General features: G+C 37.9%; 1 protein-coding gene and 1 pseudogene across 2 annotated transcripts; both read left to right on the top strand.

Moving 5' to 3' along the window:
- Positions 1-12033: 12033 nt before the first annotated feature.
- TMEM65 (transmembrane protein 65) lies at positions 12034-65386 on the top strand. Of its 2 annotated transcripts, XM_036264436.1 has the most exons (8): positions 12305-12852; positions 34234-34314; positions 48474-48518; positions 52191-52258; positions 58143-58197; positions 59038-59080; positions 61183-61288; positions 64767-65386. In XM_036264436.1, exons 1-8 carry the CDS (start codon positions 12558-12560, stop codon positions 64881-64883), a joined length of 810 nt encoding a protein of 269 aa, XP_036120329.1. In that variant the 5' UTR covers positions 12305-12557; the 3' UTR covers positions 64884-65386. The 2 variants fall into 2 exon arrangements, with proteins under 2 accessions (XP_036120330.1, XP_036120329.1); XM_036264437.1 differs by lacking the exon at positions 34234-34314 and having other exon boundaries at positions 12034-12852.
- Positions 44905-45014, top strand: LOC118631918 (annotated as a pseudogene).
- Positions 65387-72089: the final 6703 nt, after the last annotated feature.

Raw genomic sequence — 72089 nt, 5'->3', positions numbered from 1 at the left:
ATTAATTTGAGAGAGAGAGAGAGAAATGTTGATGTGAGAGAGAAGCATTGATCAGTTGCTTCCCGCACACACCCAACCAGGGATCAAACCCGTAACCTGGACATGTGCCCTGATGAATCAAACTGGTGACCCTTCAGTGCACAGGATGATGCTCAACGAACTGAGCCAAACTGGCCAGGGCAGAACTTGAAGAGATTTTTAGAGATTATCTGGTATAGTTTACTTACATATATAAGTTTACTTACATATGAAAAACAATGAAATCTCACAGGCAGTGGATGATGTATGTAAGGACATACAGACAGTGCTAGGACTTGTCCCAATTCTGGCTCCAAACCACAGTTCTTTCTATTCCAGTACTTGGCCTTGGCATTGTAAGCTGGTACTGATGAGACTCTTTTGAGTCTCATTGAAAAATGGTTCCTAAGCTACAAGGTGATCTATTAACAGGAATGTGCAGTCATCAAGCTTGAAAACCAATTAGTGCAAAGTCCTTGCTAATGCTCTGGGAAAAGTCAATACTAAATTGGGGTGTCAATTACACCAGTGTCCAGTGAACACAATTACTTATCAGTGAGCTTGTACATCTACTATTCCAATTGCCTCACATATAATCCTGGAATCAGAATTTTATAACTTGTGGGACCTGTGGGTGCATTTAATCTAATCTTTTTCACAACAAGGATGTTGATTTAGCAGTGCTCCTCTTTGAGGACTCTTACAGTGGTGTTTTCTCTTTTATAAAATACCATCTACTTATTTACATTGCAAATTTGAGTTTGAGATGCCCAGGATATTTGTTGATGGTGGTAGGAGTGCTTTGTTTGAGCTGTTGTTATACCTGACTTACTAATTCATTAGGAAAATATTTAATGAGCACGTAATATGTGCTAGCAGTCTAACCCTAGAGGATACAGCAGTGAATGAGGTAGAGAACATTCCTATCATTGTGAAGCTTGTGTTCTTTTCCATGACATCTACCAGTAAAGAAACCTATAGGATAAAGATAAGGCCCTGGCCGGTTTGGCTCAGCGGTTAGAGCATCGGCCTGCGGTACAGAGAGACCCGGGTTCAGTTCCCGCTAAGGGCATGTACCTCGGTTGCAGTTTGTCCCCTGCCCTGGTTGGTCGTGCGGGTGGCAGCCACTCGATGTGTCCCTTCACGTCGATGTTTCTCTCTCTCTCCCTCCCGCTCTATCTGAACAAAAAGTGGAAAAATGTCCTCGGGTGAGGATAAAAAAAAAAAAGAAAGAAACCTATAGGATAAAGATAAGGAGAATGTAAGTGTAGGAAGTTTTCACAGCCATTTGGATTAACATCCAATTGTCAGGAACCTAAATAAGCCATAGTTGTAGCTAGCATAATGGTTGCTATGAGCTCAAAGCTTGATTTCTAATGTTCTAACTCTGTGGCTGTAACAAAAAAAGTAAACTTTGCTATTGTCCATTTCTAATTTACAGTAGGCTTAGACTTACTCTTACTATTCATTAATCTGACAAGCATTTATTGTGCACCTATTATGTACTGATAGGCAGCAGAGACACAAAGCTAAACACAGTTCTTGCCTTCAAGAAGAATAGGTATCACTGGGAATAAGATGCTAAGCAAGTAATTAAAAGAGTGATGAGGGTGTGTGTGTGTGTATGAGAGAGAGAGAAAGAGAGAGATGGAGGCCCTTGAATGTAGTGATTTGAGGGAAGGGAGGTTGAGAAAGTGATGATGTCTCAGTTGAGACCGGAGGATGAGTAGAAATGAACTGGGTGGAAGGAGCAGAAAGATGGTCAGGCAGAATGAAGATTATACGAGGGTGTCTAAGGCATGATGGAGGGTTCCGGAAGGGACAAAGATCAGTGTGCCTGGAGCTGAAAGGTGAAGCTGGAGAGGGAGCCAGGGCCAGGCCACACAGGGCCCGGGAGTCCTGGCAAAGACTGCGTACCTATCCCAGTAGCAATGGGAAGCCTTTGATGAGCTTTCAGGAAGTAAATGAGATACTTAAAATTGCATTTCATCAATGATTGTGGCGTGGTGGAGAACAGATCCAGGTGTGGGACCAGTTAAGAGACTTGTATTGCAGGTGGGAGATGATAGTCTGGGCCAGAAGGTCAGTGAAATGGAAAGTGAACCTGAGCGAGGATTGTTTTGGCTTTGGGGCAGCAGGAAGTAGGTCTGGAGAAGTTGTAGGAAGGCTCCAGGTTTCTGGCTTGAGCGCTGGGGGGGGTGATAATAACGCAGTTGGACAACATAGAAAACACTGAAAGAGGAAGTGAGAAAGGGGTGTAAAAAAAAGGACTTTTCCTTATTTATCATCTCAACTACTCTGTGAGGCAGATATTGCTTTTGAGATTTTAAAAGAAAATGTAAAAAAAGATTACAAATGGAGCCACTTTAAAGGAGTCCGAGTTGCTCTCTCAGAGGAGCTGTCTCGCGTGTCTTAGTCCTCAAACCTCTGGAATGCTAAAACTGGGCCAAATAACTGGCCTGGGCCTAAAGCGGCACTGCCTCCCAGACAACTGATCGCAAAGGTAACGGGAAAGCAGGCATCGTAACTAGGAATGGAAATTAAAGACAGTCTTTAGAATTAGCTTCACCGTGTTAGCTTACCTGTACCCACAAAATTCCTTGCTCAGCTTATTAACACTCATATAAATGGCTTCCTTCTATTGATATAATGGTTCCTTCCCTTTCTCATGAACACCCTTTGCCTTCCCCTCCTCACCAGAACACTGCTTGTGTGTCTCCCTGAATCAGTGCTTCCTGGTGGATCTGAAATAACCCTTGTTGCCTCTCACTTTGGCCTTTACTTTTAGGTTAACAGGAGGAAAGCAGAGCTCAGAAACCGTAAGCAGCTCGCTCCAGGGCCCACTAAGAGTAAATGCTGAGGCCGTGATGTGAACTTCTCTTTTGACACCAAATCTCGTGCCTAAGGTTGGTGACATTACAATTGCTACTAAGTCTTGCATTACTGCACTATCTCTTGTGGCTCCCCTACTCCCACACCTTGATAAATGGTCCCTTTGTTAATAAACCCTCCTCAAATTATCCCATTTAGAATGTACTGCTATCTGCGTCCCCTTGTGGCGCTACTTGGTATGCTTACTATGAAAGATCTGGATTTAACTTTCTTGCTCCCACTTCCTTGCCCCACAAAACTACACACACACACACACACACACACACACACACACACACTTCTTGAATGTTTATCCCTCTGATCCAAATTGTGTTGCTTTTTGGAGACAGGATTTGGGAAGGTAATTAGGTTTAGATGATATCATGAGGATACCACCCTCATGATGGTATTAGTGCCCTTATAAGAAGAGACACCAGAGAGCTCCAGCTCGCGCTCTCTCTCTCTCTCTCTCTCTCTCTCTCTCAGAAGAGGTTATATAGGCACACAGTAAGATGGCAGCTGCCTACAAGCCCAGAGAAGAGGCCTCAGAATGAAATATAATTTGAAATCTATCTTGGACTTCTAGCCTCCAGACCTGAGAGAAATAAATTCTGGCTGTTTAGCCATGCAGTCTACGGTTTTTGTTATGGTAGCCCAAGCTAACTAAGACACTTCCCCTCCCCCATCTGCCTCGTTTAGACATATGGTTTTTGGTTAAATCAATATTCTGTATTAGTATAATCCTGTAAAAACTATTTACCTGTGAGCTTTTATAATTATAAATTATAATTTCTCCCTAATATAATTTTTATTTACAAGAGTCAGTAATTGTCTTGGTTTTGGTTTAATTTTCTAGGTTCCTGTCTCTAATCCATTTCCCAACATTCCCCAGAAGTGTAACTCTACTTTCAATACTCTAAATACATAGACAGACCTACTGACCCCCTCTCTGTTAGAGGCACACCACCCCAAACCTTCCATCGCCTTGTTCCCACGTGGGCTGGTCACTCTCTAGTCATCCTGCGACTTCCCATTTCCTGGATTTCCTGCTTACTCCTTCAATTTAATGGAGCACATCTTCCGTTTCTTCCTGATATAATATATGCAATGCAAATATTTTGAGACTTCAATATCTGAAAAGGTTATAATCACACCAGATTGCTGGATATAGGATTCTAGATGGAAATCGTTTTCCTCAGAATTTTAATATTATTTCTCCATTGTCTTCTGGCTCCCAGCGTTGCTGTTGAGATGTCTGAAGCCACTGTGAAATGAGATTCTTTTTATTGACCTTCCCTTCAGAACCATTGACTTTGCTGCTGGAACACATGACCTTCCCTTTGGGAGCTTTCCTTCAGACATTTATTTGACAATTCTCTCCCTTATATTTTCAAAACCATTTTCTTTATCTCTCTGTACCTCCTGACCTGATTCTTTAATTTTGTAATTTATCTTCTTACATTTGCTATATTATCTACCATCTACTTTTGAGGAAACTTTTTCTCAATGTTATCTTCCAATTCTTTTGCTACATTTTTTTACTTTGTCATATTTTTAATTTTGAAGTGAAATTTTTTGTTTTCTGCATGTTCCTGCTTTGATAGATTCCTATTTTTCCCATAGATGCAGTATCTCTCCTTATTTTGCAAAGATGTTAATGTTATGCATTTTCAAAAGATGTATTTTGCTCCCTATGTCCTCAGAAATCCCCCCCTTTAAAAAAAATGCTGTCTATTTTAGTTCTGTCTTTCCATCTTGAAGGCTTTCTTCAACTTCCTAAGGATGTTAGGCTCCTGGCTGATATTTTATATTTAGGTGAGAAAACAAAGAGCTGTTTGGAAATCGTGAGTGGCAGAGCTAGCTAACGGATGGTTGCATTGTAGGGTGGTCTGGCTGAGGTCTTTCAGTGGGTGCTTAGAGAGGACTCCCCCAAGAGGATGGCTACCAGTGTTCCTGAAGCAAAGCAGAAGAGTGCATGGGACCGTGAGTCAGAGTGTTTTTGGTCCAAGCTTTCCTTGCCCTCAGGCGTTCCTGGTGCCTCCTGCATTAATCAACACCTGGGCTTCTGCTAAGGCAAGGAAGTGGCGATCTCCCAGCCAGATGGGATGTAGGAGGGGATCTGGCTTTACAACTGCTCCCTTAGAACTTTACACCTAGGTTTTTGTTTGTTATGTGTGTTTTTTTTTTTTAGCTCAATTATATCTCTACCTTCAGAACTACCTGGCATCTCCAATTCCTGTACATTTTTGAGGCTGTTGCTCAAATTTACCTCCTCCTAGGCGGCTCCGTTCCGGCTGAGTTTTCACCTTGCTCTGCTCCAGTTAGTTACCCCCCCCCTTCCCGCTTTCCACCTTGTCTTACTGTGTGGCCGCCATCTGTTCTCCCATTAACTCTGTGCTTTCGCGGCTATGCCCTTTTAGAAACCCACTGTCAATCTTCTTAGTGCACTTTTATTACAAAGTGGCCATAATTATGTGTTCAACTCACCATTTCTAATGAGGTCTTTCTTGTCCTCAACTTGCTTTCTGTTGCTGCTGCAGTTGAAACTCTAGACTACTCATTCTTAGAAACTATATCATCCTTAGGTGTCTGTGACCACAGGTTTTGTTTGTTTTGTTTTTCCCTTTTGCCATGTCTTCTCATCTCCTTTCCTGGGTTCTTTCTTCTTCCACTGCTTATCCCTTAAATGATGCCATTTCCCAGGTCTCTGTCTTATGTTTTCATTCACACATTTTCTATAAAAAAAAAAAACACCTCATCTACTTGCATGAATTTAATCACTTCCTTAATGTTGTTGAGCCCCAAATCTATGTCTGTGGTTCCAAATTTACATAAAACCCTAACACCAGACAGAGGAAAAGAGGACCCTGTCCCCCTATATCCTAATCAGGAAAAACAAACATGCTGGAGCCCCAACAGGCCTTCCTTTTAGATAAAAAACTTAAGAAACAGAGCCAAGCAGGAACTTTACTAGTCATAAAATGGGAGCTTTTGCTGCAATAAAAAGCAATCCCTAAATTGCAACAACACAAATAAGTTCATTTCTCTGTCACGTGAAGTCTGCTGTGGACAGGGGCATCTGCCCTGCTACACTGCTCACTGTTCCTGGCCTTTCCAGTTTCATGGACCTTCTCTCTGAACACAGGCTGTGTATCTCACCGTGCTGGTGCCTGCCTCTGGAGGTGAAATATGTCAGATTTCCAGTCATTGGCCAAACAAGTCACACAGCCACCCTTAACTTCAAGAGCACAGGGAAGAATAATCTTCTCTGGCCCTGAGAATCAGATACTGTTGAACAGTAGTTACTTCTAGCATCTAAAATACTAAGGTTTAAATAGAAAATCATCTCACCTTAAACAAAGTATCTTTTTATTTTTATACTTCTGGTGCCTAACTTGGTGGCTGGTATGAAGAGGGTGTCAATATATGTTGAATTCAGATATGTGTTAGATGATTTAAAAAATATGTTTTATTGATTTGTTAGAGAGAGAGGGAGGGAGAGATAGAAATATTGATGTGAGAGAGAAACATCAATTGGCTGCCTCCCGCACGCCCCCTACTGGGGATCAAGCCCAAAATGTGGGCCTGTGCCCTGACTGGGAATGGAACCAGGCCCTCTCAGTCCATGGGATGATGTTCAATCCACTGAGCCACACTGGCCAGGCAATGTGTTAGATGATTTGATAAATCTCTCTGAAAAAGTGTTCAGAAAAGTCTAAATTGACTCATTTTTCTTCCAGAACAAATGGGAACATCTGAAATCCTTCCACTGACCTTCCTGCTGGGCTCAAAGATGGAGTCATTATTTAAAAATAGATGTATAACATCTAAATATTTGGAAGCCTCACTAAAATTTGAGTTTCAAGTTTGAAGAGAAGGTATTTCATAGCCCTACCGTGTATATTTAGCATGATCAATCTCCCTCCCCAACCTCAAACATGATGGGAAGCCTGGGAGGGGAACAAAGTTATATAATATTGCCCTGAAGGAGTCATATAGGTGTGTGTTTATGCATGCATGTGTGTGGGTATTATGTGTGCATGTGCACCTTTTATGTTGAATGTGGGACAGTCACAGTCTTGATGCCTACAGGTATGTTTATGGACAAATAAATATAAGCCTCATGGAGTATGAAATTGAGCACAGGAGTTTTGAGTTCCAACTGATAGCTCCTCCTTGTATTTTCTATCTTGCTTCTATGAGATACTATTTCTTTCCCAGTGATGGGGACTTTTCAACATGTAGATTAAATCATTAGAAATGAAGTGCCACCAAGCTGATGATGAGAGCTAGTACAGAATGACAGGTGTAGAGGGACACAAAGGGCCCAAAAGAGAAAATGTCCGTTCAGGGTTGATTTAGGATTTCTCGGGTATTTTCCATACCCAAAGTTCTGTAGTTCCTGTCTTTAGTAAAAAGCTTTGTTTTTGTTTAACGTATATGCACTTACCATAAACAATTCAAGCAACAGAGATAAGTGCAAAGGAGAACTTTTTAAAAAAATCATCCAATATCCCAAGAACAATAATGACCAGTATTATATCAGGTGAACATTGTCCCAGGCATCTCTAGTGATACAAACATCACTGGCTCCTTGGCCTCTTCCACTCTCTCACTGTGGAGAGTCCCAGGGTCGGCCCCAGACCCTCTCCTCAGCTCCATCTTTACTTTCCCCCAAAGGGAACCTGGCCAGTTCTCTAGCTTTAAATGGTATCTGAATGTTGATGGCTCCCAAATTTATATCTCCAGCCTTGCCCTTGGGGAACTGGACCGCTAGACTGCAAGGAGTGGGCATGCTGAGAAACGTTGAGAAAGGAGTCTTGAGAAAGTAGAGATCTAGTTGGATTCTCTTTCCTTCAGCTCTAGTTATATGACCCCTTGATATATATTTTAGATATATTGTTTACTGCTAACACTAATTTTTGAATCTCAATGCCTGTTAATATTACCTATCATTTGCTGAGCACATACTACATGGGAGGCATGGTGTCATGTGTTTTAAATACATTATTTCATTTTGTCCTGATGATTCTGTGGGGTATATATATATATATATATATATATATATATATATATATTTTTTTTTTTATCCTCACCCGAGGACATTTTTCCATTTTTTGTACAGATAGAGTGGGAGGGAGAGAGAAGAAGAGATAGAGAGAGAGAAACATCGATGTGAAGGGACACATCGAGTGGCTGCCACCGCACAACCAACCAGGGTCGGGGACAAACTGCAACCGAAGTACGTGCCCTTAGCGGGAACCGAACCCGGGTCTCTCCGGACCGCAGGCCGACGCTCTAACCGCTGAGCCAAACTGGCCAGGGCTGTGGGGTATATTTTAAGAACTAACAAAAAATCCCCAAACCAAGACTTGGAATGACAACTTGTCCAAATTGATACAGCTAGTAGGTGTTAGAATTAGGATTTGAACTCGGGGGACCCATGCTCTTTCTAGTATGCTCTACTGCCTCCATTTGCATTTTAATATAAATTTTAGTATCAGTTTGATAATATCATGCACACACATACAGAGACACAAACCCAGCTGGGATTCTGACTGGTATTGTACGGAATCTATAGATTAATTTGAGTTTTCCAAACCTGAATGGGTATTTCCTTCCATTTATTTAAGTCTTCCTTAATTTTTCTAATAATATTTTGTGGTGTTCATTGTGAGGTGGCAGTTGATTCACCACAACCCTGTGGAGCAGGGGGATTCCAGGGGCCGGAATCCTAAGGCAGGCACTCGATGGAATAAAAGTTCAATGAGGGAACTACAAAAATGTGGGTAGCAGAAATAATTAAAGGTCCTCGTAAGTAAAGCAACAATTTCAGGAATTTAGAAGTGGACAGCAATACCCTGCTGTATACCGAATCATAAAATGTAGCCTTGTGCCCTGCCAGCAACGGGGTGCCAGAAGCTCTGGAGAGTGTTTGCATGACGTAACCTACCGTGGACTGTTGACTCAGCAGCAATTTTTCATTCAGAGGAGACTCTGATTGTTAACTGAGGCATGAAGTTTGTTATCTAGAAAAGTAAAGAGCAGGCTAGGTCAAACCCAGGCTAAGTTGCCTTCTGGGCCTTCCTCTCCCTCTTCCATTTCTGTAACCTTCTCCGACTGAGCTGGCTTTTGTGGTCTGGTGGTAGCCAGTAGAATATAGTGGAAGTGATGCAGCATGAACTTGTTAGGGTAAGTCAGAAAAGGCCCTAAGTCTGGTACTTTTCAGACACTCACTCTGAGGGACACCAGGTGCCATGTGAGAAGTCTGCCATGCTGGAGGGATTGTAGGAAGGCTCTTTGGTTCACAGACACAGCTGAGCTTCCAGACAGCCAACAGCCAGCATCAACTGTCAGCCACATGAGTGTGCCATCTTGGATGTCTAGCCCAGATGAGCCTTAAAATGACAGCAGCTGCAGTTGACATCTGATAAGAGACTTCAACAATAAGCTGGCCAAGAAAGCCCTTCCCAAATTTCTGAGCCACAAAATCAAGAGCAAAATAGACTGGCTATCTTAGCCACTAAGTCTGGCATAACACATTCACTCAAAGAGCAGCAACATAAACCAGTTTACCAACCAATTTAGAATAGAGTGAGAAGCAACAGGAAAGAAATGCTTAGGATACGGTATAAGCAGAGTGGAAGGACCATAGTACCTAAATTTTGTTTTATGCAATGTTGATAGGTCCTAACCCTTTCTGCCATGCCAGTCTTCTTCTCTGCAGATGGTGTAGTTTTTTGTGTTGTTGTTCAGATAGAGTGGGAAGGAGAGAGAGAGAGAGAGAAACATTGATGTGAAAGGGACACATCGAGTGGCCGCCACCCGCACGACCCAACCAGGGCCCGGGACAAACTGCAACTGAAGTACATGCCCTTAGCGGGAACCGAACCAGGGTCTCTCTGGACCACAGGCCGATGCTCTAACCGCTGAACCAAACCAGCCAGGGCCAGATGGTGTAGTTTTAAGGAGGAGAGTGAAGCGGTGGGTGGGTGGTGGGGGGATGGGAGGTGGGGATGGGGGAAGTAGCAGATTAAAGGAGCCTGGAAACAACGTGCATCTCTTTGTCAGAGACATAGGGACAAGTATGTCTGATCATAACTGTATCTGGCCATTACCTGGCTGTGTAGCTAGGGGATTACCTTGTACAGAGACTACATGAGGCTATATAATGGGTGTCACTAGTAGGTGGCCAATTTAGGGATGAGATGACATTATTGTCAGTCTAGAAGTGGTATGTCCCATGCCTTACTAATATTTAAAGTTCACTTAGTCTACCTGTTTCAATCTAAAGTAGCACTTTTATTTTTTCCATCCTTTTTTATCTATGTTCAACACATACCCATGTATTTTATTACGTCTCATAAGCAAATTTTGCATACATTTCAGTTTCTCCTATTTTCTGTAACAGAATGGAATACTCATAAATCATACAGCAAACACATTACAGCAAGCCCCAATCAGCAAGCACTTACCAGATCAAATTCATGATGTCCCACTAATTGGCTAAAGAAATTCACGTGGCCAAGCCCACAGTCAATATGGGACAGGTCTACACAAGGGAGTGGATACTATAAGGCATGATTCATTGGGACCACTACTTTAATAATGTACCACTAACACCTCGCTAGGAAATGGTTGATACAGCCATCAAACTCTCAGCAATCTGTTTCTGGAGCTGACACACAAAGCTGGTGTCATTGGGAATGGGTTCTTAGCAAGGAGCTTTTCCAAACCTCACTTCCTAGGATCCCACCCCAAGCCCAGTGAGTCAGAATTTCTTGGGACTGAAATAACTGCAGAGTATTCCGACACACGCTAGGGGTATAGAGGGTTTCAAAGACAAGAGAGACATCGTCTGTACACTCAAAGAACTTAGTTTCCACAGAATACATTCTCAGTTGTCATTACTACACCAGAGGCCTTGAGATTTAAAATAAATTGCTTTCCATGTTTCTTTAAGTTAGAGCAGTGTTTCTCAAACTTATGTGTGCATCAACATTAAGTGGAGGGCCTGTTAAAGCACACCTGACTGGGCCCAACTCCCAGGTTCTAATTCAGGAGGTCCGAGTGGAGCGCATTAATTTGCAGGTCTAACAAGCACTGCTGTCCAGGGACTGTACTTTGAGAACCACTGAGAGCAGGGCGATTTAGTGAATATATTGCACTTCCATGTTTATAGTATGTCTACTACCTAGCAGGGCTTGGGCTGCAGCAGCAGCGGATATTTAAGGACAGGATTTAGAGCTTGATTACACTTGAGCAGATTTAGTCTCTAAGTGGATCTCTCTAAGACAGGAAGCCTAAGTATCATTTAAGACAGGTTCAGATTGAGAGAGAAAGGAAAGCTTGGAGTAGGAGACTCTAAGCTGGGACCTGAAAGATGCCTAGGGCCTGGACATGTGGAAATAGTGGAGAATCGCAGAATTCTTTGTTCCGGCGTAGGGAAAACAAACAAACCAACCCTGACAGACACCCGGAAAAGGTCTGTAACGTTCTTGCTCCAGCGCGCCTGCACTAACAATCTGCAAGCTGCCGGCATCGGAACGAGGAAGGGTGTTCTGAGTGTCGAGATCTCGGTCTCAAACCTATTTTGGGAAGGGGCAAACTGGCCTCGCCCTCTCTTTGGAGCTCCCAGAGCTTAAAGACCGACGTGTCTGTCCGAGGCCACGCTGACTTGGCAAAGAGCGCAGCTTGGGCGCGTCAATCTCCAGAAGCCTGGGTAGGATGCTGTGATCCCGCGAGGTTCGCAGCGGCAGCGCGGCTGTGGGGAGCGGCCCGGGTGGTATCCGCCTGCCCGTGCCCAAGGGAGGGGGGTGGGCCCGCTGGGGCCTCGTTCGGAAGGAGCCTCCGATTGAGGCCTGGCGCTAAGGCGGGCCAGGTGACAGCGGCACTACCCGGCCGGGCGAGGGGTTCAATCCCTCGCTGCTTTCCCCGCTGGACTTAAGGCGACCGATGCCAGCACAACCCGGGCGAGCCCTCTCTGCCTCCATTTCCACGCACCCGAGGAGGTGAGCACGCCAGTGCACGCCCCCAAAACGGGAGACGGCGCGGCCCGCGAGCCGGAGGAATGCGCCTGCGCGGCCCCGCCCCTCCACGCCCCTTGCCTTCGCCCCGCCCCGTCACCCCTCATACCGCCGCTAGCGGTGTCGGCGGCGGGGCGGCTGGAGAGCGCGGCCGCTTCCGAGGGCGCAGAAGCCTTTCCGAGTGGGAACAAGGGCGGGCAAGAGGGTGGGAAAGCCGGCGGGAGAGAAGGGCGGCGCCGGAGGAGGGCGGCGCGTGGCTGACTCATCCCTCTGGAAAGGCGGACCGACAGACACAAACGCTCGCGGAACCCGCCCGCCCGCGCCGCTCCTCCACAGGCAGGAGGCGCCGGCCCGCACCGCCCGCCCGCCCTCCCTCCCGGGGCTCTCCCGGCCCGGCCGCCTCAGACAAACTTTTCCCCGTCCGAGGGACCGGAGCTGCCGCGGGCCCTTTGGAAGGGAACAGGGACGGCAGAGGAGGCGAGAGCCGTGCGGGCCCGGGGAGTGCATGGTGCCCGGCGCCTCGGCTGCCCATCTGGAGGACATCGGGGCGGGGTCGGCTGAGCCCAGCTCCTTCTTCTAGCCTCAGCCTCGCCAGAAATCGCCCCCCGGACTGCCGCCGGGGTCCCCGCGCCCCAGCCCGCCATGTCCCGGCTGCTGCCGCTGCTGCGGAGCTGGACCGCGCGCAGCCTGAGGCCGGGCCCGGCCGCCGCGCCCCGCCTGCCGTCCTGGTGTGGCTGCGGGCGGGGGCTGCTGGCGCTCGCGTGCCCCGGAGGCTCCCCCGGCGGGCCCCGGGCGCTGGGCACCCACCCCAAGGAGCCCATGGAGGCGCTGAACACGGCGCAGGGCGCGCGCGACTTTATCTACAGCCTGCACTCCACCGAGCGGAGCTGCCTGCTCAAGGAGCTGCACCGCTTCGAGTCCATCGCCATCGCCCAAGGTAAGGGGGCTGGTGGGTGAGCCCGCGGGGCCAGCACCCCCCTGCCCCGCCTGCGCCCGGGAAACCGTGCCGCCCCTCGGCCTGGGACCCCCGCCGCCGCCCCACACGCCGGCCCCCCTCGCCTGCCTGGCCCCGCGCCTGGGACGTCGGAGGGGGGAACTTTCCGCCTCCTGAGTGTCCCCGGGGCGGGGAGAACAGGCGCCGACCGAGCCAGGCTGCCAGGGCCAACGCCGGGCTGACCGGTTCCTCCCCAGCTCCAGAAGCCCGAGCTTCAGCCCAAATTGCCAACCGATACTGGTCTGATTTGCGGTGTGCCTCCCCTCCCCAGCCCTCTGGTCCCCAAGTCCTTGATGCTTTCTTGTGAATGTCCAGCCTTGCAGGTGGCACGGCATGCCTGCTTCCCCCGAAAGTGCTACAAACCCTAGAGGGAGGAAGAAACTTTCCTAAAGGGTTATGAAACAAAGATGTATGGGCGCCTATAAGAAGGGATGTTGCTTCATAAGGCAGAGATGCTCTCGGCTGCTTGTTTGCACTCATATCTAGTTGCATGCATATGAGCAGCCAAAGGAAACATTTCCCTGGGAAATGGAAAGAATGGATCAAACCAGCAACTGCAGATACACACTTGCAAGCCCATATAAATTCGGTGCTTCGCTAGTTAAACTCGTTTTTGTTGTGTCCCCGGAGGTTGAAAGAATTAAGTTAACAAGAAAGTATTTCTCTGGGAATCTGTGGCTCTACACGAAAAAGCAGGCTTCTGCTCATCCTAATCTGGAATGGTGAAAGCAAAGCTATTTTTAAGCCAACATGTTAAAATAGGATATTTTTAAAACCAATGCAGAATGCTGGTAGGTCAGAATTTGAGTCCAGCTGAAAAAGCTAAAAATTCATAAAATCAAAAAGATGAAAGGAGCAAACGATAAAATCATTCAGTCTTAAAATAGTCTTGTCATTTAAATATGGTAATACAGACAATGTATTGCTACTATTTTGTGTTACATTCTGATGTGTTTGAAAATTAGAAGTTTTCTTCCCCCCTGCCCCACGCCCCCAAAGTTGGTAGGTACATAACCATTCTGTAGATTCCTTAAGTTTAGAGCACACTGATTTTGGAACATGGCATTTGATTTGTCACAGGCACTTGAAAGTGTTTCTTTGGCTTATGCACTGGAATGGAGGAAAGATTTATCTACCTCATATAAGCGTGACCTATCTATACTACTTCAGAACTTTTTATTAGCTGTGCCTTTTGACCACTCCCCCCAGTTCAGGGAATTGTGAACCAATTAGTTTTGGATGATTCAAGACATTGTCTACCCACAGTGCTTTTACAGGAAAAATGTCACATTGCAATCAATTTCTTTTTTAAATGTGTAATCATATTATATTGTCATAATAGAAGGCTAGCATATTCTGTAAGCTATGTATGTACTCAGTATGTAGTTTTAAAATATTCAGTTCTGAAAATGAGCTCCTTGAAAAACAATATAGACACTCACATGCTGAAGTTCTCCTTGGATAAGATTATTTGAGCACACATTTGACTTTTTCTAAGTAGTTTCTTTGAAATTCTGCAGGACGATTATTGCAAGATCGGAGGGCCCTATTAATAAAATTTTATGGCAGTTCTTGAAAAGGCATGTCCTGGGTAAATTTTACTTCATACCTATTGTACATTGCAATAGAGATGCTACATTTTCCAATGAAGATAATATTTTAAAATTTAACATGGTTTTAAGTATGCTGGAAATGATCTATAAACTTCAGTCAATGGAGATCAGTTAGGATTAATTAGACTTAATAAATATGTTAAGTTATATGAGAGAGAATGCTTATCTCCTATTTATAAGCTAAAGAACTTCAAAGTTCAAATCTACTATTTTTGCCAATATTGATGACTAAATTATTGCCCTTTGACTCAAATGACACTTAATTGATGCTACTGCTTTCATTTTTAGGACAGTCTTAGTGTTTTCTTTTCTTTTTTTTCAGTATCAATACATATATTTACTATGGAGATAACTGAAATCATCACTAATAAATTACCGAATTATTATGTTGCGAATGAATACAGTTCATTCCATTGCTGAAATGAATATTTCTTTTCCCAGACAAATGTAAAATTCCTGTTTTTCTTTTAATGTTGCTCACTGAATGTTTTTATTTTTTTTTTATTATTATTTTTTTTAATCCTCACCCGAGGACATTTTTTTTCCCCCAATTTTTGTACAGATAGAGTGGGAGGGAGAGAAAGGGAGAGAGAGAGAGAAACATCGACGTGAAAGGGACACATCGAGTGGCTGCCACCCGCACGACCAACCAGGGCCGGGGACAAACTGCAACCGAAGTACGTGTCCTTAGCGGGAACCGAACCCAGGTCTCTCCGGACCGCAGGCCGACGCTCTAACCGCTGAGCCAAACTGGCTAGGGCGCTCACTGAATGTTTTTAAATACCCAATTCATGCATTAAATGTGTGTGTACTTAGTGCTTTTTCTAATGAAATAAATTTTTTTAAAAGGGCTTTTTTTTTTACTCTAGAAAATCTTATGTGTCCTTGGGAAGGTTGCTTGTAGGAGTATGTTGGACTTAGTGTGGAAACATTACAGGGAAAAAATCATCCATGTTCCTATATGTCAGTGGAATCTACTGCTGAAATTTGGTACTTTTGCTGTTATCTTTCTTATGTGTTTATCAGCAGACATGTGATATGGTTTATAACAAGATAAAGCAATAGAATCAAATAGATATTGCCTACTTTGTGGGATGTCTTATCATGGCTTCTTAGGATATTGTGATTTTAAAATTACAAACGGATTTCCTCCCCAATTTAAAAAAAGTTGATGTTGTGTTCTCAACTTACCTGCCCAACCTGGTCTTTTTCCAGAAACAGCTCATATCCTCCTGATAGTACATCGTTAGGTCATTGTTTTTACAAGTAGGGCTGGCAAGCTGACATTATTATAGTTGCCTTTTAATTTTAGCCAAGATTTTAAAACAAATTTGTCTCCCACTTTTTGCAATTACAATTTTTATTTATAATTATTTTTAAAAACTGGTTCCAGGACCCTTCGTAGATACCCAAATCTGTGGGCGTTCAAGTTGCTTATATAAAATGGCATACTATTTGCATATGACCTACACACATCATCCCCATATACTTTATATCCTCTCTAGATTACTTATAATATCTAATACAATGTAAATGCTATGTAAATAGTTGTTATACCGTATTGTTTAGGGAATAATGACAAGAAAAAAGTCTGTACATGTTCAGTGCAGACACAACCATCCTAGGCCTAACTACACTGTACATGTCAGCAACATGTAACTCCCCCCCGCCCAAATATTTAAATCTTTGGTTGGTTGAATCCCCAAATGCAAAACCTATAGATACTGAGGGACGAATGTGTAGCAATTTGGTTTTTGAAGGACGGGCAATGGCAGTGTTCATTGTATTAGTACATTGCTGTATTACAGATTACCCCGAAATATAATGGCTTACAACAAACATGTATTGTCTCACAGTTTCTAAGGATCAGGAATTCTGGAGCAGCTTAGCAAGACATTTCTGACTCAGGATCTCTCATGAAGTTGTAATCAAGCTTTCAGCTGGGGCTGCATCATATGAAGTCTTGACTGGGACTGAGAGATCCATTCCCGTGAAGGCTCACTCACATGGTTGTTGGCTGGAAGTCTCGATTTCTTGCCATGCAGGCTTCTCCCCAGGGCTGCCTAAGTATTCTCAAGATGTGGCAGTTGGCTTCCTCTAGAACAAGTGATGACAGAGTCTAAGCTAGAAGCCATGGTCTTTTATTACTCAGTCTTAGGAGGGTACTGTACACAGTGTAAAGCTAGGAGGTGGAAATCATTGAAAGGCATCTTAGAGGGTGCCTTGCACACTTATTTAAGATGTAATTAATGTTTACCAGAGAATTACATGGAGAGATAAGAGTTTGCTTTTGAGGAGACACAGTAAAAGATTTGATTTGAAAAAAGGAGTTTCTTAGGGAATATTTTTGTTATCTGTGAACTTAAGTTATTTTTAAAATGAGATTCTTTCTACATATAACAAATAAAAGATGTATTGAGGTGAACAGAGCAGTTTTTCTATCAATGTTAGATCTTAATCAGCTTGCATTTTTTTCTCTTTTGCTATATAAGTGGTAATTGTGTATATTTATGTTTGCTTTTTACCATTTATCTACATCCACATAGACACACCATATAATTCTAAACTACGGTTTTGTAGTTTCTCACTTTTTGTGATTATTTAAGGTAGATGAGGAGCTTTGTTTTAAGAACTTGGCATATAGCATAGGGGCCTTTGTCAAAATGAAAAGCTGGAAGATAAAAAGCTGATATTAAAGTGGATGCCTAAAATACTTAAAAATAAGGTTTTTCATGGCATTCTGATTCCACTAAAGATCTTGGACTCTTAAGGGGAGTATCTCCATTTTTCTCAGTCTGTTGTTCAGGATTATGTGAGAAAGTAGAAACTCTGTTAAGCTATTAATCTCTTGGAGAATTGGAGATAATGTTGGCTTTTGCTCAAAGAAAATAAGAAAGAGGTCAAGGAAAACATCTCATACTCTAATTTAAGATATGTGAATAAAGATATTTTAGTGCCTTTGTTGAAATAGTAAAAGAGGAATAAGGGAAGTATAGCCCCAGTTAGACCAGCCAGAGAAGGGCCAGGATGAGGATATGAAATGTGAATTGAGTTAGGGGAAGTGAGAGATATCTAATAAGATGAGCACTTATGTTTATCTTGGGCCTAGATAAGTTAAATGAAGCTTTGCCACAATCAATTATTTTACCAATGTGGAAAGAACCTAATTAAATTAGTATACTCCAACAAGCTTAATTCTTAGAGTTACTGGGCATATTGGAGTGGCCCCTATTACTGGGGATTACTGCCAGTAGAGAATAGATAACACAAATAAGATTATTTCCCGTTATAAAATTGATACATGCTATTTAACAGTCTTTAATCATCACTTACATGTAACTCGATGTCTAGAGTTATATGTGATTTAAAACAACAACCATTCTATTATATTTCTTGATTTTGTGGGTCAGGAATATAGTCAGGGCTTAGCTGGATGATTCATCTGTTTCATGTGGTCTCTATGGAAGTCACCTATAAACTTCAGTTGGAAGATGGGCTTGTTTCAGGGTCCAGGATGGCTTTACTCATGTCTGGCACTTTGATGGAGATAACTGAAAGGCTGGGCTCAACTGGACCGGTTGACCAGAGTAGATGCATGTGACCGCACCAGCATAACAATCTCAGGATGCTATAGTAGCTAGATGATAGGCCAAGATCCCAGAGAAAATGTTCCAAGGGGGCTAGATAGAAGCTAAGACTGATTAGTTTCTTATTGCTGCTATAACAAATTCCTCCTAATTTAGTGGTTTAAAACAACAAATTTATTCTTTTAGCATTCTGGAGGTTTGAAGGCTAAAATAAAAGTGTCTGCAAGGTTCTGTCCTGGAGGCGTCATAGGAAAATCTGTTCCTTGTCTCTTCCAGCTTTTGTCATTCCTTAGTTCCTGGCCACATCACTCTAATCTCTGCTTTTGATTGTCATATGTCTCATTCATGAACTTTTTTTTGCCTCCCTCTTATGAGGATCCCCGTGATGATATTTAGGGCCTGGATAATCTCACTCTCTCAAAATCCTTAATTTAATCACACCTGCAAGATCTCTTTGCCATATAAGGTAACATTCACAGGTTGGAGGATTAGGATGTGGACAGATTTGGGGGCCATTATTCAACCTACAATCCAACTTGTTATGACCTAGCTTTGGAAGTCCCAGAATGTCATTTCTGTTGCATGCTATTGGTTGAGCAAGTCACTAAGGCCAGTCTAGATTCAAGGGAAGAGAAATTAGGAGGAGGTATTTCATGTAGATGACCATACCTAATAGGTGTAGTTTGTTCCTTTCCATCAGTACATTTTTTAAAAATGAATCATTTCTGTTAGAAATCTTGTATTACATCTTTCTCTATTAATGCATATCATTAACATTATGTTGTTGTTGTTTTTTTTATCCTCACCTGAGGATACTCTTTTCCAATTTTTGTTCAGATAGAGTGGGAGAGAGAGCGAGGAAGAGAGAGAGAGAAACATTGACGTGAAAGGGACACGTCGAGTGGTTGCCACCCACACAACCCAACCAGGGCCATGGACAAACTGCAACTGAGGTACGTGCCCTTAGTGGGAACCAAACCCGGGTCTCTTTGGACTGCAGGTCGAAGCTCTAACTGCTGAGCCAAACTGGCCAGGGCAACATATTATGTTTTTGTTTAAAAAATTTGAACATTAATTCTTATGCTGAGTGCTAGTACAGTGATTCCTTTTATATATTGAGAATTATAGAACTCCTTCTTCCATATCAGGATTTCTCAACATTGGCACTGTTGACATTTGGGGCTGGATAATTGTTTGTTGTGGGGGCTGTACTTCACAGAGGATATTTAGCAGCATCCCTGTCCTCTATACCCACTAGATGACAGAGACACCCTCCTACCCACCTCACCCCCAATTATGTCAACTGAAAATGTTTCCAGACATTGCCAAATGTTCCATGTAGAAGATGTCAAGTGGGGGAAAGAGGAGGAGGGTAGCAAAATTGTCCTGGTTGAGAGTCATTGCTTTATATGAAATGCTAAAAGCTGTTTCTTCTCCAGTCCTCTGCCTTATCTCTTCTCTTTTATCATACATTGATACTTGCTGTTTTCAGTGTATTCTCTTTGCTTCTAGTTCATTGCTTTATTTTACATTTATTTGTCTCTGGGTAAGGACAGAAGAGTAACTTCTTACCTTCCTATCAGACTCCTCACCTGTCTGTCAATAAAATGAGCTTTGTGATAACTGTTTTCCTTGATTGCGGTGTTTCTTAATTTCTAAGTTCTTGACTAAATTATAAATATTAGACACTTAAAAGTATGCCTTCAGATAAGTTAAACACTGCTATAGTGTTTAATTCACCAGTAATTAATTTGGTGTTGTTTATCTCAGTAGTCACTTATTGCTAACTTTCTATAGCAATCATGACAAGCAAATTTTTATAAACAAATTTGTGGATAGGAAAATTGAAATATAAAGTCTGCAACTTAAAGGTCATCGAGAAGGTCAGTTGCAACTAAAGATAATGGATAATGGTTGGTTTTGAATGTTGGGGATGATCTGATATTGAACCATTAATAGTTTCAGTTTTTCTAAAAATAGTAATGATTTTGCCTAACCACACTTTTGTCTGGTTTTCTTTGGCATGTCAGTGTAAATCTAACTGGAACAAATAGAGACTAAATCTCTGAGTAAAGATTTTGTTAACATTTTTCTCCAGTCAGCTGAATTAATTAGTATGTAGATTTATAGGACTCACCCCTTGTGTTTGACTCATAGGTTAATGTCTGCCTTAAGTTAATGAAAACAACCACATTAAAAACAGGAAGTTAGATGTTAAAATATAATAACTTAGTTACTTCAAACCCTCTGGTAAAGAGAGATCTTCTAGACAAAGGACTTTGCAGGTAACAAGATGTCATTCCTCTTGAGCTCTGAAACATTTACTTTGATAGATTTTGTTGGAAGCATATTTGAACATAATACTGCATTTTTGTCTGCCTTAGTAAAAGTATAATGAAGAAAAAAGATGGTGGCAGGCAGGACCAGAGGAAGGGTGAGTGTGTGAGAGAGTGTGAGTGGACGTGAAGGTGGATGACCAAACTTGTGCAGTGCAGAGACGTGGAGCAGAAGGTTCCTGTGCTGTGGGTGGAGCAGCCGGCTACCCGGTAAGCGGCTCTTCAGGACACTTCTCCCTGTGCTGCTGGGAGGTCCCACCATTTTGGAAGATCCCGGGTCTTCCCTGAGTGGAGCAGCTAGGGCTCAGCAACCTGAGCTTACCAGTGCACCTGGCACCATCAGACCAGTGGACACCCTGTGTCAACACAGACCAGTGCACAGTAGTGGAGCTGTCAAGGTGCCAGTTGCGGAAACCGCGAACGGCCATTTGGCCGGGAGCCCAGCGCCATCCTCCACAGTAGCAGCCGGATCAGAGTCGAGATATACCCCCAGCAACAGAGGCTGGGGAGCAGACATCCATCCCCAGGCAACAGAAGCACAGACCAGCAGCAGAGAACCATCCCCAAAAACCACAGCAAAGGTTGAGCTGCAGCGGAGCCCTGCTGGGCAGCAGCACTCACCAGCCACCAGCAACGGGACCTGGGGCTCCATCGGGGCCTGTGCAACACTGCTGCCCACAAGAGCGGTGGGAAGCCGGGGATCTAGAGGGACCTGTGCGACCCAGCAGCCCACAGAGTGGTGGGAAGCCGGGGATCTAGAGGGACCTGTGCGACTCAGCGGCCCAAAGTGTGGGCAGGGAGTGCTGCTCCAGCAGGGCCTGAGCAATACAGCTACAGGCACCAGTGACCAGTGGGGAACACAGCTTCAGAGGGGCCCATGCAATCCAGCAGCAGCACCCAACAGGACACACCAATACCAGCCCCCAGTCGTCAGTCCTCCAGGATCCACAGCAAGCAAGAGGCGGCACGCAACAGAACAGTCTGGGAGGCACAGTAGCCTTTTTGATATACAGTGAGCTGCTTACACATCCAAACATCCTTCATTGGATATAGAGCTACCACACGGCTAAAATGGGGAGACAAAGAAACAACCACCGAAGAAAAGAAAAAGAGGACGCACTGGAAAAGGAACTACAGGAAATGGAAGAAAGCAACTTGGCAGGTAAAGAATTCAAAGCAGTGATTTTAATAGTGCTCAAACAATTTGGTGAGAACTACAAGTAACTTAATAAGAATTATGAAGAGCTCACCGGGAACTACTTTAGCTTAAAAAAAGAGGTAAGAAGCTACACATAGCCCTGGCCAGTTTGGCTCAGCGGTGAGAGCATTGGCCTGCGGTCCGGAGAGACCTGGGTTCGGTTCCTGCTAAGGGCACGTACTTCGGTTGCAGTTTGTCCCCGGCCCTGGTTGGTCCTGCGGGTGGCAGCCACTCGATGTGTCCCTTCACGTCGATGTTTCTCTCTCTCCCTTCCTCTCTCTCCCTCCCACTCTATCTGTACAAAAAATGGAAAAATATCCTCGGGTGAGGATAAAAAAAAAAAAAAAAGAAGCTACACATAAAAAGGTAGAAGCTATGCATAAAAATCAAGAGGAAATAAAAAATGATATAGCTTTTATGAAAAATACCTTAGAAGTGTTCAATAGTAGATTAGAAGAAGCTGAAGACCAAATCAGCGACTTAGAAGACAAGGTAGAGAAAAACACCCAAATAGAGCAGCAAATGGGAAAAAAGTTTAAAAAGCAGGAGGAGAGTTTAAGGGAACTGTGGGACAATACAAAACATAACAACATTCGCATTATAGGGGTACTGGAAGGAGAAGAATCAGAGAAAGGAATAGAGAATCTGAAGAAATAATGTCAGAAAACTTTCCTAAACTGGTAAAGGAAAAAGTCACACAAGTCCAGGAAACACAGAGTCCCAAGCAAGATGAACCTCAGAAGACCCACAGTTGGATGCATCATAATAAAAATGGCAAACATTAAAGACAAAGAAGAATCTTAAGGGAAGCAAGAGAGAGACAAAAAGTTACCTGCAAAGGAGCTCCCATTTGACAGCCAGCTGATTTCTCAATAGAAATGCTGCAGGCCAGAAGGGAGTGGCATGAAGTGTACATAGTAATGCAAAGCAAGGGTCTGAATCCAAGACTGCTCCATCCGGCAAGGCTATATCATTCAAAATTGAAGGAAAATTAAAGAGCTTCACGGATAAAAAAAAAAAAAAAAAAAAATCTAAAGGAATTTATCGCCATCAAACCAGCACTGCAAGAAATGCTGAAGGGACTGCTGTAAGAAGAAGAAGAAACAGAGGTGTGTGTGTGTGTGAGAGAGAGGGGGAGGGGAACACAGGCATAAAATTAAAATGACAACTAATAACTATCTGTCAATAATTACCTTAAATGGGGGGGGGGGCACAAGCATAAAATTAAAATGACAACTAATAACTATCTATCTATAATTACCTTAAATGTAAATGGCTTAAATGCTCCAATCAAAAGACATAGGGTAGCTGATTGGATAAGAAAACATGATCCATCTATATGCTGTCTACAAGAGACCCACTTCACAACAGAAGACTCACACAGGATGAAAGTAAAGGGATGGAAAAAAATTTTCCAAGCAAATGAAAAAAAAGCTGGTGTAGCAATACTCATATCTGACAAGGTAGACTTCAAAACGAGGGCCATAGTAAGAGACAGAGAAGGTCACTACATAATATTAAAAGGATCATTCCAGCAGGAGGATATAACCCTGGAAACATATATGCACCATATACAGGAGCAAGAAAATATATTTAAAAACTTCTGGAGAACTTCAAGGGAGAGATAAATAGCAACATGATCATAATGGGTGACTTTAACACACCACTGACACCACTGGATAGATCTTCTAGACAAAAAAGTAACAAGGAACAAGGATATAGAGTCCTTACAAGACAAACTAGATCAGTTGGACTTCATTGATATTTACAGAACATTTCACCCAACAGCTGCAGAATATACATTCTTCTCAAGTGTACATGGGACATTCTCAAAGACAGACCAAATGTTAGGACACAAAACAAGTCTCTACAAATTCAAGAAGATTGAAATCATATCAGGCATCTTCTCAGATCACAGTGGCATGAAACTAGAACTCAGTTACAATAAAAACACACAAAAACATTCAAATACTTGGAGGCTAAATAGCATGTTGTTAAACAATGAATGGGTTACTAACAAGATCAAGGAAGAAATTAAAAACTTCTGGAAACCAATGAAAACGGACACACAACAACACAAAATCTATGGGACACAGCGAAAACAGTCCTGAGAGAGAAGTTCATAGCACTACAGGTCTACCTCAAGAAACAAGAAAAATTCCACCCTGGCTAGTTTGGCTCAGCGGTTAGAGTGTTGGCCTGCAGTCCACAGAGACCCGGATTCGGTTCCCGCTGAGGCACGTACTTCGGTTGCAGTTTGTCCCCGGCCCTGATTGGGTCATGTTGGTGGCAACCGCTTGATGTGTCCCTCTCACATTGATGTTTCTCTCTCTCTCTCTCTCTCTCTCTCTCTCTCTCTCCCTCTCTCCCTCCCACTCCATATGAACAAAATATTAAAAAATGTCCTTGGGCCCTGGCCGATTTGGCTCAGCGGTTGGAGCATCGGCCTGTGGTCTGGAGAGACCTATGTTCGGTTCCCGCTAAGGGCATGTACTTCGGTTGCAGTTTGTCCCCGGCCCTGGTTGGTCGTGCGGGTGGCAGCCACTCGATGTGTCCCTTTCACATCGATGTTTCTTTCTCTCTCTTCCTCTCTCTCCCTCCCACTCTATCTGTACAAAAAATGGAAAAATGTCCTCGGGTGAGGATAAAAAAAAAAAAAAAAAAATGTCGTTGGGTGAGGATAAAAAAAGAAACAAGAAAAATTCCTAATTGACTTTCTAATCCTACAACTTAAAGAACTAGAAAGTAAACAAAAAGAAAAACCCAGAGCTAGTAGGAGGAAGGAAATAGTAAAGGTCAGAGCAAAAATAAACGACATAGAGACCAAAAAGCAATTCAAAAGATCAATGAAACAAAAAGCTGGTTCTTTGAAAAGATAAACAAGATCGATGGACCTTTAGCCAGACTCACCAAGAAACAAAAAGAGAGAAACCAGATAAACAAAATCAGAAACGAAAGAGAATTAACAACTGACACCACAGAAACACAAAGGATCATCGAAACATACCATGAACAATTATATGCCAACAAGTTGGACAATCTAGGAGAAATGGACACATTTCTAGATGCACACAGCCTCCCAAAACTGAACCAGGAAGAAATAGAAAACTTGAGCAGACCAATAACAACAAAGGAAATTGAAGATGTAATTAAGAAACTCCCAGCAAACAAAAGCTCAGGCCCGGATGGCTTCATAGGGGAGTTTTACTGAACATTCAAAGAAGATCTAATGTGCATTCTCCTCAAACTATTCCAAAAAATCCAAGAGAATGGAATACTTAACTCATTTTATGAGACCAGCATAATCCTAATTTCAAAACTGGATAAAGACACTACAAAGAAAGAAAACTACAGGCCAGTATCCCTGATGAACACAAATGCCAAAATCCTTAAAAAATATTAGCAAATCGGATCCAGCAATACATCAAAAATATTATTCATCATGACCAAGTGGGATTCATCCCAGGGATGCAAGGATGGTATAATATTTGCAAATCAATAAATGTGATACACCACATAAACAAAATGAAAGATAAAAATCATATGATCATATCAGTAGATGCTGAAAAAGCATTCGACAAAATCCAGCACCCATTTCTGATAAAAACACTCAGCAAGGTGGGAATAGAGGGATTGTATCTCAACATAATAAAGGCCATATATGGAAAACCTACAGCCAACATCATACTCAGTGGGCAAAAACTAAAAGCATTCCCCTTAAAAATGGGAACAAGATAGGGATGCCCACTTTCACCACTCTTATTCAACATAATACTGGAAGTCTTAGCCACAGCAATTAGACATGAAGAAAAAATAAAAGGGATACAAATGGGAAAAGAGGAAGTGAAACTCATTATTTACAGATGACTTGATATTGTACATAGAAGACCCCAAAAATCCTATGAAAAATCTATAGTTAATAAATGAATTTGGCAAAGTAGCAGGATACAAAGTTAATGTCAAGAAATTGATGGCATTCTTATACACCAGTGATGAACTCACAGAAACAGAAACTAAAAAACAATCTATTTACCATCACAGCAAAAAAAATAAGATACCTAGGAATAAACTTAGCCAAAGAAATAATGGACTTGTTCACAGAAAACTACAGGTCATTGCAAAAAGAAATAGAAGGAGATATAAAAAAGTGGAAGCACATACCTTGTTCATGGATTGGAAGAATTAACATCATTAAAATGTCCATACTACCCAAAGCGATCTATAGATTTAATGCAATCCCCATCAAAATACCAACAACATATTTCACAGAATCAAAACAAACACTCCAAAAATTTATATGACACCAAAAGGACCCCAAATAGCCACAGCAATCTTGAAAAAAAAAAAAAAAGAGCAAAGTAGGAGGGATCACATTACCAGATATCAGGTTATATTTCAAAGCTACTGTAATCAAAACAACCTCGTACTGGCACAAGAAAAGACAGATGGATCAATGGAACAGAACAGAGAACCCAAAAATTGATCCAAGACAATATGCCCAATTAATATTTGACAAAGGTGGCAAGAGCATACAGTAGAGTCAAGACAGTCTCTTCAATAAATGGTGTTGGGAAAATTGGGCGACTACTTGCAAAAAAATGAAGCTACACCACCAACATGTAATACACAAGAATAAACTCAAAATGGATAAAAGACTTAAATGTAACTCGTGAATCCATAAAAATTTTAGAAGAAAATGTAGGCAACAAAATTTCAGACATCATATACAGCAGAATTTTCACTGATACCACACCTAAGGCAAGATAAGCCAAGGAAAAAATGAACACATGGGACTACATCAAACTAAAAAGCTTCTGCACAGCAAAAGAAACTATCATCAAAATGGAAAGGGAACCCACCATATGGGATACCATAATTGCCAATGATGCATCAGATAAGGGATTAATTTACAATATATATTGAGTACTCATACAACTCAACAAAAGGAAGGCAAAAAACCCAATTTAAAAATGGGTAGAGGACCTAAATAGACACCTCTCCAAACAGGACATACAAATGACCAAGAGACATATGAGAAAATGTTCAGTGTCACTAATCATCAGAGAGATGCAAATTAAAACAACTATGAGGTATCACTTCACACCTGTCAGAATGGCTGCCATCAACAAATCATCAAACAACAAATGTTGGTGAGGGTGTGGGAAAAGGGGACTCTAGTACACTGCTGGTGGGAATGCAGACTGGTGCAGCCACTATGGAAAACACTATGGTGTTACCTCAAAAAGTTAAAAATTGAACTGCCATTTGACCCAGTGATTCTACTTCTAGGAATATACCCTAAGAAGCCTGAAACACCAATCATAAAGAATATATGTACCCCTATGTTCATAGCAGCACTGTTTACAGTAGCTAAGATCTGGAAACAACCTAAGTATCCATCAGTAGATGAGTGGATAAAAAAGCTGTGGTACATGTATGCAATGGAATACTATGCAGCTGTAGGAAAAAAAGATCTCTTATCATTTGAGATGACATGGAGGGACCTGGAGAATATTATGCTAAGCGAAAGAAGCCAAGCAGAGAAAGACAAACATCACATGATCTCACTTATTTGTGGAATATAATGAACTAAACAAACTAATGAACAAAATTGACCCAGAGACATAGAGGCAGGGTATAGACTGACAAACCCCAGAAGAAGGGGAGTTGGGGGGGGGAAGAGATAAACCACAGAATTTATATGCATGTATACATAAACAATGGACACAGACAACAAAGCTGGGGAAGGGGGGTGGAATGGGGAGGAGGGTGTCAATGGGGGAAAAAGGAGAAATATCTGTAACAAAAACAAATTAATAAAAATAATTTAAAAAAAAATAAAACGAGCCCGGCCAGTGTGGCTCAGTGGATTGAGTGCTGTCCCATGGACTGAGAGGTCCCGGTTCGATTTCTGGTCAGGGCACATGCTAGGATTGCAGGCTTGATCCCCTGAGGTGGGCATGCAGGAGGCAGCTGATTGATGCCCCCCCCCCCTTCCTTGCTCTCTAAAAAATCAATAAAAACATATTTTTAAAAAAGTATAATGAGCACAATTTAACTTCTGTTAGATGTCATAATCCGTATATACTGTATTTTAATACAGTAATTTTCTTTGGGGCTACTTTTATTTGTAGACATACTAGTCATGACATCACATGCTTCTAGAACACTGTACCATTTCAGTTGGCAGGCTTCTTAGACTGTCATATAGTGGTAGTGAAATGTGTTGGGCTTATAGTACCCCTTTCCCTTCTGCTCTGTGCCCTTAGACTATTCTACCCTGTTCTCATTCATCCATTGTGGTTGTGGTAAACTCTTTTCTGCTGTGTAAGGACGTCTACTTCTTTGCATTTCTGTTAATATTTTAAATGGCTGCTCTTTGTCACTCTTCCATAGTGTTTTTCTTTTTCTTTCATTCTCATTTTGTTTTTGATCCTCCTATGCATCTCAATAGGGTTTAATCGTGATACACATTGAAAGGTCATAGACCACTACCTTCCTTTGTCTTTCCAGCTAGCCAGTTGCATCTATCACTTGTTATTGATCTTTGACTCTTAGGATCTCACATAGAAGATCTTTTGCTTCTAATACTTTTGCTAATAATCTGGATTGTGGCTGTTAAAAAAGATCATTTTTAAGCATCTAATTAACTGAGGTATTACTATGTTTAGATCTTACAGTTTCAGGGAAATTATGTTAGAATAGTTTTCTTACTTGGTTTTATTTAGATTTTCTGTTTTCTTTCTGAGTTTTAGGTTAGATTATTTAGTACACTGTATTATTAAAAACATTTGTACTTTAGAAAACAGCCTGGTATTTTATAACACAACTTCTGAATTTCTATTGTAAAATTGTTTTTTTATTTTTTAGAAGACATTCTGCAGCTACCACTCTTGCTATTGCTAACACCATTGTCACTACAGTTATTTAGCAATTATCAAGTATTTGCTATGTGTCAAACATACTGAACTAAGTGAATTTTCATGTAATTATTCTGTGTACTTCTCTTAGAGAAGGAATTATCCATCCCTATTCTATAGATTAAGAGCTGAAGCTAAGAGTTTGCCTAAAATCCTGCAACCTGTGGGGCAGAATAGAATTTTTAACTTATCTTTGTTTGACTCAAAAACCCCTGTTCTCATTATTACACCTTTCTGGGTATTTATACCTGGGGTTTTTAACACATGCTGGGGAAAATAGGTTACACCTCAAGTGCTCAATAAAAGTCACATATCTGCCCTGGCCGGTTTGGCTCAGAGGTTAGAGCGTCCACCTGCGGTCTGGAGAGACCTGGGTTCGGTTTCCGCTAAGGGCATGTACCTCGGTTGCAGTTTGTCCCCGGCCCTGGTTGGTCGTGCGGGTGGCAGCCACTCGATGTGTCCCTTTCACATCGATGTTTCCCTCTCTCTCTCTTCCTCCTACTCTATCTGTACAAAAAATGGAAAAATGTCCTCGGGTGAGGATAAAAAAAAAAAAAAAAAGTCACATATCTTAGTCTATTTTTTATATGTCTAAACAACATACAGCATCCAATGCAAAAGCAAATATGGCATTGTTACTTTGAAAATAAGGTAAATCAAAATAAAATCAATGTGCAAAAAAAGTTCATAAATTGTTTGAGGAATTTGGAAAAGTCAGAAAATTAGGATTTGGTACTCCTAAGTGTCATTAATTTTTAACTTAGTCTAATTTTTCTTTAGGTTTTTGAATGAGTTTTATAAAAAATATCTAACATACTATTTATAGGAAAGCTTTCCAAACTTTGAAAATTTGTTTACTTAACAAATATTTGTTACTCTCCTTACTATATAATAGACACTGGGGGTATGTCAGAGAATTAAGTTGGCATAATACTCTCATGAAGCTTACATTTTTTTGAGAGAGAAAAGATATGAGTAATACAGTAAATAAATAATATAATTATAGATAGTCTGCTATTAAAATAAACAGAATGACATTTAGATAAGGCGATCTGAAAAGGCCTTTGTGTAGGTAATATTTAAGCTGAAAATACAGATTAAGAAGTCAGTTATTCAGACAGCTGGTGGAAGAGCATTCTGAGAAGGATAGCAAATATCAAGACCCTGAGAAAGGAAGGGACTTGGCATAGCGTAGGAATTACAGAAAGCAAATGTGGGTGAAATTTTATGAACAAGGTGAAATGTGAATGAGATGAGATGGGCAGGTAGGCAGAAGCCAGATTCGTCAGGGCCTTTCTAGGTAAACCTTAGGAAAGCCATTTAAGGATTTAAACACAAGAGTGAGTGAAATAATGGAACTTAAAGAGCACTTTGACTGCTGATGGACTAATTGAAGGGTGCAAATGCATAAGCTGGGAGACCACTTAGGAAACTGTTATAGTAGTCTAGGCTAGGGATGATGGTGGCTTAAAACTAGGTGGCCATGGAGATATAAAGAAGGTGGATTCAAGATATGTATTTAAGAGTGAACTGATGGGACTTGCTGATGGGTTAGAAAGGGTCAGGTCACTAAGGGAAAGAAAATAGAAAGTGAGGATTTAGGTTTCTGACTAGTGATTGAGTAAAAGATGGTCCTATTAACTGTGAGGGAAGAGTCTTGGGAAAAAATAGATTTGGGGGGATGGAAATTAAAGTATTAATTTTGGACATGTCAGGTTTAAGATACCTTTGTGAATGTGAATGGAGATATCAGGTAATTAGGGGTGTGTGTGTGTGTGTGCGCGCGCGCGCGCGCTTGTGTGTGTTTGTGTTTATAATATATCTAAGCTCATAGGGGAAGTTTAAGCTTAAATTGTAAGTATGAGTGTCAACAACTGTAGATGGAGAAGAAGATCTAGGAGAGGACTCAAAAACAGCAATGTTTATTGGAAGGGAAGAGGAAGAAGAACCAGAACTAGGAGACTGAGGAGTGTCCACAAAGACAGGAAAAATAACAAGAATAATGTATTCCAGAAGCGAAGGGAAGAAGATGGTGCAAACGATCTGATGCTTTAGATAGGTCAAGTAGGGGAAGGCTGGGGGGGTGGCGGGGGGAGAAGATGCATAGGATTTAACACAAAAGAGACTGATGTCTTTGTCAGAAGCAGTTTTATAGGAACTATGTGGAAAGAAGCAGATTTTATTCAGCTGAGGAGGGAGTATCTATAAGGAAGGATTCAACTCTTTAAAGGGAACTTTGGATAGTACTACTATAGTAGCTTGAGTACTGAGATTATCTGTTACTCATAGGTTTGAAGTCTGTGAACTTATTTTAAATATTTGTTACTGGTATACTCATTTTACAGACAGTTCTGTTTAGAATTCTAGTTCATCAGAGAAAAATAAAATATCACAGGTAAGCAAATCACACCACATTATAGCAGCATTGTGTAGAAAATGTGCAGGCCCTTTAGCAGGTAAGATCTTTTCCTTTTCTTTGGTAAGTAGCTTATAGAAATCAAGAAGATGATTGGAAACTCCATTTTTCAAATTAAAATACCCAAGAGCGAGGGGGTAACATTTGTTCCTGGGCTATGAGACTTTCAGTGCTAAAACGGAGATAGTCCCTGGCAAACTGGACGATTGGTTACCCTGCCTGACAGTATTTTTGCCCTTCTCACAGATTCAGGCTTTTGACTCATAGGAGAGATTGGAAAAAGGATCCAGTTAGAATTTCATGTCCCTTCTGCACAACGGCGTTTCCACTCCTGGAGGTCTGCATCAAATTGGACAGTTTCTTTTTCTTTTTATAAAAAATTTTCTTTATTGATTTTTTTAGAGGAAGTGAGAGGTAGAAACATCGATGAGAGAGAACATCGATTGGCTGCCTCCTGCATGCTCCCACTGGGGATCAGGCACACAACCTGGGCATGTGTCCTGACCAGGAATCGAACTGGCAACCTCTTAGTGCATGGGTCAACGCTCAACCACTGAACCATACCGGCCCGACGGACACTTTTCTTAAGATTCCCTCTCTTTCTACTTTTTGTGTCTGATGGGATTTATGATGAAATAATCTGCAAGAAAGTGTGGACTCCCCCAATTTATGTGATGGCGGTGCCTTCACAGTGTCCCACCAGGTTGTACTCTGCCTTCACCTGTTCCCCTACTCTTCTAGCTGTACTCTTCTTAGGGTGTCTGATTGCATTGAGCCCAAGTAAGCAAGTGCTAATGTCCCCCCTGTCCTAGCAGGTGCCTGCCTCTCTTTTAATTTAGACCAAGTTGTTTTCCCTGTGACTTTATTCTCTTATAGATTTGGTTTGAAATAAGTCATGAATTTATTTTTTTTAATTGTTTTTTTTTTTTATCTTCACCCAAGGACATTTTTCCATTTTTTGTTCAGATAGAGAGAGAGAAACATCGACGTGAAAGGGACACATCGAGTGGCTGCCACCCGCACAAGCCAACCAGGGCCAGGGACAAACTGCAACCGAGGTACGTGCCCTTAGCAGGAACTGAACCGGGATTTCTCTGGACCGCAGGCCGACGCTCTAACCGCTGAGCCAACCCGGCCAGGGCGAAATAAGTCATGAATTTAAATTAGTTCGACTTCATTTCACTATAAGGGAGATGACAATGCTCTTGGTAGCTCTCCATATCCCACAGTGGAAACTAGAACCTTGCTTCACAGAGTTTAAAGTACATATAAAAATCATCTGGGAATCTTGCTGAATGTAGATTCTGTTTCAGTAGGTTTGACATGGGGCCTGAGATTCTGCATTTCTAACAATTTTCAAGTGATTTCAGTGCTGCAGGTCCAGGAACCATATTCTGAGTAGCAAGGTTATAGAAGGTGATTTTGTTTTTGGTTTTAAGGTGGGAAAGAGGAGAGGTCACATAGATAAACTCAGGCATGCTTGAATTGTGAAAGGGAACAGGAAGACAGATGTGAGAGTGATAATGTAAGATGTGGCACATTTCGTGAGCTGACAGAATTTTACATTTGCGTGTGAGAAAAATCTTAATGACATTAGAAAAAAATGTGAATTCTTAACACTGATTTTATAGCTATACAATGGGAAATTTTTAGTGTAATTGTGCTTTCCCCACCTAACTTTATATTACTTATAAAATTTTAAAACAATCTCAAATTTATAGAAATGTTTTTAGTACAATAAGCCCCACCCCACCCCAGATCATTTGAGGTTATGTCACTGACCTGAAGCCCTATCTACCCTATCACAGGTTAAGTTCCTTGGGAAGCAGTCTCTGAGACAAAGATTAGCATGTATGAAATTTATTGGGGAGTGCTGTTGGAATCCTTACCTTAGGAAGAAAGGGAAGGAAGCAGGTTTGGGCAGAGTTAGAAGTAAAGTGATACAGCCTCAGTAGAAGCCTCAGCTGACCCTGTGGAGGGTTCTAGAGATAGGGTGACCCTTCAGAGTTGTCTTGAGTTGTGTGAGAGGTCTGAGCCTCTACCTCCCTGAACATGAGCTATTGGGTGTGGACTGCCCTGGCAGGGCGCAGAGCTTTGAGCGAGGCAGCATTCTTCAGCTGAGGCAGTCCTCCAAGATGTGGGAATGTTGACACTGTTGAACTGCTGCTATTTGAGAGACTCCACATATGAAGCCAAAGGAGCCTAGAGAAGGCGAATGTATGGACATGAGTGAGGAGATTGTGATGAAAAGGATGAAGATATTCCAGAGGAAGTGACTCTGGTACACACTCCACACTAAAGGAACTCTCAGAGATATTTTATTACATTGAAAATACAAAAGATAAAATATGAAAGTTAATGCAAACTTAGAAGTGTGACAATTCACCAAGGCATAGAAAAGATGCTTGCTCCATATTGTGTTATATAATGAGGAGTACTAGCACTGTTGAAGCTACCTTTGATAATTAAACATAAATAAATAAAACACTTTAATTATCAGTGTTTCTAATATTTTAAATTATGGTATACTAAATAAACATTAGTTTTATTATTTCAAAAATTTTCATTATATTTGTAACTCAGTGGAAGAGTTTAAAAATATTTTTATTGTGATATAATTGACATACACTATATTAGTTTTAGATGTACAAGATGATTTAAAATTTGTACAAGATGATGTAATATTGCCCGGCTGGTGTGGCTCAGTGGTTGAGCATCGACCCATGTGCCAAGAGGTTGCCGGTCCAATTCCCGTTCAGGGCACATGCCCAGGTTGTGGGCCTGATCCCCACTGGGGGGCATGCAGGAGGCGGCCAAAAGATGTTCTCTCTCACATCGATGTTTCTGTCTGTTTTCCCCTCCCTTCCTCTCTCTCTAAAATCAATAAAGAAAAAATATTAAAATATATATATATTTTAAAAATTGTATATATTGCAAAATGATCACCACAAAAAGTCTAGTTAACATCTGTCACCATACATAGTTCCAGACAATTTTTCTTGTGAAAGGGATATCAGTGTTTGTAAAAAAAAAAGTTTAAAGATCAAAGACCAATTGTAATTTTCTCTATTGGTTATTAAGATTTTGCACTGTTTCAGCTTGCATTATCATTTTAATGATCCCACACTACTGTGCAAAGTAGGACTGCCAATATTCAAGCATGTTTCACTTCAAAATTTTATATACCCTTTTTATTTATACATAATTTATTTACTTTATTGCTTGAATACATTTTGATTTTTAAATATTTTTAGCGTGCAGATATCCCAAACCTGAGATTGCCATTGTGAAGCCAGCGAAGAAGGTATCTTCAGCAGAGACCCCTGATAGTTTTGGTATAGTACAATCTTAACAGTATTGATTGTTCATTAGATGTTTATTGCAAGTAGCAAAGCATCCATTTAACAGAACTTCTTGACTTCTTGCTGGTTTGAAATAGCATGCTTTACTTACAATGATAATTTTTTTTGCATCATTGTTTTAGACTGTCTACAGAATATTTTTTACAATCCAATCCTAGGTTTTGTGGATATGATAGAATAATATTTGCATGTTTAATTAACTGAAGAATTAAATTTATTACCTTAACAAAAGACAAAATAACATATTTAATTATATTTAAATAGTGTATTTAAAAAATTGTTGCAATAACTCTGGCAAGGGGCACATGAGAAGCAACACAGTTGAATGAGTAAGAAAAAAGGACTACACAGGGAAACCTTCATTGTAAAGACAAACTGTATTTGAGTAACTGAACTTCAGGAAAATATATTGAAAAAATATATTCTTGAATAATTTGAAAGCCTTATATAATTTCACTTTCAGGCCATTCACGACAAATTATTTTAGATTCAGTCTTCATATAACTTGATATCTAATTTATCTTGCATGCTATAGTGGTGGTGGTATTGGGGGAATTGTATTGAGTGTGTGAGAGTGTGTGTGTGTGTGTGTGTGTGTGTGAGAGAGAGAGAGAGAGAGAGAGAGAGAGATGGGGAAGGAGGGAGGGAAGAATAAAAATAAATGTCTCCATGCCTGTTTTATTTTTATATTACTATTTGATATGGATACATTGCCTAAGAAGTATAACACAATATGTGAAAAGGAATCAAAAATATTTTATGGCCTGGCCAGTGTGGCTCAGTGGTTGAGCATTGACCCATGCACCAAGAGGTCGTCGGTTTGATTCCCAGTCAGGGCACATGCCCGGGTTGTGGGCCAAATCCCCAGTGTGGGGCATGCAGGAGGTGACTGATCGATGTTCTCTCTTATTGATGTTTCTATCTCTCTCTTCCTCTCCTTTCCTTTCTCTCTAAAATCAATAAAGGAAAAAAATATTTAAAGGGCCAATTGAAATTTTAAAAGGATAAAGGGTAAATACGACTTGGTTTTCTTAGGCTTTATACAATGGTTGGCAAAAGTAGGTTTACAGTTGTTTGTGTGGAAAAAGACATGCAGGTTAAAGAAATAATAGTACAAGAATAAACTGTTTTGCTTACTGACCATGTTTTATATATTCATATACAGTTGATTCTTGGTTCTTCTATATTTTTTATTGAGAATTTACTTTTGAAAGGAAACTAGGATAAGAGAATGAGAATCTAGGTTTTAGACTCAGCTATGTGTCTTTGAGTAAGTCACTTAACATCTATGGGCTTAAGTGGCTGCATTGTAAAGTGGAGAATTAAGTCCAACCATTGTGGTTCAGTGGATTGAGCATCGTCCCATGGACCAAGAGGTCCTGGTGACCAAGAGGTCCTGGTTCAATTCCCCGTCAGGGCACATGCCTGGGTTTCAGGCTCAATCCCCAGTAGGGGGTGTGCAGGAGGCAGCCAATCTATGTTCCTCTCTTACATCCATGTTTCTATCTCTCTCTCCCTTCCTCTCTATAAAAAAAACAATCAATAAAAAACTTTTTTTATTTTTTTATCCTCACCCAAGGACATTTTTGCATTTATCTTCAGATAAAACGGGAGAGAGAAAGAGAGAGAAACATCGATGTGAGAGAGACACACATCGATGTGAGAGAGACACATCGACTGGTTGCCACCCACAGAACCCCAACCGGGGTCTGGGACAAACTGCAACCAAGGCACGTGCCCCTAGTGGGAACCGAACCCTGGCCTCTCTGGTCCATGGGCCGTCACTCTAACCCCTGAGCCAAATCAGTCAAGGCTAAAAACATTTTTTTTTTTTAATGTGGAGAATTAAGTCAGTATTTCTCAGTGGGCATACTGCTGGCATTTGGGCTGGATAAATCTTTATTATAAAGGGCTCTCTTGTGCATTGTAGGAAATGCCAGTAGCATTTCCCATCATTATCACATCCAAAAACTTCCCTGCATTTCCAAGCATCTTACTGTGTGACCAACCTCCCCATGTTGAGAACCACTGGTGGGTGGTTTCTAAGAATCCTTTCACTGCTCACATTCTATGAAAGAATTTTTATTTGGGGAATGATTCACAGGGAAAAAGGTAATTCATTGACTGGAAGATGCCTGCTCATTCCTAGTTTAAAGCAGTTGTTTTTTTTTGTTTTTTTTTAATCCTCACCTGAGGACATTTTTGCATTTATCTTCAGGTAGAGCAGGAGGGAGATAGAGAGGAAGAGAGAAGGAGAAACATTGGTGAGACGCATCGACTGGCTGCCACCCACATGACCCCAACTGGGGCCAGGGACAAACTAGGACCTAGGTACGTGCCCTTAGTGGGAACCGAACCTGGGACTCTCTGATCTGTGGGCCAATGCTTTAACCGCTGAGCCAGACTGGCCAGGGCTAAAGTTTTATTTTAAAATGAATATCTTCTGGGGCTCTTTATAACCATACCCCAGATATATCTACCACTTACGATGTTCCAAGACAAATTATTATTTTGTCCTAACTCACTTTAAGTTTTCCATCTATAATATAATATACAATCTATAATGAAATGATTTCCTAAATGTACTTAAACATTATAGTGCTATCTCTATACCTAATAAGTAAAAGTTACAAGACCTGTTTTTTTTAAAAGTTGTGCTGTTGTTTTAGTATCTTGGTCTTTTTAAAGGAGTATTACTGCATGTAGTAATTATTTTTTTGTCTTCCTTTGTCATGAAGGAAGGGAAGGAATATAGCCTCTGCATTGAGTAGTATGTATAATTGTCCCAGGTACACAAGTTAGACATGTAAAAACCACTAATCAATAGTATGTTTGATTATCTTTTTTTTGTTTGTTTGTTTATCTTAAAAAAAAAAATCTCCATGAAATAAGAGAAATAAATTATTTTTTTTCTTTTATTGATTTTAGAGAGAGAAAGGGAGAGGGAGAGAGAGATAGAAACATCGATGAGAGAGAACATCGATTGGCCACCTCCTGCATGCTCCCTACTGGGGATTGGGCCCACAAATTGGGCATGTGCCCTGACTGGGAATTGAACCGATGACCTCTTGGTGCATGGTTCGATACTCAACCACTGAGCCATACTGGCTGGGTGAGAAATAAATTATTATACTTCAAGTACTTACTATTTCTTGAGCCAGAGGTAAACAATTAATGGGTTAGTATATTAATCAGTTTAATAAAGATGATGATTCATTGGGCACCGTCACTTTCCTCATCATGGCCACTGGGACAACTCCTGTTCTCTCAACTGTTACGCCACTGGCCTGCCTCAGCCCAGGAATTAGTTAGTTGCTCTTCAGTAAATTGGATTGCAGTCTAGGTTGCAATGAAGTCCCAGGTCACATGATATGTACCCCAGAAGATTAATGAGATGACAGTATTGTGTGGTCTAGGTAGAAATTTCTTTACTATATAATGTGCAAGAAAAATTTAAATACTAAATAAAATTACAAAATCACACTCAAATTCTTTTTTTGGGGGGGTCTTAGTTAAAACATATGTTTTAAAAAATGTTAAAGTCCGCCCTAGCCAGTTTGGCTCAGCGGTTGGAGCGTCGGCCTGCGGTCCGGAGAGACCCGGGTTCGGTTCCCGCTAAGGGCACGTACTTCGGTTGCAGTTTGTCCCCGGCCCTGGTTGGTCGTGCGGGTGGCAGCCACTCGATGTGTCCCTTCACGTCGATTGTTTCTCTCTCTCTCTCCCTTCCTCTCTCTCCCTCCCACTCTATCTGTACAAAAAATGGGAAAATATCCTCGGGTGAGGATAAAAAAAAAAAAAAAAAAAATGTTAAAGTCCTTTTATATTATAGTCTTTATTTTAAAACACAAAACCTGTTGATTGAAATTTGAAGTTAAATTTCTTACTATCTAAAGAGTTTTTTCATTTTTCAATTTTGAATGTCAGGTTTTATATTTCTTAACCATATTAATTTGTTTATTTTAAAAAATATTGCTGTGGCCCTGGCCGGTTTGGCTCAGCGGTTAGAGCGTCGTCCTGCGATCCGGAGAGACCCGGGTTCGGTTCCCGCTAAGGGCACGTACTTCGGTTGCAGTTTGTCCCCGGCCCTGGTTGGTCGTGCGGGTGGCAGCCACTCGATGTGTCCCTTCACGTCGATGTTTCTCTCTCTCTCTCCCTTCCTCTCTCCCTCCCACTCTATCTGTACAAAATATGGAAAAATATCCTCAGGTGAGGATTAAAAAATATATATATATTGCTGTGTAGCTTCTTTGGCACCTTTTGGTGCATGTTTGATTTTTTTGGTACTTACTATGATTTGCCTAAACTGTTTTGCATACAGCATGGTTTGCACTTCAAGTTTGTGTTTTTTTATGTTGTATATTCATTGTAAATCTTACCTTATTCATTGGAATTTTTGGTTCATTTAAAAGTCTAAGCAGTTATTTATAATGTTCAGAAACATAGCCTCCAAATTATTACTTAAACATGGTAGTTTCATCTCTGTCATTTTTATAAATCTCTTATTAGGCCAAAGAGTGGTTTGTATAGTCTACACCTATACTTTCTTGGGAAGGTACTAGGGTGGGGCCTAATCTTTCCCACCTTTAATTACAAAAAACTAAATACTCAAGTGCCCAATTATCTACTATCTGCTTTTTTTGCCCACCTAATAATTTGCAGTCTCCTATCTGTAAATATTATCTCATAAATTCTTGTAGATAACTTTTCTAACCTATATACAGTGATACCTCGGTTCTCGAACATAATTCGTTCCAGGAGGACGGTCGAGAACCGAATTGTTCGAGAACCGAATTGTTCGAGAACCGAAGCAATGAACCCAATAGGAAAGCGTGACTCCACAAAGCGTGACTCTCTCTGCACTCACACTGATGACGCAAGCAAAGCGCGCTGGGCCGAATGAACGCCATTCGGCTCAACTCGGCTCATCTCGGAAGTTCGAGTTCCAAATATTTGTTCGGATTCCGAGACAAAAGTTTCTCGAATCTTCATTTGGTCGAAAACCGAGGCGTTCGAGAACCGAGGTATCACTGTATTTCTTTTTTTTTTATCCTCACCCCAGGACATTTCTCCATTTTTTGTTCAGATAGAGTGAGAGGGAGAGAGAGAGAAACATTGATGTGAAAGGGACACATCAAGTGGCTGCCACTCGCACTACCAACCAAGGCCAGGGACAAACTGCAACCGAGGTACATGCCCTTAGTGGGAACCAAACCTGGGTCTCTCTGGACCGCAGGCCAGTGCTCTCACCGCTGAGCCAAACCAGCCAGGGCCTAACCTATATATTTCTAAACATAGAATCCTGTTAACGGCAACTTCTCCAAACAGTGAACAGTGTTTAAGGGGAAAATTAAGGAAGTCTAGTTATTTTTTTGCCACTATTATGAATACACACACTTTAAGAAAGCATTAAGAATTAAAGCATTAAATTAAGAATTTTCATGTCTGTATTCATGAGGGATATTGGTCTGTATATTCCTCTTTTTTGGTAATTTCTTAGGTTTTGTTTTTAAGATCATTCTGGCCTCATACAGTGAGTTGGGAAGTATTTTCTCATCTTCTAGTTTTTCAAAAGAGTTGTAAATTTGTGTTAAGGTTGGTATTTGTTCTTAAAATGTTTGATAGAGTTCACCAGTGCAGATATCTGGGCCTGAAGGATTTCTGTGTGTATGTTAGAAAAAGTGTTTGGTAACAAATTGAATTTTGTTACTAAGAGCTATTCATATTTTTTGTTTCATTATATGTCAGTTTGGTTAAGTGTATGTTTCAAGGAATTTGTTAGCATAGTTATTCATAATATTCTCTTTTGAATGTCTATAGAATCAGTAGTAATGTGTCTCCTCTTTCATTCCTGATGTTAGTAATTTGTGCTCTCTTTTTCTTGATCAGTGTACCTGGGGTTTATTAATTTTTTTATCTTTTTAAGGAACCAGCATTTGGCTTTGTTTATTTTCTTTATTATTTGTTCTCTATTTCATTTGTTTTCTATTTCTATTTCAGCTCTTTTTGTTACTATTTCCTTCTTTCTACTACTCACTCTTAGTTTACCTTGCTCTTTTCCCCTAGCTTTTAAAGATAGAACCATGGGTCATTTATTTTATACCTTTCTTCTTTTTAATGTATTTCAAATTTTTTTTTTTTTTTTATCCTCACCCGAGGATATTTTTCCATTTTTTGTACAGATAGAGTGGGAGGGAGAGAGAGGAAGGGAGAGAGAGGAACATCGATGTGAAGGGACACATCGAGTGGCTGCCACCCGCCCGACCAACCAGGGCCGGGGACAAACTGCAACCGAAGTACGTGCCCTTAGCGGGAACCGAACCCGGGTCTCTCCGGACCGCAGGCCAACGCTCTAACCGCTGAGCCAAACTGGCCAGGGCTAATGTATTTCAAATTTTAAGTTTTCCTCTAAGCGTTCATTTAGCTGTATTGCACAAATTCGATATGTTGTATTTTCATTGATATTTAATTTGAAGTACGATTGACCTTTGAACAATGAAGAGGTGAGGGGTGCTGATACCCGGACCCTTCTCTGCACAAAAATCTTCATATAACTTTTTTTTCCTCCAATTTTTATTAATTTATTTTTGTTTCAGATGTTTCTCCTTTTCCCCCCCAGACTCCCTCCTCCCCATTTCGCCCCACCCTCACCCCCACCCCCTTAGCATTGTTGTCTGTGTCCATTGCATGCATATAAGTTTTTTGGTTCATCTCATCCACCCCCCACTCCCCTACTCTGAGGTTTGTCAGTCTGAACCATACTCCTTTCTATGTCTCTGGGTCTATTTTGTTCATCAGCCCACCATGTGCATATAACTTTTGACTTCCCCCAAACTTAACTACAAGTAGCCTACTGTTCACTAGATAAGCCTTACCAGTAACATAAAGGGTTGGTCAATACATATTTTGTCTGTTACATGTATTATATACTGTATTTTACAATAAAGTAAGTTCGATAAAAGAAAATGTTATTAAGAGAATCATAAGGAAGAAAAAACACATGTACAGTATTTATTGAAAAAATTTGCATGTATGTAAACCTGTGCAGTTCAAACGCACATTGTTCAAAGGTCAACTGTATTTTCTTTTTGATTGACTTTATTGGGGTGATATTGGTTAATAAAATTCTACTGTATTTTCTAATTTCTCTTTTTTTATTGTTGACACTATTACAGATGTCCCCATTTTCCCATTTGCCCTCCTCTACCCAGTCCCCCCTCCCCACTCTGGCCTTCACCACACTGTTGTCTGTGTCCATGTGCTATACATATGTGTTAATACTGGAAGTTCTACCTACAATAATCATACAAGAAGAAGAGATAAAAGGTATCCAAATTGGAAAGGAGGAAGTAAAACTGTCATTATTCACAGATGACATGATATTGTACATAGAAAACCGTAAAGACTCCACCAAAAAACTGCTAGATCTAATAGATGAATTCAGCAAAGTAGCAGGATACAAAATTAATATTCAGAAATTGGTGGCATTTTTTTTATACCAATAATGAATTATCAGAAAGAGAAACCAAGAAAACAATCTCATTTACTATTGCAACAATAAAAAAACAAGGTACCTAGGAATAAATTTAACTACAGAGGTAAGACCTGTACTCAGAAAACTAAAGGACATTGAAGAAAGAAACTGAGGAAGACACAAATAAGTGGCAGCATATACTGTGTTTATAGATTGGAAGAATTAACATAATTAAAATGTTCATATGACTCAAAGCAATCTACAGATTCAATGCAATTTCTATTAAAATACTAATGGCATAGTTCATAGATGTAGAACAAATGTTCCAAAAATTTATATGGAACCAAGAAAGACCCCAAATAGCCTCAGCAATACGGAGAAAGAAGAACAACGTTGGAGGTATCATAATAACTGATCTCAAACTATACTACAAGATCATTGTAATCAAAACAGCCTGGCATAAGAACGGGTATATGGATCAATGGAACATAACAGAGAGCCCAGAAATCAACCCATGTTGTTTTGGTCAATTAATGTTTGACAAAGGAGACAAGAACATACCATCTAATTTCCCTTTTGATTTCTTCTTTGACTCATGTATTTATAAGATGTTATTTAATTTCCATCTTTTCCTAGATCTTGTTGATTCCATTTTTGTAAGAGAACATATTCTTTATTTATTTTTTTAATGGTTTTAATTATAAATTTATTAACACATGCTTTGGGGATCAGCATATGGTCTGTCTTGATGAATGTACCATCTGCACTTAAAAAGAATTATGTATTCTTGCCCTGGCCAGTTTCACTCAGCAGTTAGAGCATTGGCCCACGGTCCAGAGAAACCCGGGTTCGGTTCCCACTAAGGGCATGTACCTCGGTTGCAGTTTGTCCCTGGCCCCAGTTGGGGTTGTGCAGGAGGCAGCCACTCAATGTGTCGCTTACACGTCGATGTTTCTCTCTCTCCCTCCCACTCTTTCAAAACAAAAATGGAAAAATGTCCTCGGGTGAGGATAAAAAAAAAAATTGTGTATTCTCTAGTTGGGTCTGGATGTTTAAATATCAGTTGAATCAAAGTGATTGGCAGTATTCAAGTAATTTATATTTTACTGATCTTCTTGAATAGTTTTTGTCAATAGGTGAGAGAGAAGCCTTTATATTTCCAAGTGTGATTGTGGAAATGGTTATTTTCCCTTTGATTCTATCAGATTTTGCATCACACATTTTGTTATTAGGTATAAACAAATTGTTAATATGCATTTTCACAAATTGACTCTTTTATCATTTTTTAAATGCCCCTCATTCTGGTAATATAATACTCTTTGTCTTTAAGTCTACTTTATCTGATATTAATATAGACATTCCAGCCTTTATAAGCTTACTGTTTATATAGTAGATCTTTTACCATCCATTTATTTTCAGCCCATTAGAGTGTAAGTCTTACAGATATAGTTGGGTCTTGCTTTTTTTTAAAAACATTTTGACAATCTGATTTCATTTGATGTGTTTAGTTCATTAACATTGAATGTAATTATTGCTATGGTTGGATATAGGTTTACTGTTTTATTATTTGGATTCTGTTTGTCCCTGTGTTTTGTTTATCTTTTCTCATTTCCTGCATTACTTTGACTTAATTTAATGCTTTTTTAGAATTCCCTTTAAATTATATATTTAGCTTTTTAACTATGTTCTTCATTGCATTTTGTCTATGTGGTGGCTCTTGGGATTATAAGTATGCATTCTTAACTCTTTGCAGATTATTAAGAGCTGATACTGTACTACTTCACACATATTGTAGAAACATTGCAACAAAATTACCAGTTGGTCCATTTGTAACCCCCTTTATCCTTTATACTCTGATGTCGTATGTATTACACCTACATATGTTATAAATTCCACAAGGCAGTGTTGTAATTTTTTTGTTTTAGACAGGCAGGTTTACTTAAATTACTAGGTAAAAAGTAGTTTTTGTTTTTTTTTTTAATTTACCATTTCTGATGCTCTTTATTCTTTTCTGAAGATCCTACTTTCTAACTGGTATGTTACCTTCAGTCTGAAGAACTTTCTTTTGCATTTCCTGTTTTCTAGGTTTGCTGGCAACACATTCTCATAGTTTTAGTTTATTTGAGATATGTTTGCCTTTATTCTTGAAGGATAATTTTTCTGGCTATATATTGACACTATTTTTCTTTCAGCATATTCAAATAATTGTTTTTCTGTATTTAATGTCATTTATTTTTCTGACTGCTTTTATGATTTTTTTCTGTATTATTGATTTTCTTCATATTTATTATTTTTCTTTTTAGATAGAGTGGGAGGGAGAGAGAGGAAGAGAGAGAGAGAAACATCAACGTGAAAGGAACACTGCCACCCGCACAACTAACCAGGGCCGGGGACAAACTGCAACCGAGGTACGCGCCCTTAGTGGGAACTGAACCTGGGTCTCTCTGGACCATAGGCTGACGCTCTAACCGCTGAGCCAAACCGGCCAGGGTTCTTCATATTTATTTTATTTGTGGTTCACTGAACTTCTTGAAGGTTTTGGAATTTTTGTCTTCCACCAAATTTGGGAAATTTTTAGCCATTATTTATTTTTAAAATTTCATCCTTTTCTTTCGCATTTTCTGGAACTCCAACACAGATATATTGACCTTTTGACAGGTCCCTAAGATTTTGGTTCCTTATTTTTCAATCCTTTTATTCTTCAGATTGGGAAATATTTACTGATATATCATCATGTTCACTATTTCTTCTGTCACCATTTTTATTTTAAGCCTTTTTAGTTAATTTTAAAATTTTAGATAATGTATTTTGTAGTTCTCAAACTTTAATTTGGTTCTTTTTTATAGTTTCTATTTGAGCATATTTTCATTTACACGTTGAGTATAATTTTATTGCTACTTTAGAGTCCTTGTCTGCTACTTGGATTCACTTTTTGATTGGTTTCCATCTATTGTTGTTTTTCCTGAGAATGGGTCATGTTTTCCTGCTTCTTTATGAAGTAATTTTGAGTTGTATCCTAGTCATTGCTGTGATTATTATGTTACAGAGACTCTTGATTCTGTTTTATTCTTTAAAATATAGGTTTTTAAAATTTGTTTTAGCAGGCAATTAATGATTATATTTAAACTACAAACCACAAAATATTTTCCAATTAGGTTTTCTTTTTGCTACGTTGGTAGCATTCAGCCTATTGGGAACATTTTCTTAACCTTTATTTTCATTGTCTAGATTAGCACTATTCAATATAAATGTAACACAAGCTATATGTGATTTTGTAATAGCCATTGGTAATCAGTGAGTTTTTTTGTAACTGCCTTAGATCTATGGAGTCTTGCAGATGTCCTCTGTCTGGCTAATCCTTCTAGGTTGCTAGTGACCAGATAGTTTGTGATCACATGATCATCTCTATTTCTTTTATATAGGACTGACTGAAATGACAACTAGATTTAGCAAAAAAAAGGGGGGTGGCGGGATTAAACAGTCAAACTCTGGAGAAACTTAGGCAGTGTGTGGAAGGACTCAGAACATGTGAACTTCCTTAAATAAAAATTTATTAACTTAAATAATTGTGCCTATGTTACAAATAATAAAAACCCTTTACAATTTTTGTAAAAAAACAAAACAAAACAAAACAAAAAACAAAAACAACTACAAACTCTGTCTCTTAGACTGCAGCTCAAATCTTTAGTTATTTTATCCTTAGCTAGGATTTTTTGGTGTTTTCCCTGCACGTATGTGTGGTTCATAGATCAGCCATATATTTGAACTGACCGTGTTCAGTGCTTCTTCAGACCACAAAGCCTGAGCATATTTTATTAGTGTTTGGGTTGTCCTACATGTTGTGGATTGAGGCATGCCCTCAGGCCAAAAGCTATAACAAATAGACAACTCATTTAGTTCCATTCTTCCAGAATTCTAAGTGTTGATTCCTCTCCAGAATCAACCTATATTTGGTCATTTTCCAGTGCTTTCAGGTGGTTGTTTATATTGTATTTTACTCTATAGTTTGTAGCTGTTCTATGCAGAAGGAATGAACTGATAGAAGGTTATTCAGCCAGTGTTCGAAGTACTACTAGAATTTTTTAGGTAAAAATAGTTGGAAAATATGGTGCGGTGAAGTACATTCTTCATGCCATATTATTTTAAAATCTCCAGGAAAAGAAAGAGAAATTATGATGTTTATAATACACACACACAGTAACAGAAAGAATTGGTTTTTCTGACTGCGAAGTTTGCTGAATAAAACATTAGATTAGTAGACATTTCCAATGTGAGTGTAGATAATTGACCTATGTCAGAAGAAAATTCTTAAGGTTAAGATATATATGTAGGGAAATAAAGTTTCTAGGGTTTATTGTGACTGTTTCCAAGGAGGTTATTTTAGTAGCCATTATATTTTACGACCTGTATATAGTGAAACCTTGAATTATTTTAAAAATTGAGTTCTGTTGAATATTGTACATCTAATGTGTTTTACTTGATATATATTTTGTTTTGATTCAGTTAATATAGACAAGAAGATAACTTAGAGTGTCTAAGTCCTCAAAATGATCAACTTATAATTTAAAAAATTTTGATCGATACTTTCCATAAAGTTTATATTTTGCATACAATTTCCACTTTTTTATTTTTTATTTTTTTTATTTCTTTCACAGATAGAGTGGGAGGGAGAGAGAGGAAGAGAGAGAGAGAGAGAGAAACATGGACATGAAAGGGACACATCGAGTGGTTGCCACCCGCACGACCAACCAGGGCCGGGGACAAACTGCAACCGAAGTACGTGCCCTTAGCGGGAACCGAACCCGGGTCTCTCCGGACCACAGGCCGACGCTCTAACCGCTGAGCCAAACTGGCCAGGGCTACAATTTCCACTTTCTAAGAGATGTTCCTTTCATATTTCTTCTTATTATTCCTTAGGTTCTTTGTGAAGCAGGAAGCAGAATCTGTGATTTGATTTTACATTCAACTCTGCCAGTAGTTTTCCTTTCTGCTCTATCTCCTTTCCTTTATAGTTCTTTCTCTAAAAAAAAATGTTTTTTTTTCACTACCTTTAATTTTTTAATACTCTGTGTAGTTAGAAAGATTCAGATACTATATATCTTATTTGACTTTTTTTCTCTTTACTGCTGCACATTCGCCTAGCCCTAAACCTTAGGAGTTGTAAAATAGTTTTAAATATTTTGTAGGGAATTTGAAGAAGTAACAGCAAAGACATTATATACTCTCATTCTACTGGGAAGGTCCTACTTGTTGAATTTTTAGGTGTTTCAAGATGTTCCAGTCAATTGACAAGGACTTCTTGCAGCGTCAGAACTGTAGGGATGATAAGAGTAATACAACTAGCAAGTAGTTCTGGTATTTAACCACTTTTGCATATTTACTCCACCAGAAAACTCAGCACTGCAGTAATATTCTACCCTTTTTAAAAATTTGGAAAATTATTTGCATGTCCTCAAAGTAAATTTTGAAGTAATAGTGCTAGTCAAAGAATGGAAAATATATTTTAATGAGATGTAAAATTCTACAAAGATTAGAATATCTTTATTTCTTAACACTTCTAAAAGAGGAAAAACAAAACTTAAACTTGAATTCTTAGAACTTTCTGACTACAATAATTGATTAAACTCTAGGTTTTAGTATATTTCTTATTATAAAGCCAAATGGTACTATATGCTTTTTTAATAAAATAGCATTCACAAATATGATCCATGCTTTTTTTATAGCGTATATATGGAGATTAATTTGCTTTTTTACTTTTTTAAAACTAAATTCTTTAGTTCTTATGTTGTCATAGATTATAAATAAATATTTTAGAAAATGTATATCCAGTTTGTAATGTGTTTCATTGGAATATCTGGTTGTATTAAATTTTTGGAGCAGAGCAGTGCACAGTATGGGTTCTTCTCTATAGGTTATTGGTTAATTCTGTGGGATTGGTGAGGATAAAGAAGGTGGAATTCGCTATCATTTTACTAGCTTACTCTTGTGCTTATACAAATGGTGAGATTATTATTATTAAGAGATTAGATAGGTTGCTTTTTTGTAATTATTGTTAATTTTTAGATTTAATTTTGGCACTAGAAGATCTTTGATACATACTTGGGGAAAATTTGTTTGCTCATTATGACATATATTATAAATAGTATATTGTTACTTGCTGGATAACATACTACTTTTTTAGGTTGTTTTATTGTGTAGAATATTCTATATCATCCAGTTTTACAGGTTTCAGAACTCAAAATATTTAGGATATTATCAAGGGAGATTAATTAAGGAACAGCATACAACCATTGTTGTAATACATTGCCAGGACTGTTTTTGAAGTTTTAAAAACTGAACTTGATGTAAACAGGCTTAATATATAGATGCAAGGACTTAAAAAACAAAAAACTGAAAAGCAAATGATTTATTCAGGGTTATAGAGTTAATGGCAGGCTTGTAACTAAGGCTCAGTTTTGTTTTCTAACATTGTGTATAATCCACACCAAGTAATATTTTCTGTATGGATAATTTTGATATACTAATTAAAAGATAATTTATGACTAAACTCCGATATTTTCCCAACTTTGTAAATCTGCTGGTGTTTTCTTCATTGTAATAAGAAAAAAAAAGAAATCATGCTATAGTAACTAATTCTTGCCCACACCTTTTTTCCCTTTAGAAAAATTGGAAGCTGCACCACCCACCCCAGGACAGCTGAGATATGGTAATGGTTCTATAGTTGTTAAATATTTTGCATCTATATTTTGGACTTGAAATAACTATATCATTTATTGATAGTACAAAAGAGTCAGTAAATTAAATATTTCCAGATAGAGTGGGTTATCCTCTTTATTATACAGAAACAAAAAATTTATACACTTGGTTTAAGACCTATTACAATATTATCACATTTCTAATATTGTTAACCATATCTATTACTGTTTACATATTTTATCATCTAGAAAAAGAGTTGTGCTTATCATAGGGATTTTCTTAATTCCCAGGAAAAAATATATTTACTCTAGTTTGGATTTACATTGGGTAATTGCTGAACTAAAATTACTAGGCTCAGGGCTAGGTAGAACTGTTCACTGGTGGAGAAAATACTTCTGGCTTGCTGTTTGTAGTAATGAAGATAGCAAAGTTCATTTAAAACCATCAGTAAGAAGGACCTTACGATGCTGCTGATGTGCTGTCTTTATTATGATAGGAATAAATATTCAAAGGCTAACAGTGAAGTAATGTAAAACAGTTTGGGAGCTTATTATAAAAAGAGTGGAAGGAGCCCTGGCCAGTTTGGCTCAGCGGTTAGAGCGTCGACCTGCGGTCCAGAGAGACCCGGGTTCGGTTCCCGCTAAGGGCATGTACCCCGGTTGCAGTTTGTCCCCGGCCCTGGTTGGTCGTGTGGGTGGCAGCCACTCGATGTGTCCCTTTCACATCGATGTTTCTCTCTCTCTCTCTCTCTTCCTCTCTCTCCCTCCCACTCTATCTGAACAAAAAAATGGAGAAATGTTGTCAGGTGAGGATAAAAAAAAAAAACAGTGGAAGGAGAGAATTATTTATAGTGCAGTGAATTTGAGTAGGGTTTTAGGTTAAAGCTAAATATTAAATGTGATTTGCTAATAACTGTTTTATAGAATAGTAATTCCCAAAGGAAATTGAAGAAATAACAAATTGAAAAGAGACCATTATATACTGGATGGAGAGACAACATAATTTTTAAAACCCTATTTAATAGTCTTGTTTTCTCTCAGAGGTAGAATATAATTTATATTAGAAATAATAACTTTTCCTAAATACCAAAGCAATTTAAGAATTCTTTAAGACTTCTCCGGGTAATCTTTCCTGATTCTCCTAGCCTGTATTCACCCCTTCTATATCTATACCACTGCATAATACTATTAATCATTTTTTTGGTCATAGAGAAATTAACTGTTTAAATGGGTGTTTTATCATATTCAAACATCTTTACAGCTGGTAACCAAGTCCCATTTATCTTTGTATCTCAAGTGCTCTGTGGAATATCCAGTACATGTTTATTTAACTTTCTGAAAATTATATTCTTTCCTTTGGATTGAAAATAAAATTTTTATTGACAGGTTACATTTACTTAGGTCTGAACATAAAAATGTGATATTTTATAGTTCAAAGTTCTAGCATTGTGTCTTGGATTTATTAACCAAATTTTTACTAATGGCAGTTAATCTAATATTAGTTTAATAGCCTTAGCACCTAATTTTAAGATATTTGTAACTGGCCAGCTTTAGAGATGCCAAAATGTTAAGTAATCCCAAAGGTTTCAAATTACTTTGCCATATTTACATTTCAAAAACAATTGAGAAGGTGATTTGGGAGACTTTTCTAGGGTCAACTATTTAAGTAGCTTTTTCTTCACTACAAATTGTTTCATTTAGTAAATTTTAAAAATTTTATTATATTATTTTGATGTATCAAATTTGTATTATATTTTTTGGAAATTGGGATTGTGTATATATTTTGGCTGCTTATTATGAAATTATGAATGGCTAGTAGTTAAACAACTAGACAGGCAAAAAGTAAAAGAAATAGGACTAGATTCTTTAATTGAAAAATCCCATTTCATTATGTCCTATTTGATTGTTATCATCTTCAATAGCATGTGAAATAATACTCTTTATAACTAAAAAGGTTTTGCTTTTCATCTTGGACATTCTTGCTTGATAACATGAAGAAATCTGAAATGACCTAGGATATATATTATTTTCCCTTGATCTTAGTCTTTAATAGTGGTTGTGAGTAGAAGTGTTTTTTGTTTTTTGTTTTTTTTTTAATTTTTTGTTTTTTTTTTATCCTCACCCGAGGACACTTTTCCATTTTTTGTTCAGATAGAGTGGGAGGGAGAGAGAGGAAGAGAGAGAGAGAGAAACATCGATGTGAAGGGACACATCGAGTGGCTGCCACCCGCACGACCAACCAGGGCCGGGGACAAACTGCAACCGAGGTACGTGCCCTTAGCGGGAACCAAACCCGGGTCTCTCTGTACCGCAGGCCGACGCTCCAACCACTGAGCCAAACTGGCCAGGGCGTTTTTTGGTTTTTTTGTAGGTTTTTTGGACTGTTTATTAACCTTCCTTGATTGACTCATTATAGTAATATCAAACTGTCATAATTTCTGGATTATACAGGGGCAGGCAAAAGTAGATTTACAATTTTTTATATGAAAAATATATAATACAAGAATAAATTATAATGCAAGAATAAACTGTGTTTTATGTACTCATAACTGTAAACCTACTTTTTACCCACCCCTGTATTTTAATTATACTATCTGTGGATGTTACTGCATAAAAAAGAAGACTCTAAAGTCACTGAAACTTAACACATAACCAGTTGGTTTAAGGGACTTTATTTTTTGGATATGATATAAAACTCAAAGCTTTGATGTTTAACCAAAAAAATGTTCTTGATGTTAACTATACCTTAGCAGTTTCATAGCTTGATTAGAATAAAGTCTTTTAATTATTTCTAGCTTTTAATCTGTTTCACTGTCTACCTTCAATTCTCTCAATCTGAAATTCTCTTTCTTTCCAGGTTAGTGGTCGTCAACTTAATTAATAAATGTTTGTTGAGCATCTCTGTGCACTAGGCATTCTGCAATGTGCTGAAGATGCAAATATGAAAAAAACGAGGCTAAATGTATAAAAAATATATAGGTATTAGTTCTTCCTAGTTACACTTCTATTATCTCAGGTTATTCAGATTGTATGCTAGATAGATGAGGTAAGGAAGAGGCCAAGTTACATTTTGATTTAAATAAAACATTGTTTGTTTATAGTTTGTGAAAGGAAAGCATTCAGGGATACTGATGCATTGTGAGGGAGGAAAAGATTTTGCACATAGATATCTAATATAGATGAGATAATCACATTTTTCTAACATTTGTTTAAAAAATTATTTAGTGAGTAAAAGTGACCAAATAGCTGCCTTGAAAAATGATTTAGGGAATTTTTTATTATTTCTAATGTGGAGATCAATTTTATGATATCAGTTTTTAGGTATAAGAGAGAAACAGATTGATGTCAATATCAAGTAAACAGGTAGAACATGGTATTTATAATATGTATTTACTTATTTGTTCTGCCATTAACTGTATAATTTGTGTGTGTTGCCAGTAAGAAAACACAAAAGCCTAATACAATTGTTTTTACACATTATGTTTTTTATTTTTATTTTTTTCTCGGTTTAGCTTCTACTAAGTAGCTAGACTTGTAGCCAGAGCAGAATCTTTTGGCTGTGGGTAAGCAAATTCCAAAGCTTATCAAATCTATTTAGGAGACTTTAATTATATGGTCTGTTTTTGTCATTTTAAAATTATAGAAATCTTAAAATATGTTTTTCTGTTTTTGCTGTTTTTCAGTATTCATCCACAATGCGATACCTTTTATAGGGTTTGGCTTTTTGGATAATGCAATTATGATCGTTGCAGTAAGTTCTTTCTTTTACTCCTTATATTTTGAATTAATAGAGAAATGTATGGGGTCTAAATTTTTCTAATAATTTACAAATTGTAGCTATAGAGTTTTAATTAACATGAATGAAGCTATTTTTTACTATATATTATGCTAATTAGACTATAGCTCAATTTTAAAGCATCATGTATATTATTTATTAAGACTTGGTAAAACATTGACAATAATAAACACATATTTATTGAATCTATATTATCCTGTTGTAGTTTTTAACATTCTTATTAAAGAAAAAAGTATGTAAAATTTTCTTATGTTCTTTAATTGTTCATTTAAATTGTTCATGAGTTCATATCAAATGTATGTTATTTGATTAGTTCTTTGTTCAGTTATCCCATGCAAAATGTTTTAAAGGGTATTTTGATACAGTCTATCTATCCATTAAACTGGAAGATGTTATAAATTTCAATTCAGAGCACTATGAATATATACCTCTTCTGTCTTTGTTACATTGTAACATTAAAAAGAGTTTTTCATTCCTTTGCTCGGGTCATTTTAATGTAAGGGTGTTCTTTTTTTTTTATGAATTTTTTATTTATTTTTTTGTTACAGATATTTTACCTTTTTACCCCATTGGCACCCCCCACCCCATCCCACCTTCACCCCGTCCCCGGCTTAGTTGTCCATGTCCATTGGTCATGCATACATGCATATAAGTTCTGTGGTTTATCTCTTCCCACCCCCCCACCCCCCACCCCCTCTTCTGAGGATATCAGTCTGTGCCCTACTTCCATGTTTCTGGGTCTACCGTATTCCTCAGACTGTTATGTTCATTATATTCCGTATGTAAGTGAGATCATGTGGTATTTGTCTTTTTCTGCTTGGCTTCTTTCACTTAGGATAATACTTTCCAGGTCCCTCCATGTCGTCTCAAAGGATAAGAGATCTTTCTTTCTTACTGCTGCATAGTACTCCATTGTGTATATGTACCACAGCTTTTTTATCCATTCGTCTACTGGTGGACACTTGGGCTGTTTCCAGATCTTAGCTATTGTAAATAGTGCTGCTATGAACATGGGGGTACATATATTCTTCCTGATTGGTGTTTCAGGCTTCTTAGAGTATATTCCCAGCAGTGGGATCACTGGGTCAAATGGAAGTTCAATTTTTAATTTTTTGAGGTAACACCATATTGTTTTCCATAGCGGCTGCACCAGTCTGCATTCCCACCAGCAGTGTATTAGAGTCTGTAAGGGTGTTCTTTAGAAGTTAGTCTCGGATGGCTGATTTACTATTATTACTATTATGTGACACCTTTTGTTAATGAATACCAGTATTGTTGGGTTCAGATTCTAAAGTCAGAAAATAAGTCCATGATTAAAATGCAACTATTTTGAAATTACCCAGTGCTCTATCCACTTCTCTTCACTGACTCTGACTTCAATAAAATTCTGTGAATTCTAGCTGTTGTGCAGGAAACTGTTAAAAAAAAAAAAAAAAAGAAATGATTTTTGGATTATCGAATGTGAGGAAAATACATATGAGAGATGAAAGGGTTTTTTGTTTTGTTTTTTGGTGTTTTGGAGATCATGTACTACTACAGATGGACATAAATAGAATATTTGGTTTTAAAATAGGGATAAAAGGATAATTTACATTGTATAGATTATAAAATTTGCTTAAAGAATATCTAAAATTAATGAACAAAATGCACTGGTGAACAAAATAGACCCAGAGACATAGAAAGGAGTATGGTTCAGACTGACAAACCTCAGAGGAGAGGGGTAGAGGAGAGGGATGAGATCAACCAAAGAGCTTATATGCATGTATGGGTAACCAGTGGACATAGACGACAGTGCTGGGGCGGAGGGGTGGGATCGGGAGGAGGGTGTCGGGGGCGGGGGGGACATCTGTAACAAAAAATAAATTAATAAACAATTTAAAAAAACATTATTGACATTTTAAGGAATTACTGACATTATGTCTATAGCAACTCAAAAATCTTTAATACAGTTTTTAAAAAAAGGGAATGCTTAAAAAATCAGCAAGGGCATTTCCTATTTGTAAGCATTTGAACAGGGCCAGATTAAGGCCTCCAATGGCCTCCACTTACATCAGAGGTTCCAGAGACTTGGGCTTAATGAAGATGCCAGTGGGATAGAGCTGGGCAACTTGTAGCTTGATAGCATTTCCCGATACATCAAGTTAACAGTGTTTGCCCTGGTAGAAAGAGAAGAAAAATATGGAGTAATCCAGAAAAAGTGATCATAACCCAACATCCTCTAAAAATAATGGAAGTGTGGTTTAGGGGAAGATAAGGGATAATGGATTTCTAAGCATTGTGATGGATCACTGCAGAGCATAAATAAAAGTTTGATACACTGGTCATCACTGAAAAAAAAAATCTAAAATTGGTTTATTCAAGAATGTTTTTTGTTTGTTTGTTTGTTTTGCTATATAGTCTCATTTTATGTCCAGATTGGTGGGAATCCGATATCCAGAAAGTCTAGCCATTTACCTAGGTGAGGAATCTGACAGGGTTCACACAGCAGAAAGGTATCCTACTTCATAATAGTCACAGAAGATACTCTAACATTCACACAACTTCGAAGGTGATAACACCCAGTGGATAATTCCTTTACAGAATAGTCTGGCAAAAGCCTCTAAAATGTAATTTCAAAATGCTAGATTTTTTACTGATTTGAACATTTTCCTAATATGTATATAAGAATAAAATTGGCTAATTTATATATCTGAATGTGAGATGCTTATTCAGCCACTTAGAACTATATTGTCTTTTCTGAAATTACCAAAATCTAAGGTGGTTAGATGATTAAATTAAATCAAATCTAATTGTAATGAAAGCCTTGTCATGATGAATTTATAAACTATACTTAAGACTTGATGTGTTTCTTGAATAGATTGTCTGAATGAAAGTCTTTCTGTGGCAAATATTTCTTTCAATTTTACATGACTCATTCAATGTTTTATATATGTTTTTATTAACAGCTAACAGCCCCCATACTTCCATCTTAATAATCTTTTTTTTTTTCATCTCAATGGGGCAGACCTTAGATATTCAAATGCTGAAAGACTAACTTCGCTACAGGGAAGTGTTGAGACTATATATTTGCTTACAGAGAGGCTCAGGGAGATTTTGAAGAGTGGTAGTTTTTTAGATCCTGAATAAGACCTTTACTTATGGTCTTATCATTTATATGAAATAAATATCTAAAGTAATATATATCAGCATTTAAATAGAGCTACCAACAAGATGAAACACCCACATTCTAGAGTCAAATTATTGTACTATTTGTGACTCAGACCCTTTGTCTCATAATTAGTATAAGTGAGAGTGGACTATTTTTGTAGTCCCCAGATGGTTGACTCCAATTTAGCAATATTTGTTTTTCTAGTTTACATTGAAATCCATTTTCAGGGACTCAATCAATAGGTTATCATTTATATAATACTTAAACAAATATTTAAATCACTGGTTTCAATACCTGATTGAGAGTAGTAGATGTGGCAAAAATATTATCCTGCAATAATGGCAAACTAATTCAGGGACAGTGCAGTTTTCCAAGAGGCTTTGTAATACACTGTCAAGATTAAAATACATAAATAATATAAATATAGAATCTGTGAAAAGGGAAACAGTGATCATTATTATAAGATTTTTCTTTTACCTTTTTTAAAAAAGTATTGATTTTGGGATAGCTATGTCTGTTTTAGGATAGTAATTTGTTTTGTTTTTTTCTCTGTGGTACATGCCCCTAGCGGGAACTGAACCCGGGACTCTCTGGTACGCAGGCCAATGCTCATCTGCTGAGCCAAACTGGCCAGGGCTGGGATAGAGATTTAAGAAGACATTTGATTCTGCTTTTCTATCATAGACATTTGATATTTTCTTCTTTCCAGTTAGGTGTACTCTCTGGGCTGCTGCTACCCTGGTTATAGTAATAAAAACAAATTTGTATATATAACTTCTTGTAATAGATTTGACCTTTATTGTTGACTACGAATCATATTGAGTTTTTGGTTTTATAGCCTGTTAATTATATTTTTATGTTATTGGGATGTTTTCGTAAGTTAGTGAGTTTTTGGATTTTTTTTATGGGGCAATTTAACTAGGATAGACTTTATTAAAATTTTAGAGTATATTAACTATATTAAGGTGATGAACCAGGTATACCTTTTTTTTTTTTTTAATCCTCACTGGAGAATATTTTTCCATTGATTTTCAGATAGAGTGGGAGGGAAAGAGAGAGAAACGTCAATGTGAGAGAGACACTTCGATTGGTTTGCCTCCTGCACGACCCCGACCAGGGCTGGGGACCGAACTGCAACTGAGGTATGTGCCCTTGACCAGAATTGAACTGGAGACTCTTTGGTCCAAGGACCGACGCTCTAACTGCTGAGCCAAACCGGCCAGGGCATTAAGACAATTATTACATTTATTTATAATTTCTAACTCACCTGTTAACATGAAATTTGATTTAACTATGGAATAAAGTAAAGGAATGAATAGTCTATTGCCTTACTGACTTTGACTTTATATGAGGCTTTTTATACTATTAGAAGTTTCCTTAAATGTAATGAAATGATTAAGCACTTAAATACTTGTTAAATACATTTATTGCAAATGGATTCTTCTTGGGTCATTTCTAATGATTTGTTGCTGTCATAGGTGATATATTGATTCTTTATATGCTGTAACTGTCAGGTACTTCTCTTCTGTATTACAGCTCCAGTGTTGTTTGTTTTTGTATCCATTTATAAAGATACTCATCTTTATTTGTGCCTGTGCTTCGGAAATCTCTTCTTTGGGTTCCTATACAACCTTGTAACTTTAAATGCCTGAGAGACCTTTGTGCATCAGGCTGTTTCAACCATAGTCTATAAGAATTTGTTTTAAAGGAGTGGAACCAACAAGCCTAGGGGAAAGAAAATTGGGGAAAACTTAACTCAGCTTCTCCTTACTTTTATAAATAATTGATTAATGCAATATTTCGACACACCAGATAGCATTCTTTTTTTCTCCACAAATATCATCGAGAATTTTAAAAATTTCAAGCATTAGTATTCAAGAGAGCATTTGAAAATTAAGTCCATTTAAGGTAGAATAACCCAAGGATTAGAACTGAACTAGCACAATAGTTCCTAGGATTTCTTCTTTAGTCTGTGTAATTACCCATTAAAATAGTTTAATCTTCTTCACTTCACTTCTCTTTAAAGTAGAAGTAAAAATATGAGCTCCTCTTTTCTTCAGAGGAATGAGCTAGATGTAGAAAGTCTTAAATTCTCTCATGCAGTGGAAATACAATAGAGCCTCATTTTTGTTGGAGCTCTATTGCATTAAATGCTATGCTGCTTATAAATGAATCAGATAGTTCCACTACATAATGGCTCAAGAACTAAGTGTTAAAAGGGTAATTTTTGAAGTTTATGATATTTTGGGTCTCTAGAAACTGGATGAGTCTGTCTTTTTAATCTTTTATAGGATAAATAACAATAGCATAGGTGTAGCATTCAGAATTTAAAATATAGGTGAGTTTGTCATCTTTGTGCTCAAAGAGCTTTAAAGCACCTTTTCTCTGTGGTAGAAAAATATAAATCTTAGATTCTTAATGATGAATTGTATTGTGTATGTGTTGCTATGTTTTATTTTTATGAAAGCCTAATTTTAATGAAAATATTGATGTTATTTCTTCACAAATACATATACTTAATAATTAAGTGAATCGCTGCCTTATATGTGCATATTTCTGCATATTTTGTATATAATTTTGCTGTGATAATATGTTTGACTACTTTATATGTGTTTATTAATGCTTTGTATTCTGTTATAGTCACTACAGCTTTAACATTTTAAGATTAATTTCTTTGTAATCGCTTTTCAGGGAACCCATATTGAGTTGTCTATTGGAATTATTTTGGGCATTTCAACTATGGCAGGTATTTATTCTACTGTGTGTATATTTTAAAAATATTTCAGTAGGTTAGGTGTAGAAGAGGATAATTTATTTGAATGAGTTTACTCGTTGAAATGTCTACTAGTTTATCTCCTAAATTCTATTCTTTTAATTCTTAAATTTGAATATGTAGTACTTTTTTTTTCTGAGAAATTTTAGATATTTTATGTTAGTTAATGGGTAACAATAATCTATTATATTGACATGTTTAAAAAAGTTTTTCTTTTAATTGATACCCTGAAAACTTTCTACCCTTTTTCTCTATTAAATTATTTATTTTCAAAATGGGTAGAAACGTCAAAAAAGAAATACAAGATGGAAAATTTAATTTGGTTCTATCTTTTTCTTTCCTCCCAATTAAAATTTTGTTCTTCATGATGGTGAAATTGGGGATAGTTTATTGTTGTGTGTATTGTATGGAACACATAAGTAGATGAGTTAATGAAAGATGAGTTAATTCCTTGAATTTCAGAGCTGTACATAGGGCTTTTCCAAATATCCAAATACATTATCTGAAATTTACAACTGCAAAATACTGTACACATGTTTTAATATTGAAATCAAAATGGAAACTGGCTGCAACAACAGAAAAAAACCTACACCTTGATATAGGGAGAATACTAGACCCTCTGGAGAATTGTGTTCTCTTATGAAATCTTGAGAGTCAGAGCTCTCCAGTGAGTTACTTTGGATACAGTTGTTTTAGTTTGAGAATTTTGATAATGCTTTCAGACCAGTGCTTTATTGATTACAAAGTGATGTATTATAATGATTTTTGTGACTTCCATGTAACAGTTTGCTTGTCCCTTTTTCACTTTTTTAGCCGCTGCTTTGGGAAATCTTGTGTCAGATTTAGCTGGTCTTGGGTAGGTCCATTCATTTATTCATTTGTTCATGTGTGTACTTACTTGCTCTCCTTTTCTTCTCTATTCTCCAGTAATTGAAAAGGCCTAAAAGAAGAAAGACATTTATGTTTATGTGTGTTTTAGAACTAAATTTTAAAATTTCTAAATCAGTAGTACTAAATCTTTGGTACATATCAAATATAGATGCCTGGGAACACCTCGGTCATAGAGAATTAGTGTTTCTGGAGATGGGGCCTTGACATTTGTGTTTAATAATCTTCTCAAGCACTTCTCATATATGCAACATTTTTCCTAAAACTATCATAATGTAAGCAGAGTTCGTATTTATATGTATGTATTTTATAGACATTTCCAAGGCTGAGACAGGTTTAAAAGTAAGAACCTCTATCATTATTCCACTCCACCCTCTTCCCACTGAGCCCCAAAATAAGAGATATGGTTCAAAGGTGAGGATACTGACTGGGCATGTTTTTTCTAGAAAGAGGAGCTTTCAAGGGGAATAATGACCCAAGCATACATATGTTTGGCCAATTTTTGCTCTTTTTACTCCCTGTGGCAGGAATGATGAAACAAACTGAGGATATCTACTTAGAAAAGGCCCCTTTTCTCTTTCTACGTTTATACTCCCACTTTCAAGTGGCAAATGGCCTGGGCTGCTTCCTGAGCTTGGGGAAGTCTGAGAAGTATAAATTAGACTAAGTCGGCATTAATTATAGTGATAAACATACTCTCTTGCTCAGTCTTTGTTTCTGTTTCTTCCTTCCTTGGTTCATTGGGGTGGTAAGTTTTGAAATTTGGATTTGAGGCTAATAGAAGTTTACTTACCCCTATAATCTAGGCAAAGGCAGCTTTATAAGTGATCTAACCCAATATATTAGACTTCTGCACTGGAGTTGGGGCCAAAACTGTTAAAAACAAAGTTTCTTTGCTTTGGGGCCAAGGCAGAAATTTTGTATTCCTGGAATTTCTGGCATAAATCTGTAATGCTATCACCCCTCAAATATTCCATTTCCCAGTTTCCAATATTAAGGTTAGTAATGATATTATAGCTGCTGTGATAGCTTTCTATATTTAATAGAACTAAGTGATCTAATGGATTTTAAGACCATTTAGTTTTAGATTGTATCATAAAACAATTATTTTTGGTTAGAGATAAAGATTTTGTTGGGAGACTTAATATTTAAGAACTATTTCTTCTCTACCTTTTATTTTTATTTATTTATTTTTTTATTCTCACTCGAGGCCTGTTTTCCATTTTTGCTCAGACAGAGTGGGAGGGAGAGAGAGGAGAGAGAGAGAGAAACATTGATGTGAAAGAGACACATCGAGTGGCTGCGTCCCGCACAATCCCAACCGGGGCCGGGGATAAACTGCAACCAAGGTACGTGCCCCCAGCAGGAACTGAACCCGGGTCTCTCTAGACCACAGGCTGACGCTCTAACCGCTGAGCCAAACCGACCAGGGCTCTTCTCTACCTTTTAAAAAATACCATTAAATAACAAATATCACATTTTGCTGGTTCTTAGATGCATAGTTTTTTTAGACTTAACAAATTTGACATTGGGATCCATCTCATCATTGATGACATACATAGTTTAATTGGCCATCTTTTTTACATTCCAATAAGTGATGGTAACTTAGAATTGATAAATACTTGAGATTGTCCAGAAGATTCTATGCTGTTTTTATTATATCTATCTGATAAATTTTGGAAGTTTTTGCTTTCTAGTGACAGTTATTAGTTTACATCATATGTTAAAGTGCTTTACTTTGAATTTAGAATAAAGCATAAATTGTAATTGTAAAAAAATTTATATACTTTGAATTGGTCTTTTAAAAGTAATGGTAGAGAATAAGTTCTCTAAGTCAATTAATTGATGTATGTATTAACTATAGTAATATTGAAAATAGTTTTAAACTGGATATATTTATATACAACAAGAAACAAAAGTTTGTGAAAATGTTTATACTGTTTCTAGGGTGCTAATTAGTTACGGGTGTAAAGTTATCTTGTTTCTCTTGTAATAATTTATTTTTTACTATCTGAGGACGTTTGTGTGTCTCTTTAACAGCTTATATTCTGTCCTCATGTATTTTTAAAGACTTGCAGGCTACGTTGAAGCTTTGGCTTCCAGGTTAGGCCTGTCAATTCCTGATCTCACACCAAAGCAAGTTGACATGTGGCAAACGCGTGTTAGTACACATTTGGTAAGTACTTTATATGGCTTATGATGATGAATTTGGGTAGCCAGCAAGTTCAGTCCCTTGAGAAATTTGAGACTAAAATTGATTTGAATGGAGTTTTTAACACAAATTGTCCAAGTCTGGGCAGTGTTCAGAGGAAGAATAATTTTGGCTCATACTTTGTAGGTGTATTTGATTTTTAAAAAATTCTTCATATGTTTCAGTTAATCTTAAGGTATCAGTTATGTGCTAGACATAAAATGAATATAAAGTAGTTATTTAGAGGATTGTTTTAGTAGAGAACCAGACATTTTAACAAATTATATTAGTGTGACATATGCAGTAATCGGATTATGCACTAGATATAGCAATAGCACAAGTGAGAGAATTAACACTTTGTGGGGAGAAATTTTTTGGGGGGGCAGATTTGTTGGTGATTATTATATTTAAGCTGATTTTTAAAAATTACTGATGGGAAATTTACTAGGTGAGCAAGAGAATTCCAAGTATATTAACTTAGCAAGTAGAAAAGCATGATAAAAACAGGGTGTGTTCAGAAAAATACAAGAAATTAATAATTACTGCGATATAATATGTAGTAGTTGTAGATAGAAGCAGTAGTAGAAAACAGCATTGGAGAATTAAGAATGGATCAGACAGGACAGGCATTTTTCTGTTGATGTATAAACTATGCCAAGGAGCTTAATCGTCATACCTATGTGATGGAGTGTTATTTTAAAAAGGAAAGAAACTGAGTGGATCACAGTGCTACCAGTTAAGTCAAGAAGAGGAAGAAAAAACAACTTTGTAAGGGAAGAGAATGAGTTCTATTTTGGACGTGTTGAATTTGAGATGTTAGTAGGACACTCAAGTGGTGAGACCTAGTAGGCATTTGGACTAAAGGTCAAGAGTTAGAGAGGTCTGAATTAGAAATGATGGGTATAATCATTCATTCATTCATTTGACAAGTATTTATTGTTAACCCATTATATGCAGGGTACAGATCTAGGAGTTTTGAACATACTAGTTAATAAAACAAGATCTTTTTTTTTCTTTTTTTCTGGTGAGTCTTATTTTATAGCAGGGTGAGGGGGGAGAAACAATTTAAAAACCTAACAAATAAAATATTTAGTATATTGGAAGTTCACAGTGTTATGGGAAATTAAAGAAAAGAAATAAAGCCAAGAAGAGTAAAACAGGTTGGGAGTGCTAGAATGGAGACAGTTTGCAATATTAAATAGGAGGGTCACTGCAGGCCTCACTGAAAAGGTTGGTGATAGTTAAAATTATGTGAGAAGGTAGGGCAGTGATTCTCTAAGTTTGATACCAGGACCAGCAGGACCAATATTACCTGGGTATTTATTAGATATGCAAATTCGCAGGCTCTACTTCAGAATTGTCTATTGCTGCATAAAAAATTGTCTGGCCCTGGCCGGTTTGGCTCAGCGGTTAGAGCGTCGGCCTGCGGTCCCGAGAGACCCAGGTTCGGTTCCCGCTAAGGGCACGTACCTCGGTTGCAGTTTGTCCCTGGCCCTGGTTGGTCGTGCGGGTGGCAGCCACTCGATGTGTCCCTTCACGTCGATGTTTCTCTCTCTCTCTTCCTCTCTCTCCCTCCCACTCTATCTGAACAAAAAAAATGTCCTCGGGTGAGGATAAAAAAAAAAAAAAAAAAAAGCCCAGCCGGTGTGGCTCAGTGGTTGAGCGTCGACCCATGCACCAAGAGGTTGCCGGTTCGATTCCCGGTCAGGGCACATGCCCAGGTTGTGGGCCCGATCCCCAGTGGGGGGCAGGCAGGAGGCAGCCAGTCGATGTTCTCTCTCATCGATGTTTCTATCTCTCTCTCCCTTATTCTCTCTCTAAAATCAATAAAGATAAAAAAATTTAAAAAAAAAAAAAATTGTCTGTTTGTGTGTGTCCAAATCCTGCAATTTGCATATAAATTGAAGGCCAGCTAGCTGATATCCATCAGCCAGAGTCATTGAGGAATTAGGATATTCTAAATTCTAGCAATTTGGCTTAACATTTTAACATTACACTTGGGATCAAGAGAAGATTCTTTTTCTGGGGTCTTCTCACATAGCTGATAATTCTGGTATTTTTTGTTGTTTGTTTGTTTTCTATAAACATTTAAGCAGGTCCATTTCCCCTCTTCTGTAACAAAAGTACCTCAAATACTAAACTGTTATATAAATATGTATTTATTTGTGTGTGTGTGTGTGTTTTTTTTTTGTATCCTCACCCAAGGACATTCCTTGATATTTTGTTCAGATAGAGTGGGAGGGGGAGAGAGAGAGAGAAACATCGACGTGAAAGGGACACATCGAGTAGTTGCCACCTGCACAACCCAACCAGGGCCGGGGACACACGGCAACTGAGGTACGTGCCCTTAGTGGGAACCGAACCCAGGTCTCTCGGGACCGCAGGCTGACGCTCTAACCGCTGAGCCAAACTGGCCAGGGCATGTGTCTGTTTTATTATAAAACCTCATAAGCATATGAATTCTATTCCTTAGTTATTGACTCTGCTTGTTATATGTTAGGATCAAACCTTCTATTCTGTAACATAACATTTGGTTATAATCTGCCTGTAGTGGTTGAAGTTAGTGATTAGCCATCTAGTTATGACATTAGGTAACTCTGAAATTTACCCATAATAGAATACATGCCAATACGCATGTGGCTTCTAACTGACATTGTATTTTAAAACCTCACTTGTAATTTGATTGTTTGAAACTGAAAATATTTTCTTGTAGAACAGTATTACAGTTGTACTTAAGTCTTTGGTTAACTGCAGTATAGTTAACTATAGGACCTAGTATCATAAAATCTGATAATAATATATATAAGTAACTCTTCTTACAATGGAAACATATGTTTCTGGTCCTGGATCAGGGAGCCAGAAAAGGATATCCTATTTCTTTCCCCCTTCTCTGCCCTATTGACTCTGTTGAGATAATTGTGTTGCAACTCATTGATTGGCATTCCTAAAGTGAGGGGGAAGAAAGCCTTGGTTTTCAAGGATGATAGCAGCAGGCATTCTAATGGAATGGGTGGGAAGTGGAAGTGGAGTCTATTAGCCATGGTCATTTCATGTATATGGGGAAGTCAGGAATCTACACTAGAATACAGTCTCTGTAAATATATATAAATAAATAAAAACATTAGCTAAGGTCAAAATAAAAATCTAGGTGAAGTTATTTTCTTGTCTTCTCACATTAAAATATATATCTAATTGTTAGTAAGTGTTTTCTACTTGAATATTTCTTTGATGTTATTTTTATGGCAATTTGATAAAAATATTTTCCTGGTTGCTTTGAACTTTACCATTTGTTCTAGAATCTTTTTGTAGCTTATTTTTATATATTAGTTATTATGATCAAAACACATGTAGTTACAGTTGAATTTTATATTACATAGTAATTGTTTATCATAGATACTTAAGCAAGAATTCCTATTACAGGGATAAAATAACTTTCAAAAAATGTTTTCTTTTGTTTCCTTAGGGCAAAGCTGTTGGGGTGACTATTGGCTGCATTCTAGGAATGTTTCCTTTGATTTTCTTTGGAGTAGGTGAAGAAGATGAAAAACTGGAAAAGAAAAATAAAAATAAACCTTCTTAGAGTACCTATAAAAAGATGTAAACTAATGTACCTCAATGATTAAAAATGCTGTCACAACATTAGGAATTAAGACAGTAACAGTGTATAGATATGGGATCAAATTATTCAGCATGTATTATGGAAAACACTAACTTATTGTTGCTTGGTTTTCTTAGGACATCTTTTTTTAAAAAAATTGTTTAGTATCATTTTATGTAAATTGTTGAAATGCTTTTTCATCAGTGGCAGTCAACATTTTACCTTTTCCTTCTCTTTCTTTATATATCCAAATATCATTTAAGTGTTAGTCATTGATGTACTGTACTGACTTGGGGTTTGCTTATTTGTTACTTAATGTGTACATGCATGAAAGCATTTTCTGTTGTTGTGTTCCCTACAGTTACAATTCAACCTTAAGATTTTTCCAAATTACATAAGATGTTTAATGTCAGTTGAAGATTTTTTATTCTCTTTCTGGCAACATCATTTTTATACTGTTTCACAGTAAAAATTCACAATAATATAATTTCAATCATTTTTATTTACTTCCACAACTATATTCAAACAGATGCAGACTTTAAGTATTTTAAGTTCCTATTACTTATTTTCATTTCCTAACCTTACTGTGTCAAGTGCCAGAGGTCAATCAGAATGAGCAATTATGTGGTCTCCCTACTACATAAAACCATATATATTAAGTATATTATTTCAAATTGATTTTTTTGCTTTTAATTTCTCAATTTTGCATAATTACATGGTGGTTTTGACTCCTGAGAGGAATAAAATTATTATTTTAGGGTCTTTTAAATGGTGATTGTAGAATCAGAATGAACTAAGGGTTTGACATGACACGAAAATTAAGAGGCTAAAATTCTTTTTAAGAGAAATAGAGAATGGGAACTGTCAAGAAGGTTTATGATGCCCTGGCTGGTTTGGCTGAGCACTTAGAGCATCAGCGGGTTTGATTTTGGTCAAGGGCATGTACCTCGATTTTGGTTCATCCCCATCCCTGGTCGGGGCCCTGTGGGAGGCAACCAGTCAATGTGTCCCTCTCACTTTGATGTTTTTATCTTTCTCCCACTCCCTCCCTTTCAACCTCCCTCCCTCCTGCTCTATCTGAAGATAAATAGAAAAAAAATATCCTCAGGTGAGGATTAAAAAAAGAAGGTTTATGGTATAAGTGGTGAAGTTGATAGGATGTAAGGTTAATGAGAAAGAAATTATATTGTTTGGGAAGGATTTTTTTCCTCCAAAAGGTCTTCTCATTTGAATGGAGTGAGTCTGAGTACTTCCTACTCATAGTCCTGATATTGGTGTATCTTGTTTAGTGAATTTTATTTCTGGATAACTTCTTTTGAGGTGAAAAATAAATATTTTATATTTTGATTTCTGCTATATATAGTCTAATAGGCGAAAGTTACATAAGTTGAAATCTTTTCTCTCTCCTTTTTGGTCTTTTTTTCTTCTTTAATGGTATTTAAATCATATTCTAGGCTGAAGTACTTATTTCCAGTCTTGTATATCTGACTTAAGTATAACCATGTAGGAATCATAAATTTTAATTTTCTTAACCCTTAAAGTTTGTTAGCATGTGGCCTGTTACATATGCTAAAAAATTACTCTTACTTGTAAGAGTAATTAAACACATCATAGAGAAGAAAAACTGAAATTAAAATTACTGTTTGGACTGCTGAAATTATTTATGTTGGTAAATAGATGCAAAAGGAAGGAATTTATAAGCTGGCTATATTTATAGCTACCTTATTTGAAAATTTTATTTCCATGTATTTACTTTGAGCTCTTTTTTTCAGAGGAGCTGGTTTTTTCCACAAGGCAATTTATCATAAATTCTCTTTGGTGCACTTCAAAATAATTTAGTGCTATCCTTTAATCATAGATTTTTGAAGGAAAAAAAATAAATCAAACAATAAAAAGATAAATATATACCATTCTTATTATGTACAAATAGTATGACAGTCTCATTTGACCAAGTTAGAATTATAGAACTTGATACGTTAAACAGAATTTTGTTTGTATCTTCCACATAGTACCATACACATACTGAAAGTTGTTTTATTATTTCAGATGAGAGGATTGGAGTGCTTATTAAAAAAATTTTTTTATAAATGTTTATTTGCTTTTGTCCCTAACTAGTAAATTGCCAGTCCTTTCTGTTTTCTAAAAAAGCATTTTATTGTGGTGCTTAAAATTTTTAAAAATTAAATCCCATATCCAGAAACTGTGAGTTTAGAAAGGGCTTTTGATTACTGCTTTTTCTTTTTGCTGTTGAAAATAACCCAGTCCTACAGAATCTTTCAGTTTAACTGAACATCTGTATCTAAGATGTGGCTAAATAATACAACATGAGCTACTTTCTAGTATTGTTCGTTTAAAATTCATGTTGTCCGTGTATTATGATTTATTGACTTCTTGATGCATGTAAACATAAAATCTTCATATTGAAAGATATTTCAATTTATGGACACAATAAAAATTTGCATTATTCAGGCAATTACTTTTCAAAAAACGGGGCCCTTTTATCCTAAGATACACATTTTTTCAAGATCTTTGTGTTTTGCACAAAGTGTTTTCTGAAAAATGGTTTCCTTTAAGATAATTACTTTATGTAGCCATTATTTGATATTACTTGCCACAAAGAACCTTATTTCAGATTAAAACTGGAGTTCTTATTTCTCATATTAGCTATTTCTTTATTGGGAGCACTATAACTGTGGCTAAAGGCAACGTAAGCTACTTTTTAGTACTGTTTGTTTAAAATTCATGTTGTCCGTGTATTATGATTTATTGACTTCTTGATGCATGTAAATTGGGTGCATTTTGTTGCCACTGTATGTTAAATGGTGACCAATGTTTTTACAAAATAATTGAACAAAAAACCTTTTAAGAAATTTGGAATGTGGTTTTGATTTTGAAATTTGATTTTCTTCCTAATCTCAGAAGGACCCTGGTTATTGTGTCACTAAAGGAAATAGGGTTAATAGATGCAGATTTGTTACAGGGTTATAGCAATGTCACTGAGATGGTAAAATGGAATTGTTTATCACCTCGCTGAAATCCACACTTGAGATACAACATTACATATTATTCCAGAAGAAGGATCCCATATGGAGATAATTTATCTTTAAGAGGATATAAAAAAAAAACAACAAAAAACAAAAACTTTAGAAAGATTACACAAATTATACTAATGGACATTTACAGCAGAGATATTCAAGCCTTCTATATAATAATGCCTCATTTACTTTGCTCCTTTTCTCTAGAAGGTGAACTTTGAAGGTAATGGAAATTTATCTTTTACAACAAAAGTTTGTCCAAACCATTTTGAAGTAAATCTTTCTAATTTTAGAATTACATTTTCTTGCCATCTTAAAGCGTGTATTAAATGTAATGTAATCTTTTTCTTAGCGGCTAAGCATCATTTTTGTGGACACAATGATTGTGTTGTAATGCAGTACCTTGGGAATCTGGTTTTTATTTCTCATTTTTCTCCCATCTTTTCGCTGCTCTCCCTTCTGGCAACAGCTTTGTCTCTCTAATTTTCTGCTTCTCAGCTATATGGACTTAGAAACTAGATAGCTCCCCTGGTTGGTGTGGCTCAGTTGGTTGGGCATCATCTAGTGCACCAAAAGGTTGCCAGTATGATTCCCGGTCAGGGCCCATACCTGGGTTGTGGGCACGATCCCTGGTAGGGGGTGTGCAGTGCAGGAGGCAGCCTATTGATTTTTGCCTCTCACATCCATGTTTCTCACTCTATCTCCCTCTTCCTCTCTCTCTAAAAATCAATTTTAAAAAATCTTAAAAAAAAGGAAACTAAACAGCCAGGTTTACCATACATTATTTGGGAACTATTAATAAATTAGATATGAAGCCTGAGTGACATGATGAAAAAATATAATGTTAGATCCTTTTTATTAAGCACTTATTTATCGCTGTGTACTGTAATGTTTTACACACATTATCACATTTAATTACTTTAATAACAATGTTAAGTTGATGCTATTATTATTCCTATTTCATGTTGGGTAAATTGAGACACGAAGAGGTTAATTTGTCCACAGTGTTACTACTAGTAAGTGGAGGGGAATCTAGCTTTGTCCAAGTGTAAAGCCTATGTTTTTAACTACTATACAATAGGGACATCAGTTGCATGAGCTTTGTAACATCTGTTCTCTGCTTAGATTCCTTTTTACCTGCATATTTATGGAGTCACTTTCTCATCTATAAGCTTAGGGGAATTGTACTTAATATACCCCTGCATATTTACTGGCAGGGAAATGGCCCAGAAATGTGCAGAGACCACCCCGAAATTCATAAAGTCAGTAGCTAGTCCACCAGCAAATAACTTAGGGTTTATTGTGTGCTCGTAATGAAACCTTACACACAGATCGCTTCTTTTCACCAAAGCAATAAAAGGTGTTGGCATATGAGTTGTAACACTGAAGTTAGTTTTTTTCTTCTGTAAGTTTTTGAAATGGAATAGTAATTAAAGCAAGGGCAATTTAATTATAATTTAAATTTTGAAGTTTTAGCATTTTCAGGGTCTACTGATCTTACACTGACAGCCATATGAAGCACGTGGTATCTTGTATTGGTTCTTATGTGAAATTTTATAACATCAAACATACGTTAATATTGTTGATAAGTTAATGAAATAAATTTAAGCAAATTTTTAAATTGGTACAAAGAGTAAAGAGTAGGCATCTGAGGGATTTTATAATTTCCCTACAACTCTAAGTCAAATTTTTGTTTAAATGAATAAAATGTGAGATGATGACTGAAGTTAAACTCACAGGAACATTGGGGTGCATATATCTTTTCAAATTAGTGTTTTCATTTTCTTTGGATAAATAATCAGAAGTGGAACTGCTGGATCATATGGTAGTTCTATTTTTAAATTTTAAGGAACCTCCATACTGTTTTCTGTAGTGGCTGCACCAGTTTATATTTATTCCGCCCATACATGAGTGTTCTTTTTTTCCCACATTCTCATCAAGACTGTTATTTCTTTTCTTTTTGAAAAAAGCCATTCCGACAGGTGTGAGGTGATACGTCATTGTGGTTTTGATTTGCATTTCCATGATGATTAGTGATATAGAGCATCTTTTTTGTGCCTGTTGGCCATCTGTATGTTTTCTTTGGGAAAATGTCTATTCAGATCCTCTGCCCATTTTTTAATTGGATTGTTTATTTATTGAGTTATTTATATACTTTGGATATTAATCCCTTATGATGTGCAAATATCTCTCATTTAGTAGGTTGCCTTTTTGTTGTGTTAAGGTTTCCTTTGCTGTGCAGAAGCTTTTCTAGTTTGATATAGGACTATTTGTTTATTTTTGCTTTTATTGCCCTGGCCTTTGAAGTCAGATCCATAAAAACATTACTAAGATCAATGTCATAATCTCCAAAGCAGGCAAAAGCAATTAGCAGCTATTGATGAGCCATCAGAATGTCTTAATAATTATAGCATTTTTATAGCAAAATAGGTAAGGAGAGTACATTTTCCAATTTTACAAATGAGAAGATTTACCAAGTTGTGTAGGTAGCTAGGCCTTTATTTAAATAGAACTCTTCTGATTCCAAATTCTGTGCTGCTTTTCCCCCCCGAAGTTTATAGGATTCTATTATGGAGAGGGGGTAGATAACTTAGGGGTTTTACATTCACAGTGTGAACATTCCAGTGGTTTGTACCATGCTTTCCATATTTATATTCCCCTGTGTAGAAAACGAACGTTCTTAGAAGAATGATGCTTATGGTATGGAAATTTTCCTCCTTTATTTCAAGTCGTTTCTATTTCTAAGCAGTTAGGTTTCGGGAGAAATAGTATGTTGTAGAACAACGCTGCCAGAAGCTTAGTCAGAATCGCGAGTCTTTCCTAGAAGTTGCAGCTAGAGTTTGGCTATCTGCTATTAACATTCCCCTTGGCATGCCATCTGATATTTGGCATGTTTTATAAACAGGCTGAAAACTCTAGGCTGGGTGCCAGCTATATCCAGGTTTTATAATTATGTCTTCCTGCAATATTCTTCCCACTCAGACAGCTAATAAATAGTTTAACTAATTAAAAAATGCATCCTTTTCCTTTGTCTCTGCAAAATTTAGAAATTCAAAATGCAGTTCAGAAAAAAAGGTTTTTCCACAGTCCCTCCTACCATTGTGTGTTTGGTGTCCAGTAATGAACCAGATTATGAGGCAAGTGGGTCAACAGAATCATGACATCAATTCCTTCTCTTAAGGATCTTCTGGTACCAGAGAGATGAACAGTCTTCGGGTACTCTGCAAATTCTAGAATTCTGTGACTCTGAGCAACCCACATGGTTCACAACAGGGCTAAGGCCTTATAATGCATTCTACTATAGTTTATTCTTATATAATTCAATATATTTTAGAGCAATAAAGTCATTTTGACACATTCATATTAGTTGATCTTTACTTTGCAGGAAAACTTAATGTAAGTAACCTTCCAAATAAAAATACTGAATTATGCCAGTTCAGGAAAAATATAAATTAAGTACAGCAAAACATTCATTCCATTTAAATTCATGAGTTAAGCCCTGGCCAGTTTGGTTCAGTGGTCAGAGCGTTGGCCTGCAGACCAAAGGGTCACAGGCTCGATTCCTGGTCAAGGGCACATACCTGGGTTGCAGGTTTGATCCCCGGCCCCAGTTGGGGTCATGCAGGAGCAACCAGTCTGTTTCTCTCTCACATCTATGTTTCTCCCTCTCTCCCTCCCTTCCACTCTAAAAATCAATGGGAAAAAAAATATCCTTGGGTGAGGATTAACAACAAAAATAAATAAATTCATGAGTTAAATTCTCCATGATCCTATGACTCCCTGTTGATACCTTTACCACATTGTTTCACATTCCTTATGTGAGATCTCATCACTGAGGCAAAGGCTACATCTACTTCATTGTTGTGTCCTTGGTATTATAATTCCATACCACAGGTTAGCCTTCTTTATTGTTTTGTTTTTTTTTTGTTGGCATTGGTATCAATTTTGAACTTCTGAAGGCTTAAGATCATTGTAAACTGATTAAATATACACTGATAGATTTAAGTTACTCCTCAATGCTCTTTTTAAGCCTTGGCCTCTTAAAAGGGGACGGGTTCTGCTGATTGAACTGACAGTAAGTCATATAGGAAGACCTACTTTCATTGCTGAAGTCCTTTGCTTTTTGAAACCGTGTTAATAGTATTTGTCATTT

The sequence above is a fragment of the Molossus molossus genome, unplaced genomic scaffold (genome assembly GCF_014108415.1).
Source record: "Molossus molossus isolate mMolMol1 unplaced genomic scaffold, mMolMol1.p scaffold_m16_p_16, whole genome shotgun sequence".
Lineage (NCBI taxonomy): Eukaryota > Metazoa > Chordata > Mammalia > Chiroptera > Molossidae > Molossus > Molossus molossus.
The sequence above is the reverse complement of the archived record's forward strand: the minus strand, read 5'-3'. Positions and strand labels throughout refer to the sequence as shown.

What these genes read in the sequence shown, in the direction of transcription:
- TMEM65 (XM_036264436.1), top strand. Translation starts at nt 12,558, where the DNA reads ATGTCCCGGCTGCTGCCGCTGCTGCGGAGCTGGACCGCGCGCAGCCTG. An exon ending in AGAGACCCCTGATAGTTTTG is followed by an intron (nt 34,315 to 48,473) that starts GTATAGTACAAT and finishes TTTTCCCTTTAG; the next exon opens with AAAAATTGGAAGCTGCACCA. An exon ending in CCCAGGACAGCTGAGATATG is followed by an intron (nt 48,519 to 52,190) that starts GTAATGGTTCTA and finishes GCTGTTTTTCAG; the next exon opens with TATTCATCCACAATGCGATA.